We start from the raw sequence: 72,089 nt of genomic DNA on the forward strand, positions 1-72,089 counted from the left end.
AAAAGATAAGTCAAGAGAGTGATAGGTTGAGAGAGAAAGCAGAGTGGACAGATGACAAAAAAGATGAAAAGGGGCATTGAAAGAGTAAGGGAGAGATTATAGAATGAGAGGGGGGAATCAAAAGAGGGAGTGAGAGAGCAGTGTTGACAGACAGAAATGAATCAATAGGCAGACAGGAAGAGACACAGGGAGAGGAGAGACAGAGAGGCAGTGAAAGAAAGAGATACTGTTGTCAAAAAGAGAGGGTAAGAAGAGAGAGAGAGTGAGAGAGTCAGCCAGCTAGAGGAGAGAGATATACAGGAGAGAGAGGGGGAGGGAGGGGGCATCCATTTTTGTGGCGGGGATTTGAGCTGCTTTTGTGTAACTCTCCCTGAGAGATCGCATGCTTGATGAAAGGCCCTTAGAAAATGCAAATTGCAGCACGCATGAAAAGCACAAAGAGGCATCTCGCTGTCCCTGCCATGGGTTTAATTCTTCACCAACCACGTAGCACTGACGTCGGGAGCAGATAATCTCTTCTGTGGCCGGGAGTAGTGTGAGTATAACACACAGACTTTCCTGCTCGGGGAACACTATTTTAGCTATTTATTGTCACTCAGTCGTGCCTGCTGCTAGCGCTGCTGCTGCCTCTCGGGTGTGCTCGGAGCAGGGAATGGGCTCTTTGCATTCGGGGAGAGATTTTTGTGTGTTTGGACTTACAAAACAGGCAGCCAAAAAAATGAAATATTGGGGGAAAACTTAGCAGGTGCAGAGGGGAGTGAAGGGGAGGGAGAGAGAAAGGGAGGGAGCAGAAGAGAGAGAGAGAGAAAGAGAAAAGAGAGAGGGAAGAAAGGAGAGAGGGGGCGGAGAAACAAACGGTGTGAGAGAGAGAAGGAGAGAAATAGAGAAAAGGGAGAGAGAGAGAGAGAACAAGAGAGAAGGACTGGGGCAGAGAAACGCGGGATGGGAACAGACGCCGGGAACAAGAAGAAGAAGACAAGTGACCAGGAGACAAAAATAAGGCTGATTAGCAGAGTCCGACACTGGCGAGGAAACATTATAGGAAGAACAGAGCAACTTTTTTTTTAGCTTAAAGTGTGTGTGTTTTCTGTGTGTGTGTGAGCTGGGGAGAGGGAGAGGGGCAGTAGGAAGAGGGGGAATGTGAGAATAAAGGAGGGAGGGTTAGGGGAATGAGAGGGGCTTTGTACTGAGAAGCAGTGGGGGGGGGTTTAGAGAGAGAAGGAGGGGGCACTACAGAATAAGGTGAAAGGGTTTTTGGTGAAAGAAAGAGGACGGGAATTAAGCAGGGAGGGGGCAGGGATATAGTTTTAACCCTTTGGACACAGGAGTTCTGACAGCGCAACTTTTAACAAGTGAGGGAACCCCTTCACTGCCAGAGGATTCTTCACAGAAGTGAATCAGGGACCCAACTGGCAGTCAAGAAGTTAAGTGGGGTTCAGTAAAGGATGGGATGTCACCTCCCGCCCCACGTATACATACCCGCCTGTCTGTCTGGGGCCTGGGCAGGGAGGGGGTAGAATGAGGCCTTGTGATTTTCTGTCTCTCGCTCTGTCTCTATTACATGGCTCACTGAGTCTGAGTAATGAATGTGTGATGAAATGACATGGGCACACTCACAGGGACACATCCACACATACAATCAGACACATAAGGAATCACATACAAAGAGACAAGCACAAGGTATTGCCACATGCACACACCAACGTACATATGTTACACTAAATATACAATCACAGGGGTATAAATAATCCCAGGGATTCATAATCACACACATGCTGGAATGCTATCTATACATACAAACAATTGTGAGCACAGACACAGATATAAATAGGCACAGCAGACATGCGGGGCACTAACCCGGACACATAAGGATACGTATACCAGTGCACAGGCAGACTTATAAGGTTTCATACAATAAAAAGAGACAGTAACAATGCAAAATGTATATAAACAGGATATCCTGTTAAATACACCACCTTAAAACAGCACATCCAGAAAGTCAAATAATACAATTGCATATGTGTGTGTGACAAACAGGATTTTGCATAAAAAACACAGCTATACATAACATCGAGGCACTATAATTGTACAGCTGTATATTTATAGCTTATTGAACATAAATGCATGTTAGCGTTTCCACTGTTTTGCACCTGGTTCTGCTGCTCTAAACTGACTTTTCTGAATTAAAAAAAAAATCTATTTAAAAGCAATTATAGGCTTGCGTATCAAGGGAACTACGCACACTCCTCAAGAATCACGAACAGAAATATATGCTCTTAGGGATCTGTACAGAATATTTGGACATAGTTAAGGAAATCAGGCTGGGATGGGGGACACAGATCTGCAAAGATTAAGGCCTTGTGCATATTGGTTTGTGTCCCCAAAAATGACGTGATAAATTACTTGGGGTTTTATTATACCATATTAATGCCAGGTGAAATATATGCAAATGAGAAATCCATACCTTCTCTTTTTCTATGTATATGTCAAAGGGAATTTTTGGAAATTTAGTTGTTCTCATTGAACCTCCGTCATCAACACAATTAGTGAATTATCTTTTTTGTGAAATGCTACTGTCCATGGGCTATAAAAGTGACCATAGACCTTTAGGTGTCATGGTGATGTGTTGTTAGTGATGGCCAAGTACATTTTTTCAGTTTCTTCGGATTTGCAGGAAGAGCAGAGGATACGTTGATCCTCGTATTTTTCTGTGTATTTACTGTGAACCCCAACAAAATAGTGCTTCAGAAGATGACATTTTCAGTTTGTACAGGTCAGCCTACCAAATTGAACAATGGCTTATCAAAAGTGCACCCCTGAGGTGACATATTTATGGCCAGATGTTGGGTGTTTGGTCAAAATTTTGCATGCTAGCAGCAGTAGCTACAGACGTTGCTAGACAACCAGTTTTTTTTCCCATAGGGTTATATTTAACTTGAAAACATAGAATCTACAGTACTGGCACATTAGTACTTCTGTATCAACTCCACAGATCTATCCTACAGAGAATTTTCCTTAAAGGGGCTGTTCAAATTTAAAAGAACTTAGTACATTGTTGAAAATATAGGACAGTTTGCAAATGGCCCTTTTTTTTAATTTTGTTATGGTTTTTCAATTATCTAATTATCTCCTGTTTGGAATATTGGCAACTATCAAGCTGGTAGGGTTCTACTTACCCTAGCAGCCAGGCAGTAGATAGGATAATGAATAGGAGAGGACCTATCGGATATATAAGAATAAAAAATAAATAGCAGCAAGAGCAATAAAAATGTAACATCACAGTATATCAGATTTTTGACTGTATTTAGTGACCTTAAAAACCAGAAAGTATTGTGATGTGTCTCAAGTGAATATACACATACAGCAAAATGTAGTCTTATTTATCTACATGCTGTTTTAGAGCACTGTTTTTCTTTTAAAATTATTACCTAGTTGAGTACCTGTTATATATATGTATACAAAAGCCTTGTGCATGTCTTGCTTTTCAGTCCTGGAATTCATTGTAGCTGCAAATTAGGTTCAAGGGGTAGGGAAAATAACAGAGAAGAATCAGCAATGGTTCCAGGTGGCTACCAGTTTCTTCATCCCACTGTTCCGTACTACAAGTACACCTCAACACAGTGCAGATAGTACAGGTTTGGGGTCTGTTATGTAGAATGCTTGGGACCTAGATATGGGGGCTTTATGCAATTTGGATCTCTGTTAGACCTTGTCATGCAGACATAAAAAGCTGTATAATAAGTCCTTTGCAAATTCAACATGAAACCCACATTCTTTTTTTATTAATATATCCAAACCTGTTATAATTGTCCCTTCTCTATGCCTTAGGCATAGAAGCGGGGCAGGCAATTACTTTCAGTTTTCATTCTGCACTTCCTAGATGTCACTGCTCTCCTCACATTTCTCCTTCCTCCTCAACATCTGCTTGTGTAGCCAGTGCTTGGGCATGGGCACCAGGTCCCCTATTCTGGTGCAAAAACAAAATTTTGTCTTGATGCAAACTTTTAACAGTTTCCACAAAATGGCGCCTGCCTCTGTGATGATATTGTGATTTCCAAGTCTAAAATAATCAAGGTTCAAATATTTTTTATAAAGTGTAAGTGATGTTTATTTTGCTTGACTAACATCATTACATAGGATTTGAAATTACTTCTTAAGGTGACAGGTCCCCTTTAAGGTATTATCTGGGAAACCCCAAGTTCCGAGCATTCTGGATAACAGGTTCCATACCTGTATATATATATATATATATATATATGTATATATATATGTATATATATATATATGTATATATATATATATGTATATATATATATATATATATATGTATATATATATATATGTATGTATATATATATATATATATATATATATATATATACTCACCAGGAGTCAGCAAGAGGGTTACCCATACAATTATTTGGCTCATCAGTTAGATTCAGGCTCACCAGGATTTACCTACATCTAAACATACTTGCTTGAATAACTCAGAGAGATATATAAAAGCTCACTGGGCATCAGGCCCAGACTGGCAATCTGTGGGTTCTGGCAAATGCCAGAGGGGCTGCTATAAGTTGCCATAGAGCAGGCATGTCCAAAGTCAGGCCTGTGGGTCAATTGTGGCCCATTTTCAAATTTACACCGGCCCTCAGCATCCATCATGTAATTACCGTAATAATAATGTGCCCCCTAGCACAGAGCAATCAGGAATCTCGTAGCCGTAGCAGTAATATTAAGGCACATTAGTGAAATGATCGGCCACTTGGTCTATACTGCTGCCTGTGTGCTGAAGGTGTATATAGACACGTACTGGCACATAGTGACGCGCCGCTCTCACATACTTCTTTAGGGCTGACGTGCCAGTACAGTGAACTAAAGAAGTATACGAAAGTGGCGCGTCACTCCCTGCCAGTACGTGTCTATTGCTAAAACCTTCAGCACACAGGCAGCAATATAGACCTCACATATTTTCACCTCACTAAATCTGGCCCTCGTTGCAAAAAGTTTGGACACCCTTGCCCTAGAGAGTCAGTATTTAGTGGGCTGGTGGTGCTGTTTGGGCCTCTGTGTGGGCTGATTGGGCCTCTGTGTTCCTGAAATGCCAGGGCCTATTTTAATTCTCAGTCCGTACCTGCTGGGCATGTCTTACAGCTATGTATGTACTTATTAGGAATGTTCCTAGTACATCGGGAACTGGAATTCGTGTATAATACTAAACATACGTTCATATACAAATATTGCGCTAAAATACCATACCACGCATTCAATTCCATGAGATAAACTTATCCCATGGATAATTATATGCAAACTGTATGGGAAAAAGTCCAAAGTCTATGGGAAAATCTGAATTTGGAGGTATGTTTTTTTTACTTTAAATTGGATCTCGTCCATATCAGCAAAAAAATCATAAACACCATGGCAAATTGATAAGCTGACTTGAATAAAGTTAGGCAAGGGCCAGACGGGGCTGAAATCAGTCTGCTAAAATACGCATTTCAGCCCCTGACCGCAAACAGAATCAGGTTCTTTCTTTGCGTCTGGAAGCCTTGTGTCGGATCCAGCGCGAACACACTCGGCAGATTTCGAATTAAAGTGCAAAGTCTCAAGTTTCTTGGCCGAAATAGTCACAAGGCTTCCAGATGCAAACGCTGAAGAGGACAAGAAGAGGATTCTGCTAGTGGCCAGGGGCTGAAGTTGGCCGGCAGATTTCAGCCCCGTCTGGCACTAGCCTTAGGCCTGCACACAGAAAAGTACAGAAAATGAATATATTGGGAATAATGTATGGCCTACTGTCACAGAACACTTAATTTTACCAGATAGCACATTATTCCATACAATACAGCTTTATTTTTTACAAAAATATTTATTAATAGGATTTTGATGTTTGAATTTCGGTTACCTGTTGCTTCATGCTTTCATAACAAAGCACACTATTTTCTGAGCACTTTTTGCTGATTGCCGGTTTTTTGAAGGGCTCTCCAGGTCAAAACTGCTTGCCTGGTCTTCCAAATATGGCAAACCGGGCAGGATTTTATAAGATTGACGCATAGATTGGCCAATTGCTGATCACCATGTCATAGCCCTGCCCCTGACGTCACTTCCCCGTCCCCGTTGTGCCACAGCTCCGCCCCCTGGGCCAAAAGATGGCCATCCTATTAGTGCACATTTGGTTGTTAGAAGATGATGGGGATGGAAGTCAAGAAACATCAGTCATGCTGCAAATTAAATGTTTGTTTAAAACCTTGGGATGGCATAAAATATATGGAGGCACTAATTCGTACTATATTTTTCATACTGTTACTTTTATATTATCCCCTGTCCCAGTTGCTATTATACAGACCCCAAAGCCACACTCAAATATCTCCTTTCTTGGGTCCTCCTGCTTTCGTTCCTAATTCCTCCCATATGGATTTCTTTGTTTCCCCTGAGTTTTGTTTTCTTTGGTTACTAGCAGCTTTGGAGTTGGAGGGGGAGCAGGGAAACACAGGAATGTTAGGTCTTTCAATAACAAAAAAGAAAAAAAAGTAAAGCAAAATGACTAAATTATGACATTTGAGATTCTAAACAGCTCCCAGCATCCAGTCAGGTACAGCTGAAGGAATTATTATGCCTATCAATTTTAAGAATTAAAGGTTGACGGTATAATAAAAAGAGAGGGAAGAAGAATTAATAATTTGAGTATGTTTGGCATATTGAAAGCATTACAGTCACCTTGTTCATATATCCGTCCTCTAGCACCTAATCACATATGACTTTACTTGAGTGGACATGCTTACTCACATCTAATTGCTTTTTAAATATGCGGTAATAATAATACAGGTGTAGGATCCATTATCTGGAAACCCATTATCCAGGAAGCTCCAAATTATGGGAAGGCCATCTCCCGTAGACTCCATTTTAATGAAATAATTAGAATTTTTAAAATATCCTTTTCTCTGTTATAATAAAACGGTTCCTTGTACTTGACCCCAACTAAGATATAACTAATCCTTATTGGTGAGAAAACAATCCTATTGGTTTTTTTTAATGTTTAAATGATTTTAGCAGTCTTAGGGGCCGATTCACTATTTTCGAGTGAAGGATTCGAAGTAAAAAAACTTAGAATTTCGAAGTATTTTTTGGGCTATTTCGACCATCGAATGGGCTACTTCGACCTTCGACTACAACTTCGAATCGAAGGATTCGAAGTAAAAATCGTTCGACTATTCGACCATTCGATAGTACTGTCTCTTTAAAAAAACTTCGACCCCCTAGTTCGCAAAGCTAAAAGCTACCGAAGTCAATGTTAGCCTATGGGGAAGGTCCCCATAGGCTTTCCTAAGTTTTTTTGATCGAAGGATATTCCTTCGATCGTTGGATTAAAATCCTTCGAAACGTTCGATTCGAAGGATTTTATCGTTCGATCGAAGGAATAATCGTATTTGCGCTAAATCCTTCGACTTCGATATTCGAAGTCGAAGGATTTCAATTCCTAGTCAAATATCGAGGGTTAATTAACCCTCGATATTCGACCCATAGTGAATCGGCCCCTTAAAGTATGAAGTTCCAAATTACGGAATTACCCCTTATCCAGCAAATCCCTAGTCCCAAGCATTCTGCATAACAGGTTTCATACATGAAATAATAATTGTTTTGCTGTTGTAGGTAAGTCAGTGAACAAATACAGATTGTATATACGCATTAGGGTAACTCCTTATATGTGACGTATTCCTTGTGGTTTTTTTAAGCTGTTTATAAGATTGTGAATTCGATTTGAGTTTCTTCACAGAAAAAATATCAGGAAGGCTGCAAACATCCCCAAATTGTTCCCTGGGCCTCTCTCATTGACTTATACAGAAATTCTGCAGGTTTTAGGTGGCGAATAGTTGAATTCAAGTTCTTGAAGGACCAGAGTATGATAAATCTCGAAAATCGAATTAGAATTTTTTTTAAAAAACTCTAATCTAATTTGGATAACTCCCTATTCGAATTTTGGCCATCAAAAACCTCGAAAATTTGAATTTTGAAATTCTACTCTTGATAAATCTGCACCACTTATCCGGAAAACCACAGGACTCAAGCATTCTGGATAACCGTTCCCATACCTGTTATATTGTATAACCCAAACAGCATAGTTGACTTGTTATCCTTCAGGTCCTACATTAGCAAATATACATTCCATTTATTTGCATATTTTTGGTGATACTCTCATTATAAACAGGGGACACAGCCCAGAATGGGAATCCCTGGTAGAATTAATACCTGTTGGTCTCATAGTAAACAGGAGGGCAAGTGCAAAAAACTGGGGAGGGGGCAAAAAACATATCTTAGTATTTTGCACCTTCCCCTCCCAGAATTTGTGCTTACAGGTGCAACTTTCTGCATAATAGGTTGTGGCTCTGTCTCTATGCAGCTTTAAAATGTGCAAGGCAACACTACTGGGGACGAAAGGGTAATTAACTTGCTCTCATTTTCTGGCATCGATTTGTGTTGGATTTTTTTCTTTGTACAGATATGAGACCTGTTATCCAGAATTCTTTGGGCCTGGGGTTTCCCAGATAAAGGGTTTTCCCTAATGTGGACGATAGGATTGTTTTGCCACCAATAAGGATTCATTACACGTGCCTTTTTACGTGGCGTTTTTAAATGAAGCCCTATTGAAAATAATGGAATACGCACTATAACAATTCCCAACATTCGCCACAAGACGCCAGTATTTGAAATGCCATATTTTTGAAGGGATCTGCAGGTTTGGAAATACACTTTGCTGAAATATGCTGTGTATTTTCAACAGTTCAGAGTTCACATAAACGCATTTACGGAATTGTATGCTGGTGACGGAATTGTGGGGAACGAGAAAAAACAGAAATGCATGTTGGGAAAAGAAAAGTACAGGCTGAAAAACACCTATTATCGTGTGTGTGGTTTCATTTGCGTATTTACGCTCGCCCGCTCGTTAAAACGCAACGTAAAAATGCCACGTGTGACCTCGCCCTAACAAGTGACATTATTTTCTGTTTATTTTTTTAATATGTGATATTCTGGGTGGTAAAATGTTGAGTGTTTCTTTATAAAAGAGAATCCTCTATTTTGAATGATTTTCAGCTCATTCTTGCTCATTTCCATACTGAGTCTTAACCTTATGTAATACATTAAGGGGCCGATTAGTAAAAGAAATTGAATGTCATTTTGTTTCCATGATTCAAATTTTTTGCACCCAAATGCACACATTCAAGTTATATTGTTTTTGAAAACTTGAATGTTTGTGAGAAAATTTGAATGTAAAAATTTGCCATCTAAAAGCTGCCATGGTCATGTAGAAAAATACTAGAGTCCTCTGCACTCAACCCATTATAATAATGGTTGAGTGCAGAGGACTCTTGTATTTGTCTATATGTATTTTGTGGTCACAGCCTCATTGCACCCCCACCTAATGGTTTTAAAAATTAGGGGTGAGCAGAACTTTCCCTTGTTTGTTAGAGGTCATGTAGAAGCCAATGGGAGTCGTCCTAAGCAAAGCGCAAGTTTTTGTGGTTGATTTGAGGGTTTGTATCCGAAAAATTTGATCAATTTGAGTTGTCGGGAAATAAATTCAAGTTTTTTCAGGATACGAATTTGATCGTTTGAGTTTTTTTCCACGTCATTTTTCATTCGAGTTTTTGACTTTCAGATTTTTCCATAAACACGCAAACATTCGAAATTCGAGTTTATCCGAGGTAGAAAACCCCTCTCACAGCTCACAAATTCGATTCTTGATAAATCTGCCCCTATGTATAGCATGTTACTCTTGCTTGTTGGAATTTGATATACAAAACATAATCTGTGCTGCTTTCAACAGACATTCAGCCCTGTCAATCACCCAGCAGTGGCCTAAATACATATCTAAATGCTAAAATATTTTAATTAATTTAACATCATACAGATATACTGAGGCTAAGGGGGATAATTTAGGGGCATACAGTATTATTGATATGAAAATTAAAATTTAAACCAAAACAAGAAAGCAATTTGTTGAAAAAATGAATGTGATATTTATAAAGCTACAGTATGCCAGTAACATTGCATTCGTGCATAAATTCCATATATAAGAGTTATGCCTACTTTGCAGTCATTTTACACCACCTAGAGCCCAGTCTATGGGAGTCCACTGAAATAAATGAGAACAGCATTTGTGTTAAAGACCCAGGTCGCTGACATTGTTTTACTACTGCAAGTCTTCTACGTGTGGTTTCACTATCACTACCAAGGTTTCTAAAAAATATACAAAAAGAAGAGAAGGTGCCTGATTATAAATATCTTGGTGCTGTTTGGTGTATTGAACAAATTGTTGCAAAAGTCATTCTGAAACACTCAAAACTTTGTAGTGTACGGACTATGATTATTAGAATGGCACATTCAAATTCTGTTTTCTTCCCTCTTTAGGAGACAGCACAATCACCGCTCCCTCTGGAAGAGATAATACCATTTACCATAGCAATGGACTCTACCCCTCCCCTTCACTGCCAATACTCTCCAAGGAGTTCAACCCCATCTCCTGTGAACTCTTTGCCTTCACCACAAGTGATGCCTCAGCTAGCAAATGGACCACCTGCATCCCCACCACCTCCATTGTCCCCTGTACAAATATCTCCTGTTTCCGTTTCTCCCACTACCTCTCTACCTCATGTGACTTGTCTTTCTCTTGCCACTCACAGTTCATCTCCTAAATCCTCTCCTCTTGCCCCAACAAGCCCCCCTGCTGCATCTCTTCCTCTTTTATCTCCAACAGTTTCTCCCTCTCCAGTTTCACTTTGTCCAACACCTGATAGTATGTCTGCTCAAAGAGTAACACTCATTCCTCCTTCTGTATCTCCTTCACCACCTATAATCCCCCTCTCTCCACCTCCACCACCTATATCTCCCTCAGAAGATTTTATTTCTCCAGAGCCTGCCTCGCTCTGCTCCCCTGCAGTTTCTCCTGCTCCTTCTCCAACTTCAGTTTCCCCATCTAGTCCTACTATGACTTCCTCCCCACAAAATGCAGAGTCCTCTCCTATTTTTTCTTTTCCACCTGCCTCTCCCTCTCCACCCCCATCTTCCCTCTCACCCTCCCAAGCCTCTCCATCTCCTTCCTCTCCCCTGCCCTCCCCTTCAGCCCCAGCATCCCTTCTTGGACTGTCTTTTGCTGATGAAGAACTGGATCTTCAGCGTCATTCCAATGGCTTTGCAGATGGAGCAGGCTCAAAGTCACGTCAGTTTCCATGCAACATATGTGGAAAACAATTTCGTTTTATTAGCATACTGTCACTTCATGCAAGCACACACAGGGTACGTGGCCCCCTCCCTCTGGGTCGTGGAGGCCCCAAAACTCACTATACGGCAAACATCCAGAGGCCTATGCTGCTAGGGCCCCAATGCCAAAAAGATACTCCTTCCTCTGTTATCAAAAATTCTACCCCAGAAGATGTACAGCAGAAAGTTCCTTTATTGACAGTACCTTCTCCTCTTCGCCACCCCTGCCCTTTTTGCAAAGGAAAATTTCGCAAGGCAGCTGAGCTAGAGCGTCACCTGCGTATACTTCATCGACCATACAAGTGTCACCTATGTGACTTTGCTGCATCTCAGGAGGGAGAGTTAGTGGGCCATGTGGAAAAAAAACATGCTGCCCCACAACAGCCTAAACTACTTCCTCCACCTTTACCTACCCCTGCTCCCTCTCCAGCATTGCCTCCTGCTGAATTCAAGTGTGAGATATGCTCACAGAGTTTCACTCAATCTTGGTTCTTAAAGGGTCATATGCGGAAGCACAAAGATTCTTTTGACCATCAATGCTCTGTCTGTGGACGATGCTTTAAGGAGTCCTGGTTCCTAAAGAATCATATGAAGGTACATCTGGGCAAGATAAAGGGAGTTGGAGGGCAAGACCAGCCTGCTCATCAGCCTTCCAAAAGCGCTCACACAAAAGCATCTTCGCAGTCACCCCCTTCATCCAGACTTCTTGGGTATCAAAGCTTCTATTCTGGCCTTCTCTTGAGACTTCCACCTCCTGGTGATGCCACCTGTTCCCAGATGCTACAAGCCACTGCCAGGGCAGTTCAGGGAGGAGAGGGTGATCAAGATGGATCTGGAGCAACTGGACGACTTCAAGCATTAGGAGCAGCCATGGGTGAGGGAGCTTCATCCAAGGTTATGCTAAATCAGGGATCTTCTGGAATCGTACTGAAAACTATTGGCTATTCAGGTAAGGCAGTTAAATATGCTATAAATGCTACCACATGAAAAAAAAATTGCCTTACATTTTGCCTTCAGCATTTTGACATGTTTTTCTACTTTTTCATAATAAATCACTGACCACCCGATACTTGATTATGAAGAAAAATTGGCTGAACCAAGGACCGTCACTATAAAAATCTAACTATCAATTATTTTAAAAATGAATGGGCTGGTTTTGCTTCCAGTAAGGATTAATTACATCTTAGTTGGGTCAAGTATAAGGTACTGTTTTATTATTACAGAGAAAAGGTAAATTATTTTTTAAAAATTTGGATTATATGGCTAAAATGGAGTACGGGGAGACATCCTTTCTGTAATTCAGAGCTTTCTGGATAACGGGTTGATGGATAACAGATCCCATATCTGTACAATAATCCATAAAGTCCGTAAAATGATACTTTGAGTATATTTAATTTAGTGAAGACGTTTATGTCTCTTGTTAGTGTCCATGGCCTCTGGATCTGGCCTGGCCTCAATGATCTTAGAAGCCAGTAATTTGTCACTGACTTCTATGAGCCTTAAAGAGTTTAATATAGTACGGGAAACCCATTATCCAGAAAGCTCCAAATTACGAAGTGGCTGTCTCTCATAGACTCCATTTTATCCAAATAATCCAAATTTTGAAAAATGATTTCCTTTTTCTCTACATTAATTAAACAGTACATTGTACTTGATCCAAACTAAGATATAATTAATCCTTATTGGATGTAAAACCTTTGTATTGGGTTTATTTAATGATGATTGTCTAGTACAGGAGTGCCCAAAAGGTAGATCGGGATTTACTAGTAGACCTTTAGCTAATGAGAAATAGATCTCAAGACAGTGTCAACAAACAGCTCCTCTCAATCGCCCTCCTATTTCATGCTTTTTGTTCACATATTTATTACATATGAAATAGTGGTTTCTTAATTATAGCAATATACAATTTACCATCAATCAATATATAAGTAATATTTTCTAGCAGAATGCTAACAATGCTTTTTTGGATGTAGATTCTAATGGGACAACATCACTAAAAATAGTATGGGCACTCCTGGTCTAGTAGATTTAAAGTACGAAGATCCATATTATTAAGGAAAGATCCGTTATTCAGAAAACCCCAGGTCCCGAGCATTCTGCATAATAGGTCCCATACCTGTACTAAAATAAACTATTTCATGTTTGCATTATGCACTGATAAAGGAGGCATGGTCATTGTATTAAATTCTACCAACCTTTGATTCAAAGAAATGATAATAAGCTTAAGTCTTCTGGCAAATCAATAAACAGGGGAAAATTGATTATGGAGCCTGGCATTTCCAGATTCTCAATGTTTTCTCAGATTTTCAAATCTCTTCTACAGATAAGAATGGATGGAGTGTTAATGCCTCACAGCCTGAAAGATCTCGAGGAACATCAGGTAGAGACTGTCCTTTCTGTGCCAAATCCTTCCGTTCTTCTCACCATTTGAAAGTACATCTTCGCGTACACACAGGTAAGAGTTCACAATTTCAACAAGCCTTACCTATAACAAACAAGGGAAAGTTGTGCTCACCACTAGTTTTTAAAAACATTAGGCGGGGGTGCAATGAGGGTGTGACCACAAAATACATATAGACAAATACAAGATTCCTCAGCACTCAACCCATTATCAATATATTTTAGACAGAGACATTTTGTGCATACTGCTACTGAAAAATGCCTTACCCTTTAAACAAAACAGGGATTGTTTGTCCATATATTGCAATATATTTAAGCTGGCCAACTACGTCAAAGTCATCCCATATCTGGCCAGTCCTATGCTCAATTTTCATCTGATTCATTAAGAATTCTATGGTTTAATTATACATTTTATAAAAGGGACGAATACGTTTTACCTGCAACTTACTAGCTGCTTTCAAAGTAAAACTCCCAAACTTGGACCTTCTTGTAATTTGGTTATTTAACCATTCTAATTGAAAATATCTTCCAAAATGTCCTTATCCTGGGCAATGTTTTTGGGAAAGTCAAGGGGAAAAATGGAAACCACATGTGCAGCTGTTTCTGTAGGAGGAACTTAGGAATTGTTCAGTATAAAAATAAAAACTAGGTAAATAGATAGGCTGTGCAAAATAAAAAAAAAATCTAATATAGTTAGTTTGCCAAAAATTTAATGTATAAAGGCTGGAGTGAGTGGATATGTAACATAATAGCCAGAACACTACTTCCTGCTTTGCAGCTCTCTTGGTTTCCGATGATTGGGTACCAGGCAGTAACCAATCCGTGACTTGAGGGGGGGCCACATGGGTCATAACTGTTGCTTTTGAATCTGAGCTGAATGCTGAGGATCAATTGCAAACTCACTGAACAATTATGTCCCATGTGGCCCTTCTTCAAGTCACTGACTAACTCAGAGTTAGAGAGCTGAAAAGCAGGAAGTTGTGTTCTGTTCTGTTATGTTACACATCCAGTCACTTCAGCCTTTATTCATTACATTTTTGGCTAACTATATTAAAAACATTATTTATTCTGGACAGCCCATCTATTTACCCAGTTTTTATTTTTACATTGAATTGCCCCCAATACAAGGTGGTGCAGTCTTTATTTGGGCCACTGTCAGTTACCAGTTCACAAATACAAGTGGCGACCAAAGGACGTGAGCAAGCAGACGAGGCTGGCCGGAGAACAGGAAATACAAACATGACAGGAATAGATACACTTCAGAAACACATTTCTTTAGTATAATACATTTTCTATATACGGCTTCTGAATCAAGAAACAGTCTGATGACATTTTAGTATGGCCTAACTGTAACACTTGAGGAGCGTCAGGCATCTTGTTGTTTACAGTGGGCAGGAAGAACTCAATATATCACAGTGGCAAGAAAAAAGTACCTGAAAAGGAAAGCTTTCAGAAAAAAAAAAAAAAGTAATTTTATCTAAAAATAAGTAACAGCTATACAATGGGAAAAAAAATGTGCACCCTATTTACCATGAATATCATAAGGAAATGTATAGTCATAAGAAAAGTATAGTCCATGTTAATTTCCTACTGGATGTTATGCAGCAGTACAAAGAATAAATCCTCTCATACATAAGTAGCTAGTAGCTAGTTTCAGTTGTCTGCTTTTACCAGACAAATCATCTGTTGTGTGTTTGATATGATTTGCCTTTGTATATTTGATAAACACAGAAGTATAGTTATGATTTCTTGGACACTTTTTTTTTAATATATTGGTGCTTTAAAAGTTAATTATATTGCGACAGAAATGGTCACACTTCTATTTCTTTCTTCTGCTTCCCACTTTTTCATCTCTTGCTGAATGGTGTAACTTTTATTTACACTGTCTTTTCCTATGCACAGGAGAGCGTCCTTATAAGTGCCCACACTGCTCTTATGCTGGAACTCAGTCTGGCTCCCTGAAATATCATCTACAGCGCCATCACAGGGATTCCAAGCTCTCATCTGGTGTTCCCCTGCGAACGAAAAGCATTCAGCAAGTTGCTTCACAGCAGGAGAGACTTCTGCCAGCAGTGTCCACTGCCTGGGGTAATTCCTGCACTGATCTTTCTCCCACTTGTGAGGATGGAGCATCTGTTCCTCTCCGTCTACACATGTCTGAGGGACAGGGTTCTGGTACATTTGTCCGCAGGGGAGGAGGGCAGAGGAGAAGAAGTCCTTCACATCCCACTGCTAATGGACGAGCAGACCATGAACCCTTGGATTTGTCCCAAGGAAATCCTTTCCACCGATGCATGTACTGTCCTTTTGTGACTTCAGTGGGAGAGTTGATGAGTCTCCATCTCCAAGTTCATCATGGTAGGAGATCTCGTAGGAAGGGAGGTTACATTAGAGGGAGGCCTAGGCCTGTGCTATCACCCGAACCTCAAGGTCCTAGTCTGAGTGATAGCCCAGAACCTTGTGATAGCACTGAGTGACACTACAGGGCAACACTACAGGGCAGCTGGGAACTGAAATACCCCATTACTGCCAACATTCCATTCCCACAAGCAAAGAAATAGCCAGAAAGCAGAAAAGAAAGTTAGGAATTTGATCAGAGTGTTGAGTTCTCTATAAATGGAAGGTAAAAGAAAGGCATTGGATTGGATTGGGCAGCAGAGAGATATGAAGGAAAGGTCAGGTTAGTTAGCAGGGGGCGGTAAAGAAGTTTGAATTGTTTAGCATGGTAAGGCAGAAAGACAGTGGGTAAAAGGAAAGAGAACACAAAGAAAGTGAGATGAGTGTAGAAGAGATGTCATTCTGTAATTGGAACAATGTATACCAGTATCTGAGGAAACTGCTATTCACAGGCCAAAATGACAGGACATGATAATAAAAGAAAGAGAAGTAATGAATGGGAGGGAATATGAACAAGACACAAAATGGGACTAGATTTAAGATGCAGTGGGAAACCTATAGTCAGAATCAACAAACCAATTCAAAATGAACACTACAATAATAGTGCCTCAACAATCTCTTTAGATGATAGATCGGGTATTTCTTTGTAGTCATTTAAGATAAGCATTTACAAAAAGACTGTAATGACAGTATTCTACCGTAAAGCTACAAATAGTGTTATACGCCTTTCGATGGTGGTATTATATTGTGATTATTATTGCGCTTATTGTACCACTTGTGGGACTAAAGACTATGAGGAACATTAACAAAGGACTATAGAAGAAATATAGTGTAATGGGCCAGTGTATGCCAGATAGAACAAAGGATCCTTTTTTAATGTGAAATATAGGAATGGCTCTATATTTCTTGCAAAATAAGTGCAGACATACAACAATAAAACATAATAATAATACTCCGTTTTAACAAACTATGAAGGCATAGCTTATTGTAAGCTGCTACATGAGCTTATTGTGAAATAATATGAAACAAATGGAAATAGATAATGTGAGGCTGATATGATGACCACAGCAGGATACACTTTAAACAGAATTTTGCTTAGTAGATTTTCCACTGCATCATAAATATAGGCCAGACCAAGTAAAGCATGGCGTCAGGGTGCCAGATCACTGTTCTTCAACAGGCATTGTTCTGCAACATATCTTATTTGTGAGACAGGCAGAAGAGCTAGGAATAGGAGAAGAGTTCTAGTGTTAGAATGAGAGCAACAACTAGAGGTAGGGTTAAGAAACAGTACTAAAGTAGTCAGTTAGCAGCATTGATTTATTTTTGCCCTGGGGGGGGGGTTCCCTCTGGTGTTATGGTTGTTGCTAAGACTTTATTTTTGATAATTTGGATTGATCTCCAAAACCAACTTCAGATAGACAATAATTTTAAACCTTCACCATTTGTGCCCATTCCCATTATTAGGTTGAAGCTCAAAAGAATACATTTTCACATTTAGAGATTTCTATATTTTTTTTATTTTCTTGTAGAAAAAGAAGCGAAATAAAAAAAAAGTTAAAATAAATTTTTTTTTTAAATTAACAAAGGTAAATGAGTGCAATGGTCCATCCAATTCGACTGTACAATGGGGTTAACTGCACAAGCAGCTGGGACTATTCCATTTGCATTCTTCCTTACTGTATGCACACATACTACATGGCATGTGTCTGTGTATATTTGTCATTTATATCGTTTGCTGTACATTACACCAGGGCAATGCAAGAGGACACTTTGATTACAGAAGCGCTTGCTTCTTCTTACTATACAGAATGTGTGTGTGTGTCATATAGAACACACACTGTAAACTCAGCTGGGGAATAATAATTGAGCCTTTTTGGTGCCAAAACAATCCTATTGGGTTTAATTAATGTTTAAATATTTTCTAGTAGACAATGTCGGACTGGGACAACAAAAAACCTTAGACCAAGGGCCCACTCTCAGTACTATTATTCTTCCTCTCCTCACTCAACCTCTATTCTCCTAGTCTCTTTTCTGTACATACTATAATCTATTGTTCTATCTATTTAGCCTCTTTGTTCTCATAGAATAGGGAAAGGCCATGAAATAGGCCAAATGTTTAGCAGCATGAGGGCCCACTGACACCTGGGCCCACCTTTTCCTGGTATCCCAGTGGGCCAGTCCGACACTGCTAGTAGACTTAATGTATGGAGAGGTTCCCTTATCTGGAAAACCCCAGTGTCCGAGCATGCTGGAAAACAGGTTCCATACCTGTACAACTTTGGAAAATATACAGCTACTATGGGTTATGGGAACTATACAACTAATATGGGACATTACAAATACATGCAATTAATATTGTACATATAAACATAGTGATATATAAAAAATAAACATAGTGATAAATATAATATGGGAAAAAGGAAACATGCAGATACAGTGCTAAATAAATACACTAAATACACTGACCACAGGCGACACAAGACGAGCCAATTTATTTGTTTTCAAAACCGAGTAAGCAATTCTAGCCAGGTGAAGGATTTCAGTCTTGTATGTTCAGAGTATGTATATTGGTGGGCATTGTAGTGTGTGATTTGAATGACAAAACAGGGAAGAGGTGGACGTTATCTAAATTAAACTGCAGTTTTGACCTATGCGTTGTGTACACACAGACAGCATTGCCTCATTGGTCCCATCTAGGGTTGCCACCTGGCCGGTATTTTACTGGCCTGGCCGGTAAAAATGATAGTTGATCATAATGTTATTATGATGCTGCCCAACCACACCCGCATTGGCTCAGAAACACTGGGGATGACCAGGAGATACAATAGTTTTTTAAATCTCCTGTGCACCAGTCCCCATTGCTCTGTTCCCGAATCCCGATGATGAAAATTTGAGCAAATAAAAGGGAGGGGACGGAGCCGACGAACGACAGCGGGCCTAGGGGTACCTGCTATGTAAATCCAGCCCTGCCCAGGAGCAGTAACATAGTAAGTAACATAGTAAGTAAGGTTGAAAAAAGACACATGTCCATCGAGTTCAACCTTTTTTTTTTTTTTTTTTTTTTTTGTTTATTAACTACCTATCTGCCAGTTGATCCAGAGGAAGGCAAAAAACCCATCTGAAGCCTCTCCAATTTGCCTTAGAGGGGGAAAAATTCCTTCCTGACTCCAAAATGGCAATCGGACTAGTCCCTGGATCAACTTGGACTATGAGCTATTTCCCATAACCCTGTATTCCCTTACTTGCTAAAAAGCCATCCAACCCCTTCTTAAAGCTATCTAATGTATCAGCCTGTACAACTGATTCAGGGAGAGAATTCCACACCTTCACAGCTCTCACTGTAAAAAACCCCTTCCGAATATTTAGGCGGAACCTCTTTTCTTCTAATCGGAATGGGTGACCTCGTGTCAGCTGGAAAGACCTACTGGTAAATAAAGCATTAGAGAGATTATTATATGATCCCCTTATATATTTATACATAGTCATCATATCACCCCTTAAGCGCCTCTTCTCCAGCGTGAACATCCCCAATTTGGCCAGTCTTTCCTCATAGCTAAGATTTTCAATACCTTTTACCAGCTTAGTTGCCCTTCTCTGTACCCTCTCTAATACAATAATGTCCTGTTTGAGTGATGGAGACCAAAACTGTACGGCATATTCTAGATGGGGCCTTACAAGTGCTCTATACAGTGGAAGAATGACCCCCTCCTCCCGTGACTCTATGCCCCTTTTAATACAGCTCAAGACCTTATTTGCCCTTGATGCTGCTGACTGGCATTGCTTGCCACAGCCAAGTTTATCATCTACAAGGACTCCAAGGTCCTTTTCCATAATGGATTTGCCTAGTGCAGTCCCATTAAGGGTATAAGTGGCTTGGATATTTTTACATCCCAGGTGCATGACTTTACATTTATCAACATTGAATCTCATTTGCCACTTAGCTGCCCAGATTGCCAGTTTGTCAAGATCCTGTTGCAAGGATGCCACATCCTGGATGGAATTAATTGGGCTGGATAATTTTGTGTCATCTGCAAACACTGATACATTACTTACAACACCCTCCCCTAAGTCATTAATGAACAAGTTAAATAAAAGTGGACCCAATACTGAGCCCTGGGGGACCCCACTAAGAACCTTACTCCAAGTAGAGAATGTCCCATTAACAACCACCCTCTGTACCCGATCCTGTAGCCAGTTTCCTATCCATGTGCAAACGACTTCATTAAGCCCAACAGACCTTAGTTTAGAAAGCAGTCGTTTGTGGGGCACAGTATCAAACGCTTTGGCAAAATCCAAATAGATCACATCTACTGCCCCCCACTGTCCAGAATCTTACTTACCACATCATAAAATGCAATCAAATTCGTCTGACATGACCTATCCTTCATAAAGCCAGCAGGAAGCATTTACTGGTCACCTGTTTAAAGCAAGCATTTTATTGGTTGCTATGTGTATCTGCTCCTTGGCACACTTAGTGCATTTTTATTACACATGGGTGTAAAACTTTAAATCATACCCTGTCATTCAAGTTGCCCCCCCCATCAACTATATTTACTGTATGCCTGGTATTTATCTATCAACTACTTTTGCCTTATCATCTTATGTGACCAATCTACAAAGAAACTACTATGTACAATCAGGACTTTCAGAAGTTCAAAGTTCCTTTCAGAAACTATATTTCTTATAAGATTTTGGTTACTTCTCCTTCCCAAATCCCTGCCACTGTTTTATTCGTTTGTTATGGAGAGCAGTGCAAACCCCTAAGAATCAGAGATAAAAGACGAGTGGTTCAGGTATGGGGTGCATTATCCGGAAACGTGTTATCCAGAAATCTCCAAATTATGGAAAAGCCGTCTCCCATGGACTCCATTTCATCCAAATTAATCCTAAAGAAAATATAATTAATCCTTACTGGAAGCAAAACCAGCCTATCGGGTTTATTTAATATTCATATGATTTTCTAAAGGACTTAAAGGAAAACTATACCCCCCAAACAATGTAGGTCTCTATAAAAAGATATTGCATAAAACAGCTCATATGTAAAATCCTGCTTCATGTAAATAAACCATTTTCATAATAATACACTTTTCTAGTAGTATGTGCCATTGGGTAATCATAAATAGAAAATTGCCATTTTAAAAAATAAGGGCCGCCCCCTGGGATCGTAGGATTCACTGTACTCACAAACATACCAACAAACTATACATGTTAGGTCACATGAGCCAATTAACAGACAGAGTTGTGTCTTTTGCTTCCACACTTCTTCCTGTTACAGTTAGAGTTGTAGTATTTCTGGTCAGGTGATCTCTGAGGCAGCAGCACACAGACCATCACGAAATGGTGGCTCAAGGCAAGAGATGTAAAAGGGCAATATTTACTTAAATATATATTCCAGTTTGGTGAGATTCTTTAATATGATATGAACTATCTGTTGCTTAAGTGTTCATTTTGGGGGTATAGTTTTCCTTTAAGGTATAAAGATCCAAATTACGGAAAGATCCATTTTCCTGAAAACCCCTCTCCCGAACATTCTGGATAACAGGTCCCATACCTGTATTTGCACTTTATGAAAACAAATATGTTTTACAGGTCAGAAAAGTTATTGCAAATATAATGGTGGGCCTCTGCTCTCATGTTCAATGCCCCTCCTGCACACTAGGGGTGTGAGATTAGACAACACCATGGAAAAACTTGCCTCTCTACTTATTCATATGGGATTTTATGAAGCATAATTATCAGCGTGTGAAAGTTAGAGTTTGATGGTGGTTAGCTCTGTGGTTAGCTCTAATCTAATACAGAACAGATGGCAGATAGTATGAAACATAAGGCCTGTAGACAGACACAGCACCAAGTTAAACGGGACCTAATAAAGTGTTCATCAACCCAGTTCACCTTTATGTCCCCCACTTTTGCGCAGAAGAGCAGAAAAGGAAGTTTAGGGTTTGAAACTCCTTAAGTAAGTCGTCTGGCATTTAACTAGACAGCTCATAGGTTGGTGCAGAGGATACAAACTTCAATTGGGCCATTGGGTTAGAATCAGACTTTCCATCACAGAAAACAAAAGGTTAGTGGGTGTCTTTCTGTGTTCTTTTTATGTTCCAGCTTCAATATTCTGCCCATATCTGCAGTTTCTTTGGATCTCTACACTAACCTGGGGCCTGCACACTGTAAGGCTTGTGTCAGACCTCTGCCTGCGGAGAAAAACAGGCTGAAAATCTGCTCCTCTGCTGCTTTTCCATTCCCAAGAATTTAAAAGCATTGCCTCAGCCCGGATGCAGGCAGGTTTTGGCCAGGGTCGGACTTGGTCAGCAGGACACCAGGAAACCCAACTGGCCAACTGCCACTGGACACTGTGTGGAAGATATGTGCTGGTGGGGGGTGGAAAGTTGAGCAAAGGGTGGCTGTGGTGGGGGACCAGGGGGTGGCAGGACCACCTCAGTCCAATTTTGGATGTGGCTGATTTCAGTGTCACAACACAAGAGTTTGCATTTCGTTTCCAAAATCTGCCTGCACTGAGGAATATCAAGGAACGGATTCTCAGCCTGTGTTTCTCCTCAGGCAGAGATCCACAAAGTCTGACACTAGCCTAACTGTGATTTCCGCACAGGGTCACTGTCCCACTAATCTTGTTGTGGCCAAGGTTGGCTGTCCCTCTAACCCAATGATGTCCAACCAGTGGCTCATAAGAAACATGTTGCTCACCAACCCCTTGGATGTTGCTCCCAGTGGCCTCAAAGCAGCTGCTTATTTTTGAACAGAGTCTCCTGTGGCTGCCAGCACATACAGGTGCTATTAAATTCTCAATCACAATCCATAATTGGCACCTCCAGGAACTTTTAGCATGCTTATGTTGCTCCGCAGGTTTTGATAACAATTGGATATGGCTCATAGGTAAGGGCTCTTACACATGCATTTGTTTGTGAACATGCTGAGCGCGGAACACATATATTACACACATTGCGTTGTAACAGCTAAGCATGTTTTCTTCCGTTCCAAACGCAACCCTCTATTCTATTTATAGCTGAACATGTGTCAGGTGCAAGAAAATGCAACCAGCTGCGTCTAAACATAAGCACTAAACACAAACTGAGTAAAACACAACTCAGTACGCTCATGAGGACAGCCTGGCAGAATATAATGGAATCAATGAGTGAATGCATTTTCTCATGCTCAAACCTGTGTTTTAACACCTTACACCTGTGTGTAAGAGCCCTTAAAAAGGTTGGGGATCCCTGCTCTAACCTGATTAATACCTGAGGTGATTTCTACTCCCTCTGTCCTGATTCTAGGTCTACAGCAGATGCAATGTTAGATGGGCCAAAAAGGTACTTCTTCTATACCGTGCCCCTATACAGGTTATCACTCTTAGAAAATGATAGGTTGGTCTCACACCTCTGCAGGACCATATGCACCTGTATTCCTTTCTATTCAGCTTATTATTGTACTATATCTGGTGAGTAGGCTGACTCACTTGGTGTGCTTTAAAGGAGAGATCACACACGAGCACAAGGATTTTATAGGTCATTTTTCACACAAATTGTATAAACACAATTTGTATTAACTTACTACACTATATAGTTTTTATCTGATGTGAGCTTCTTTGTAGTTCTACTACTTCTATATCACACCTCTTAGCAGCTTTCAATTTAAATTGCTTCACTTAGAATATCGCTGTCTACATCATACTAAAAGTTAATTTTAATCCAAACGATCTCTTTGATAGTGGGTCAAATAATGAATAAACTAAATGTCCATGGCTCATATTATATGAAATGTCCATGTCGCTCATCACCACTTCTATGTTGTTTTGGTATAGGGCTAGGGCTAGGCTATAACCTGTCTGCTGTAACTGCAATATCTCATGACTCCCACAAGGTGTCAGTATTTGCTTCCAAAATTACACACACAAAAATTCCTACAGCTTCTCACAAAAGTTTCACACATTGTCCTTTGCTTCATTATATTACATTTTGTATTTATGCTTTTAGGCTAATCCCACACAGGGCTGATTGTCAGCCTGCAGATAAAAAAATAAATCAGCCCATGTGACATTAGCCTTAGGGTTAAAGGGGTGGTTCACCATCAAACAACTAGATGTTTTTAGGTAGTTCACCAGAAATACCGACTTTTTCCAATTACTTTCTATTTTCTATGTGTGACCGTTTTTCTAATATTGAAGTGTAAAGTGTCATTTTTCACCTTCTGAAGCAGCCCTTGGAGGGGGGTCGCCGACCCTGTAAACTGTAAACCTGCTGAGCAGAATCTCTGGGTTTCATTACAGGCATCTGGTAGAATAGATACAATAGTTGCTAATATTCCAGAGATGCTGCTGAGAAATATAATAACTAAATGTTGCAAAATTGTAGCAGTTTAGAGTCTGTGACTGAATTACTGAGCTGCCAGACTCAAACACCAGACAGGGACATTCAACTTTAAACTTAGATTTTGGAAAAACAGTAAAAAATAAATAATGTAAAGTAATTGAAAAAAGTCTTTATTTCTAGGGGACAATCTAAAAACAACTGAATTGGAAAAAGTGTTTGGAAGGTGAACAACCTCTTTAAAGCTCATGGGGAGCCAGGTGGCAACATTACTTATAGCACAGAACAAAACACATTTTACCCACTGCAGACTGCTCAACCATTCCATTACGTTAAACAAGAAGAACCTAAGCCATTGTGCACAGATGATTATCACCCAAACACTGGGGTAACTATAGAGGAAGCAGACCTTTATATACAGCAGACCCCACGACCTCTGGAACCAAGGGGTCTGCTGTATAGACTCCAGAGTCAGTGCGGGAAGAAGTGTGTTGTTACACCACTGCACCCACTCACTCTTTTTGATTTATAATCACAGGTTCAGGGAGACCAATCAAAAAGCATTTTCCCCAAATTCCAGCCTAATTGGGTCCCACTTTAGGCCCTGGGCCCCTAAAGGTGAGGCTTATCTAGTGTGAGACTAAATCTGTAATAGCGCTCACAGCTAATACGAAAGAACTAATGAATGGATTTCTTCTTTTATCCAATATAAATAAAAAGACTTCCCAACAGCAGCCATAAGTAAATATAACTAACTGGAGACTCTGTTATTGATTCTTTTTAAATTTAACTTCAGAATTGAAGTATCATATCTAAAAGAGCAAATTGGGGAGTCTTTGTTTGACAAAAGCTCCTTCCCACTGGTGGCTCTTACCATATAGCACTTAAGCTCTGTGTCTTTATATAAGCTTTATTTACTGTGCATATTTTTTGTATTTATTGTTTGACTTGTACTCCCTGTGCATACTTTAAAATATATATTGTACTTATACTTATGTTGTACTTTTATGCATTGTACAGCACTGTGGCTCCTTAACAAATAAAGTCACACATACATACATATATACACACACATTTATTTCTGCCTTATACCACTATTGGACAATCTTTGGACACATCCACAGAAAATAGAAATTGTTATTAGTCAGTACCCTGGCAGACACACCACCAGAGCAGGAACAGAAGGAATAGCCCTAGGGCCAGTGTATCCCGTATAAACCATATAGTGAAGCCCTGAATGTGCGCTAGAGTTATCAGACATCTGGGAGCAGGGGTGTTGCTGCCATGAAGCGAGTTGAGAAACTTGCCCCAGGCAGCAGCAGCCCTGGAGTTACCAGGGTTGGCAAAAACGCTCCTGGTAACTTTAAGAGACACATTTCTGGTCATTAAACTGGAAATTTGGTTCTACTAGTTTTGCACAATTTTGCTCTCTGCACTAGTGATGCAGCCCCCCGTGGACCAGCTCCTGTGCAGAAAAGGTAAGCGCTGGGGAGCGAGGAGGGACAGCATCGCAGCAGCCGACTTGGATGGCAAGAGGCAAAGAATTGCCCCTGTCTGGGAGAAATAGGTCAGAAGGCAAAAGGCTCCAGACAGAAGCTCTGTTGGGAACGGAGTAAGTTCCCTAGTGGGTGGGACATTTTTGGAAGAAAACCATGCCTTGCGTATGTAGCTAAATACTTCAATTTGAAGGGTAGTCTTGATGAATACACAATAAGCTGTGTCTCACAGATGTTGTGAAGTCTTGAGAAAATGTCTATTATCAAACAAATATTATCTGACATCAAATTTCACAAGTCAAAATAATGGAATGATATTTTTGTTGGAATATATGCAACAGTCAAAATAAAACTGTAGTTTAGGGCCTGTAAGTAGAAATCAATAACTCGCCACACTGTGGAAGAGGCCCAGGTGCACCGCCCTCAACCCTCAGTACAGGGAGTGTACGAACCGGAAAAGCATTTAGGAAGCAGGCACTCAATAAAGGCAATCCTCCTACATTCAAAGTGAAAAGTTTATTGTGTCCACAGCCTTACGCATTTCGTGATAAACACTTAATCATAGGCATATGCAAGAGTATTCATGCTTAAACTTTGTGTGCTACTCTAAACGCTCACTAGATGGCACTGTGAATATTGTTAATTTGTGTTTGAAATGAAATGAAATCTATGCTGTTGTATTACTAAACATTATTTTATTCTTCTTGGGTTTTCCACACTGTTAAATGTCCTCTGTGTTATCTCTGAGTGACTCACTATTAAATCTTCTCACAAGTTGCGAGTGTTCCCTGTGTGATCATCATAAAGACCATCTCTGCCAACAGTTTTCACAGGAACCGCTTTTAAAAGAAACATAATGCCTTATAGGGGTGGTTTTGAATGAATTGCCTTCTTCTTCTGAATCTCTCCAGCTTTCAAATGGGGGTCACAGGCTCCATCTAAAAAACAAATGCTCTGTAAGGCTACAAATATATTGTTACTTTTTATTACTCATCTTTCTATTAGGGCCCTCTCCTATTCATATTCCAGTCTCTTTTTTAAGTCAATGCATGGTTGCTAGGATTATTTGGACCCTAACAACCAGATAGCTGAAGATTCAAACTGGAGAGCTGCTGAATAAAAAGCTAAATAATGCAAAAGCCACAAATAAAAAATGAAAACCAATTGCAAATTGTCTCAGAATATCACTCTCTACATCATACTAACACTTAATTTAAAGGTGAACAACCCCTTTAAATTCTACTGCATTTCTTCACTATGTTTTACATTCGTCACTCAGTCCTGCCTGCCGTTTGTGGTTGACATGCATGCATTAGCGATGGAAAATTTCTTATATTTGTGTATTTTACAAGTTCAGTGTTTGTTTGTTCTGTCTCTGGTGAGAACTCTTATCTCTTCCATTCTCATAGCTAACTGGCACAAAGACTTCCTGAGTCAGCTATGTAGTAAATTCAATTGCCTTTTAGATAAAGTATAATTGATTTTGTTTTATGAGATAAGGAGAATGTCACACAGGGACATAACTTTATAGACCCAGGCAGAAACACAAATTTCTCTTTGCACAATTTTTTAGGGATTCCCTCAACCACAATACACAGGTCACCTGTAGCTCCCTCCCCCCTTCACATGGTGATAGGTGGATGACTTTCACAGTGCTATTGGTTATTTTGTCCACCTGTGGCCCGGATTTACCAGCTGGACGCCCTAATGCCAAGTCCCCCTTGAAAGGTGCATCCGCCCCTCCCAGTCCCACTTGCTTGTTTCTGCTCCCTCCACTCATTTGCACATCTTTTGTTTTTGGGACAGGGTGGCCCATTTATCCACTTTCTCATTTTAGTGGTTTTGGAGGTTTTAGAAACCACAAATAAAAAATTTTCTATAAAATCACGAATGCGGTGTAATTTATGAAAAGATCCAACTAGAAAAAGCACAAACAAAAACAAAAAAAGCTGAATGATGAGAAAACCTCAAAGACCTCTAAAAATGTAAGTGTTTTGGACAATTACTAGTAAAAAAAAAAAAATCCGAAAACGTGTAAAAGTCTGAATGGCTAAATAGGTCCAATAGAATCACTGCTCCCATTGACTTCTATACAACCTCAAATGTTTTTACTTGGCAAATATTTGTACGTTTTTTTGTAGGTTTCACATTAATAAATCTCGTTTTTTTTTGAATTTCAGAGAAATATAAAAACTCAAATTTTTAGAGAAAATGTAAATTTGAGCAAACAATTTAAATTTGAATTACAGTAAATAGGCTCCTTCGGGTGATGGCACAAGTGGCTACTCGTGGAGATTAGTAGTCGCCCAAATAAGAGGTGATTTGTCGATGGGTGACAACTAATCTCCCCAAGTAGCCACAACTGCCAACACCCTAATGAGCCTATTTACTGTAATTCAAATTTAAATTTTTTTAACAAATTTTAATTTTCTCCAATTTAAAATCTCCCCTAAATGCCTTCCCGCCAGCTAGAATGTAAATTGTTTTCCGAAGTTGACTCACGAGGAAACTTCAGGCGACTTGGAAAAGCCTAAGCAATCTGAGTGCCATCTGTTCGGCGATTTACATTCTAGCCGGCGGGAAGGCATTTTCGGGAGATTAGTTGCCCGAAAAATGTAGAAGCGGCTGGGCGTCATGCAGACTGTGGCTTGAATGAGAGACTGGAATATAAATAGTAGGGAGACTTAAAAGAAAGATAAGTAATACAAAATAACTGTAATAATAAATGTTTAGCTCCACATTGGCTAGTGATGTACCATTGGGATCTGGAAAGAGGCAGAGGAGGACGGGATATCATTCAGAAACTAGAAGGCTAGGACCAGACGATGTAAACCAATGCCAATTCTCTGCAGCAGAGAATCCGCTGCTCTGCTGCTGCCCTTACCTTTGAACAGCGAAATGTTGCATTTTAGAGCCAAAATCTTCCACGTCAGGCAGAGCAGGAGTGGGAGAGCAGGGTGGCATCGAATTAACAGCTTGTGGAGAAACACAGGTCGAGATACGGCATTGTCTGGCCATAGCAAACAATATAAGGAATGAAGACCAATTAAAGTGTTGGTAAGAAAAGGCAATTTTAGACCATACTAAAAGTTGACTTAAAAGCATTTTCATGGTGTTTTTATTTCTAAATTACACTGTTTACACTGCAAATAATTCACTCGATCATATCAAATTTTATTTCTAACATGACAATTGTATTTTTTTTTTTTAGTTGTAATATTGGTTTGTAGGCAGCCATCTCAGGTCATTTTGCCTGGTCGTGTGCTTTCAGAAAGAGCCAGCACTGCAGGGTGGAATTGCTTTCAGGTGACTATTGTTTCTCCTACTCAATGTAACTGAATGTGTTGCAGGGATTTTTGCTAATGACTGCTGTTCTTATATCTACCATGGAGCGGTTATTTGGTTATTTTCCCATTGTTCTGATGTTGGGATTCTGGGGGGGGGGAGTTTGTATCACTCCAACTTGCTGTGCATCAGTAAAAGTGGCCACACACAGGGAGATGCACTCGTTTGGTGATGTTGCCAAACGATTGGATCTCTCCCGATATGCCCACATTGAGGCGGGCAATATCAGTCTTATCCAATCGTGGGCCCTAGGGGCCGAATCAATGAACAGATGCGGCCGAGATCCGACTGGATGTTTTACCCTGCCCGATCAACAGGCCCATACAGCTCAGTGTTTTTGTACCTTTTTTACATAAGCCCAGTTGTATTAGCTTATGTCTAAGGGCAAGGGCACACATAGCTGATACATTTTTGTACCAATATCTGCTCCTTGTAGCTCCACGTTGGCTGATGCAAGACCTGTCAATGTAGTTTCGAGCCAAGTTCTGGAGGCATAAAGACTGTGTATATTGTGAAAAAGAGCCTTGTGTATTCTGGCAGTACACATACGGCTACCAAATAGCCGCAGCCCTTACAGGGAATCCCCTTGGACCTTTTTCATGTTCTGTTGCTCCCCAGATTTTATATTTAAATTTGTCTCATACTGTAAGTATAAAAAGGTTTTAGGGTGTTGTTTCTCCGTTTTCACCTAAAGGGTCCCCTTTAAAGAAATGTACCCTTTAAAGAAAAACACTTTAGACTAATGTCAGACATGGGGGGTTAACCATTTTCTCAGCTTTTGATACTTCATACTTAATATATCCTAAAACAAAAAACACAATAGGACTTCATTGCCCAAAAGTCAGATAATAAGATACGTAATTGGTAACACTGAATATTGTTAAAATGGCGATGTTTATTAGACAACCATGCCAACACATACGTATTAAAAACATATTAAAACCCTAAGACTCTTGTCAGTTAATAGCGCTGCTCCAGCAGAATTCTGCACTGAAATCCATTTTTCAAAAGAGCAAACAGATTTTTTTATATTCAGTTTTGAAATCTGACATGGGGCTATACACAGTGGCGTAACTAGATATTACTGGGCCCCACAGCAAATTATTTTTCAGGCCCCCAAAATGTTTAGAGGTTGACTTGTTTCTCCAATATTTAATGAAATTGTATATGAATTAGGGCCTTGTGGGGCCCCTATACCTCCTGGGCCCCCCTGCAGCCACAGGGTCTGCTTCCTCTATAGTTACGCCCCTGGCTATACATATTGTCTGTTTCCCAGCTGTCCCCAGTCATGAGACTTGTGCCTGCACTTTAGGGTGGAAAAATAAGTTGGCTTTTGGGGGATGAAGTCCTATTGTATTTTTTGTTTTATTTTATGGTAATTTAAGTAGTGATACCCTCTAATATAGCCAATTATCTTTGCTTAGTTATTTTTGTTATTTTAGCATACTTAATATATCTCAACACACTTCATAGATTTAAATTAATTTGTGCTCATAGCACACTGCATAGTACATATGTATGCATATCAAGAGTCTACATTTGTCAGACATAGTGAGAGTCTCAGGTGTCTGTACAGTACAAAAACTAATTGTAACAATACTATTTTATTGTAATGTGCTGTATTTCTTTTTGCCACAGTCCCCCCTCTCATCACACTTTACCCACTTTGGTTTGTATTTGCACAGGTCCAGCAATAAGCAGGGAGACTGATACATTTAGGGCATGTCTGCATAAACTCCCCAGAATATATAGCACTAGGGTGTTGAATATAGGTGCATGTTCTGACCTATCATTTACAGTAATTAAAATAGAATCTGTGCCTACCCTACAGTGATTATTTAGAGCCATGTCCACAGCCTTTAAGATAAACATCATTTGGCCATTATAAAAGCCATTTTAATCTAACCGAGGCTGAAAAAATGTACTTTAGCCCAATTATCAGTGTCCCTCAGTGTAACTTATTCTGTCCGCTGAGGCAATATTTTGATGTGTAAGCACAAGAATGCCCACATTAAAGAGTATCTCAGCACCAGTAATGATGTCTATCACGATTGAGATATTTAGAAAAACAGTAGATCTAGTCCTGCTTATTATTTACTGTTACATAGCTACAACTAAACACACTGTAGCACTAATTCTGTAGGGATCATTCCCTATTGGTGCAGCGTAATGCAAAGTGCAGAAAAGACATGGCTGCATCCAGTGTCAGACTGGCCCGCTGGCTACCAGGAAAACTCCCGGTGGGCCCAGGTGTAAGTGGGCCCTCTTGCTTCTTACCATTTAGCCTATTTCATGATCATTCCGTATTTCTTTATGGGAAAAAATCCATAATAATGCAAGAAAATAGTTTGTAGATATAAAAGACTAGGAGAATAAAGAAGTTGAGTGAGGAACGGAGGAATAATAGTTTGAAAAGTGGGCCCACAGCCTAAGGTTTTCTGGTGGGCCCCTGTCATCCCAGTCCGACACTGCCTGCACCTCTACTTACCAAAAATAACCCTCTATTTCACACTGTCCAAATTCTTTTTTATTATGTTGTGAACATTCCCATTTTGCCTTTACAGCAAAGGACATATTTTTATTTAATAATGACCATTAACTGTTTCTACTGGGCACTAGTAGTTTATTATTCGGTCCTTTCTGTTGGCTGTCCAGCACTCTAATTCCCCCTGAGGATTCTGTGCAAACCTGTACATAGAGTAGAGTCTGTGCCTTGCTCTGTTTATATTCTAGTTTATAGCCATTTGTTTGATTTCACTGTATTTTGGACACAATGACTGTCTCTTAGCACACATTGCCATCTATTGAAGCTTGTTTATATAAAGAGGAGCCTCATTGTAGGGCACTGACCATGCCTTGATTTTGCAGTTGGCAGAGAACATTGGGCTGCTTGTGTTTGAGGCAGATCTGTCCAAACGAAGATACTGGGGCTGCAGCTTTGATGACAAAGTGACCATCGTCCCTGTGTGTCTGCAGTTTGTTATTTGCACTGTCCCTGATAAGCAGTCACTCTTCTCCCAGCTGAGCTTTTCCTTTTCCTGCCAGAGAATCCCTGCAGCTGCTGCAGAATAACATTCATTTCCTTCCTGAAGAAGAGTCTGGTGCTACTGGACTCCCCAGTTCAGGGATGAGAGGGAAGAAGAGAGCAGACAGTGCCTAAGCCAAGAGTTGGCACGCACCCAACGACTAATGCACTGGCACAGAGATGAAAGGAACAGAGAGGCAGGACACATGCACACACAAAGGCAAAGGCCAATAAAATGTGCACTATTGTCAAGGACAAGTCATTTTAATTTTTTTGGATGCTGGTAGTAATTTCACAGCTGATTAAAACCCTGAATACTGTATATGTCACTGTGATCCAGTACAGTGAATTGGTCAGAATCAGACCTAGTAGGGAAGGTGTGCTTCTCTTCAACCCAAACATCAACCAATCATCATCATGAATTACATCACTATGTCTGTGTAGCATTGTACAATAAAACACAATAATAGAATAAAAATGTATTTACAGACAATGAAGAGTTTTTAGTCATAATTCCAGCATAATTGTGTCCATGCAGGGATATGAGTCAAAATTAACAACATGAAAAGTGCGTGTGGCAAGTTGCAACTAACTTCACTTCACTTCACTTCAGACTGTCTGTTAAATGTGACTTTTACCTGTGGAAGTAACTCACTTGCGGCTGCATTCATTAAGTACCCCTTCCCGATGCAGCTACACATATAGTTTGGATCAAGAGTGCTTTTCCGCCAGCTGATTGCTCCTGAAACTTATTGGATGTGAAATCAGTACTGCGGCTTTTCAGTGCCAACAAGAGTGTCACTACTGTCACTGTCACGCTTAAATGCTTTTGAACATTACTGTGTTGATGTCATGGGCCCATTTGCCTTTGATCCACTTACTAAAATTGTTTTGGTAAAATTGGTGATAACTTGCAAATTAGTGGCCAGTTTTTAGTTCAGGAGGATAAAGGAGAAGGAAAATGTAAATCACGGGGAGGTGGGTGCAAATGTTAGGATACCTCGGGCCGCTGCTCCTGTTAGAAGAAAACTGCACTGGTCCCTCTGAGGTACCCTAGTCTGCATCTCATGCACCCCCCTGCAAATGCACATACGCATGCGATGGACCTGTGCATCCCCAGTGCACCTTACTATGTGGCTGGACCTTTGTGGCCTTACTGGCCAGTCTCATTTAGGCTCTTCTCACCAAGCACAGCAGATCACTTTCTTCATGTGGGCACTGGGCTCATAGGCAAACTTTAACAAAAAAAGCTCCTTTTTCACTCTGCTGCTAGTGTCTACCATGGCTATCATGAGCAGTGAAGAAAAAAAGAAGTGGGAAAAGAGGATGACTCCTTGTTGCTCGCTAGGAATAACCCAGGGCCAGTGTAGTTTTCTGCTAACAGGAGCACTGGCCCAAATGATCAGTTACTGGGGGGTGCCTAACATTTGGCATCCCCCAGTGATTTAGACCTTCCTTCTCCTTTAAATCAACAGCAAAGTATTTGTTTAAAAAGGATAATGCTTCCCTGCTAGTGATGGGCGAATCTGACCTGTTTCGCTTCGCCAAAAATGTGAGAAACTGTGAAAATTTGCCAAAACCCATTGAAGTCTATGGACGTCAAATTTTCTTTTGTCGCACGATCAGGTGCGTCAAACATTTTTTTAGACATCCACTGGAGACTAAGGGTGTCCTTTTTGAGGCAAAAATATTTCGCTCATCACTAGTGCAGCCATATTGATTGCTTCCTAGAGACCAGCCAAGCAGCCCATCAGGAATGTCTGTATTTATTCAATGTAAAACTGCTTTCCTGGTGTCACTTATTAAGCCTGTCTCCTCCAGTGAACATTAGGAGGGCTAATCCATGGTGCAAACAAACAACAGAGAGCAAAGCTGAAAGCAACATTTAATTTAAACATATGTTTCAATCAACGTGCGTCAGTTACGACTCCTGCACAAAGGTGTAACAGGCTGTAGGTTCCTTATTTCTGTGCGTGAATGCGGGTGCTGAATAAGCATGAAATACAGTCTGCAGTAGCAGCATATCAGTATGAAGATTCAACCAGTTTAGAAGTCAAATCTAAGTACATCTAGTATGTATCTGAAAATGGTTAAAAATTGCCATACTGGACAAAAAAAAATTCAGATAACTATTGTTATCAGAATCTTGAGGACATAACATGTTGTTACCAGTTCACATCACATGATACAAAATAGCCATAGTACACAGCAGCAACAATAATTGTGCAGTACATGTGATTGTTACATATGTGCATAGTAGTACCCAGACCCAGAGCAGCATATGGCTAAACAGATAGACTGTGAGCAAATTGCTTCCAGAGAGCAATAGAGTGTAACAGGCTGTGTCCATATGCAGACAGGACTGTATTACAGTGCAATGACTTGTTTGCACTTCCCCAACCCCCTGAGATTCTAGCAATACACTGCAATGATTTGTGATCACCATAGGCAGTCCATCAATGCAATGCAGGTATGGGATCTGCCAACCCGGAAACCCGTTATTGAGAAAGCTCTTAATTTTGGGAAAGCTGTCTCAATAGACTCTATTTTAATCAAATTAAAATTTGTGAAAATGTTTTCCTTTTTCTTTGTAATAATAACACAGTAGCTTGTACTTGATCCCAAATAAGATATAATTTATCTTTGTTGGTTGGAGGCAGATTTCATTAATTTTTAAATAATTTTTTAGTAGAGTGTAGGTACGGAGATCAAAATTATAGAAATACCCTTTATCCGGAAAACCCTGAACCATATGTGAAGGAAAGGCTTCTGTACAGCAACAAAAACACAAAGGAGAACAGCACTCTCAGTAAGATGTATCTTTCATGCAACAAAATCAGAAGGTTTGCACCTAAACAAAGGTAGAAAGATTATGATATATAGTGGATAATGTACCCCCTACTGTAATTTATAAAGATATTATAAGTCACCGAGGAGTTATGTGACCATATAACTCCAAGGGGACTTCTGATATCTTTATAAATTTCTAGTAGGGGGTACATTATGCGTTATAATCTACATTTTGTGGGGGGGTCGGGAGGGGGGGTCTGAGGGCGATGCGTCAAATTCCGACACGCTGCGTCAAAATTTGGCGGCCAGGGGGCTCCTGTTATAAACGGCGCGTTCTGATGTCAGAACGCGCCGTTTATAAGGATATAATTTACAGTCTGGTCCCATAGGGAAATGTCCTGACTGTAGATTATATATATATATATATATATATATATATATATATATATATATATATATATATATATATATATATATATATATTAATGTTGGTGTATAATTCATATTAATCTGGTTATGGCAATGACATCAGATTAGGCAGTGTTAAGGTGGCCATAGAATTGGTAGATATTGGTGCGTATACAGCGCGGGGACCAGCAGACCGATATTAGCAAAAGACTTGGAAAATGGTCGGCTCATTGATCGGGCCTTTGAAGGCACCTGAACCTCGGCCACTGTTAGGGCTGAATGGTCAGATAATGGTAGATTTCTATTGTTTCTACCTGTATATCTGATGATTCAGCTGGTAGGGTAGAACTACACAAGCTCTTTTACCTGCGAAAGTATCCGTTACGCCGTGCTGAGATTTATCTCATGAGTCACGTCAGATGCGCCGGAATCTAAGGTAAATTATAGGAATGTCGGACATTGTTGGACGTTCGCATCCAACAGTTGTGTCATGTTGGATGCACACAGCGACAACATCCAACATTCCTATTATTTACCTTAGATTTTGCGTATACGACATGATGTGTCTCAGCGCATCGGAACGGATGCTAATGCAGGTAAAACACTTGTGTAGTTCTACCCTTAACGTTTGTACCGGAAACAAACTTTCTTATTTGTTATTGTTACAACTATGGCCACCTTAAGTCAAATAAATGTTTATAAGGCAAAGTGATCTAACATGATCTTATAGTGCTATTTCTAAGCTTGCTGTAACCAAGTAATTGTAATTATTTTACAGAGATTAGTTCAGGGTATAAATACTTATATCCAGGCTACAGATAATGTTCAGCAAATGATGCCTGATGGGTCCAGCTACTTTGTGAATAAGCAAAAGGCATTCAGAACCATATTGGAGAATCTGCGCTACAGAAGTAGCAAGCTTAAGTACTCTTTGAGGAGGCTGAGCCTTACTTAGTGTGACAGCTCCTACTGGAGGAAAGGGGTGTGAGACTGGTACACCACAAGCGAGGAATCAGCAAAGCATTCTTAATTCATTCATTAATGAACCCATACATAATTAATGATGACTGATGTATTAAGAAACTGTCTGATCACATCCACATGATTCCTAAAGCAATCCAGTGCATGGACCCTAATAAAAACGCCATTCGGTTTGAGATGTCATTTTGCTGATAGAGACCTACGTGGGTCAGCGTCGGTGTACATTCAGAAATCAGGGGGGAACAGTAAACGGGACATTTTTCCTTTATGGCAATTAGTGAAATGTAATGTCACTCAGTAGACTGGAATACACTCGCTCTTCCACTTAAGAATTTACTAATTATTATTCTCCTTCTATGAAATTCAGTCCCATTGAAAGGCCGTCTCGTTAGGAGAAAATCAATCTCATTAATTACTTTAAATTAGTCTAAAGGAACTGCAGGCCCGCTTATTTGAAGGCTTGCTCATTTAGTACAAAGCGTCCCTTAAGATTTGAAGCTCTTGCAAATGCAGCCATCTAATCCTACTGCTTTATTTTGTAAACCTTGTTCGTTCATTTATTGTAACTACCATCTGTTATAATATTATTGTAAAGCATGGTGTAATTTGCTAGCACTTTATATGTGAATGATCATCATGATGAGCTTCCAATGACCCCAACTCGGTAAAAAAGTATAATTATAAGAAGTCTACTGCTATTGTGATGATAATAAAAATCATAGAATGTTTAGACACCATTTCACATTAATTAGTTCATTCAAAGGTTAACAAGAATAAAAAGGTTGGGTCTTCATATAGAAGGTTGCATTTGGCCAATACAGGTAACAAAAATTTTCCTGTAGACTTTAAAAGGGTAACATTCGTTTTTTAATTATTTTGAATTCGTTTTTTAATAATTTGCCTCTTTCTTCTGACTTTTTCCAGCTTCCAAATGCTCTATAAGACTACAAATTCATTGTTATTGCTACTTTTTACTACTCCTCTTTCTATTCAGACCATCTGCTATTTATATTCCTACCTCTCATTCAAATCAGTGCATTGTTGCTAGGGTAACTTGGACCCTAGCAATCAGATTGCTGAAATTGCAAATTGGAGAGCTGCTAAATAAGAAGCTATGTCACTCAAAAACCCCAAAAAAAACCAATAGCAAATTGTCTCAGAATATCACTCTCTACATTATACTAAACGTTATTTTGAAAGTGGACAGCCCCTTTAAATTGAGTCTATGGTGCACCAAATACCCTTCTGCTATCAAACGGAACCGACTCTAGTATGGTGGTACAGAAGAACCACTTCTAACATAAAAGATGGCTCAATAATGATTACTATTAGAGGGATACTGTCATGGGTAAACATGTTTTTCAAAACGCATCAGTTAATAGTGCTGCTCCAGCAGAATTCTGCACTGAAATCCATTTCTCAAAAGAGCAAGCAGATTTTTTTATATTCACTTTTGAAATCTGACATGGGGCTAGACATATTGTCAGTTTCCCAGCTGCCCCCATCATGTGACTTGTGCCTGCACTTTAGGATGGAATTACTTTCTGGCAGGCTGTTATTTCTCCTACTTAATGTAACTGAATCAGTCTCAGTGGGACTTGGCTTTTACTATTGAGTGTTGTTCTTAGATCTACCAGGCAGCTCTTGTGTTAGGGAGCTGCTATCTGGTTAACTTCCCATTGTTCTGTTGTTAGGCTGCTGGGGGGGAAGGGAGGGGGGTGATATCACTCCAACTTGCAGTACAGCAGTAAAGAGTGACTGAAGTTTATCAGAGCACAAGTCACATAACTGGGGGCAACTGGGAAACTGGCAATATATCTCGCCCCATGTCAGATTTCAAAATTGAATATAAAAAAATCTTTTTGCTATTTTGAAAAATGGATTTCAGTGCAGAATTCTGCTGGAGCAGCACTATTAACTGATGCGTTTTGAAAAAAACATGTTGACAGTATCCCTTTAAGGAGGACTGAAAAGCTGTTAAGAACTTGTTTAAAAAAGGGTAAAAACTAAAAGCTAATTTTCTCTGAGCATCCAGTGGGTATCCAGAAATCAGAGGCACTTAGCCGGAGCGGGTGTGCACACACGCTGTTTCCTGTTTTTCCTCTCCCTTTCCTATCTTGGATTAGTAAAAAGACCCTCCAAGCCATGGAGGAACCCAGAAGGACTGATTGGTGTTGTTTCAGAAGGGGTCCTCTGACCCTCATAAGACAATGACAGGAAAGCGCTTAGAGACAGGCTGATGTTTCCCCCAATGTATATATATATATTCTGACAATCTGGTCTTTTTTTATCTCAGGTTTTCTTTCCTCATCTCTTCACCAGTGAATCACTTGCACCCTTCGTCCAAGATGTAAATTGGCAGGGATTTTAAAAAAAAAAATTCTCGAGGGAGGTAACATGATTAAAGAGACAATTTTTTTTCTTTCATTAATCTAAACTATACATGAAAAAATCGTAACGTTAGACCACTGCATTAATGGACCAATGGATTCCTTCTAATTATCTGGAACCATTTTTTTACAGCCATTTAGTGGTGATAAGTGATATGATAGGTCAGAGATTCAGAGGGATGCCTGTGCCTGCTGAATGAACACAAGTACTTCGAAATATCTCACAAATTGAAGTCCCGAAGTGGTGAAAAGTAGCTTTTCCCCTGGCCACAAATCTATTATTTTAATACTCCTGCCACCAATGTTTTTTTTAAAAATATTCTTTGGGGCCCCATTTTTTTTTTACTTTTAAGGGGGGCCCTGGCACCAATGCTTTTGTTTTTAACTTTTAGGGGGCCCTAGTCCAAAATAGCTTTTTATAACTTGTGTGTGTGGGGGGTTACCTTTTTTTAATGCTGATGTCTGTGTGGTCTTTTAACTGGGATGTGGAGTGGGTGGGATCTGGGGATGGGTCAGGGCCCAGGTGGCTCCGAAAATGTTGTTGTACAGGGCGGCGGCTATTCTATTATATAGAAACAATAATTTCACCATAGGTAAACAATCGGATCAGATGGGATGGTCTATGTAGACTTGTTGAGAGAGGACTGTATTCATCGCTCTATCTGGTTCTCAGATAGAGAGAAAGAGATATTTCAGTCTTCCAGATAAATATATGACTAGGTCCCAACTGGGAAAGCTGTTAGGTTTGGTCCTATATAAAAGCAAATGTCCTGGAAGCTTAAATACCTTTTAAGCATGAATTTAATATTGTGGTTCTCAGAAAAAATAACTAAATTGTTTTCTGATCAATATTACATTTCTTTAACACAGTGACCCCACCTTTTACTCATGTTACAAATGTAACTGCCTTGCACACTGAAACTGAAGGAATGGGTTCTCCCAGGCTCCCTTAATCCTTTTAACCTTTTCTGTTTACATAGCACCCACACACTTTATTACTCATCACAGCAAAGTGATGACACTACTAGACATTAAAGGGGCAGCTTACATTCAATTGATGTAAATATTGGTGTTTTTAATGTATTTCTTACATTTTATTTCACTGTTCTCCAGTTTGAACAAATATTTGAATTGTACAGTTGTTAATTATTTGTAAGGCCCCTCTTTTTCAAATGTGATCTGTAGTTGGGGTAACTGATGAATCTTGAGGATAGATTTGTATTAATTCAATTGCGTAAGTCTGGAGCAGCTATCGCTGCCTATGCCCAACCAGATCAGTCTAAAATAACAGCTAAGGTGATCTCCTGAGAATATGTTTAGATGTCTGGCAATCCCAGTACCCTGTTGGTTTCGGGTTTTATCAAAACCAGTCAAAGGATTCAGCTAATTTTTTGACCACCTAGAAATTTAAGTAAAGGCCTCACATATGTGCAGATGCTATATTTCATTCTAGGAAACAAACCTCTCCTGCCCTATCCAAACCTACTAACTATCAGTCTTCCCATCTCCAAGCGCACCCTTTGACATCTGCTTATAGATTTTCTAATAACCCTATCCACCAATGGACAAATCCAGCAATGTTTTATTTATTTTTTGACTAGTTAAGAGAGAGGAGTCAGCAGATGGTTTTCTTGGCAGCCAGTAAATTTAAGTTCTGCTCTGGGCCTGATGTTTCCTTACTGCCTGTCTGTCCCTTGAAATCTGCACCTACGGCCTTGTGGAAGATAAGAAGGATATCTTCCAATTCCAGCCATCTGTTATTGCTCTTTCCTTTATTGTACACATCAGTGACAGGATGCCGGGGGCTACGTTTAAGACAGAAGTGTACCCTTCAATTATTTATAGGACCAATTCCAGAAAGTCACAAAAAATACGGATGTAGCAAGCTCATTCATGACAGGATAATAATTTTTGGCTGGATCTGGTGTTCATTTTTCTACCGAGGATAGTAACCTTGGGAAGTGATTATCCTCCATCAGCCAAACACAAAAGATTGTTTGTGACTGCAGATCGTACCAAAAAAGGATTTTTCTTTGTTCATCTTTCTGAAAACACTTTTATACAAAAATAATACTTACACGGCTGGTATGACAAAGTGATGCAATGTTATTTGGTTTAACCCTACTGATGACAATAACATTTTAAAAATTAGCTCTACAGTTAAGTGAAACACATGCTGATGCTTGTTTGAGCTGTTCAAGCCTCCCACTTTATGGTTTTAATTTCATATATTCAGTAAAATATGGACTTACATTTCCAACAGTTGTACTGCTATATTGTTGTTCACATGCACTCTATAATACCATAATATCAAACTGTGACTGTTCTATATTGTTGAAACATTGTTGATGGAAGAAATGACCAGCTGGAATATTGTGTTCTCTATACGTACAGTCATAGGATCTATTATCTGAAATGCTTGTGTGTTTTCCAGATAAGGAATCTTTCCATAATTTGGATCTTCGTACCTTAAAGGTGGTCATACTCGGGCAGATTAAGGGTGGTGGCAGACAAGGCTACTGGAGGAGATTAGTTGCCCAGCGTCAAATCGCCTCTTCTTTGGGCCATTAATCTCCCCTGAATGCCTTCCCGCCAATTAGGATGTAATTGGGCTTTCCGAAATCGCCCCAAGTTTCCTCGTGAGGCAACTTCGAGTGACATTCGGAAAACAAAGCATTCCGAGTGCCATCCCGATGGCGATTTACATTCTAGCCAGAGGGAAGGTCTCCTTGATCAATATCTGGCCAAGATATCAATCGGGGAGGTTTGATTTTTCTGGCAATCGTGGACCTCATTGGCTAGTTGATGCAGTCCAATGACCCATCGGCACCCTTTCTCTATGTTGTAATCCAATCATTCAACCCTAGAGCCGACCTTGCCAAACAAGCAGATCTTATCGCTTATGACCACCTTAAGTCTGCTAAAAATAATTTAAATGGATAGTGATGCATGGAATAAGGAAACCTATACCCATACAACAGAAAAAGTTAACCTGCATCATGGTTGTGGGCTGGCAGGCATGTTAGGGATGGTGTGGGTTATCTTCACTCATCTGCTTTGTAAGCACTTGTGCAATATAATGCAAATCAAGCTATTTAATGAATTCAGCAGATGTGCAGTATGCTACCAAAATACTCAAAACAGCTGTCTCTACAGTCCATGAAAAGTTGACTCTATATAGTCAGTGTGGGACCTGGGATATTCTCCTCGGGGGCTTGCACTTAGGTACCAGTGCCATATGAAGAGCTTGAATGCTGGGCTATTCTAAAGACATAAGCCCCCGCATAATTAAAAATAACACTAGCACCCACCCTCAAAACAAAAACTAATAATAATATGAATGCATACGTTATTGGGCAGATGCTGGAACTGCAGTACATTTTAATTACACTCTTAAAATTACAAAATGGGTTCAGCAATGCATAAACATACATTGTTCAAATGGAGTGTAACCTTATAGCACTGGGGAACTAATCCGTCAATCTGTCATTATCCCAGCCCTCACAGATCTGAAGTTGAGGGAGTAGACCGTAGAAAAGCCCAATATGCCCTTGGATAGCACCTGAAAATCTACTTTATACAATATTGTAATTCAGCACTGCTATAGATGCCACTGGCTTTTGCAAGTTGGCTTGTTGTGCCTTGCATTTTTGGGCAAATAGTAAGTGTTCAGAAGGAGGTGACTAGGAGACAAAGAAATCAAGTGAGAGGTTGGCTGGGATGTCATGGAGAATGTTAATGTTTTCACTGTAGATTAAGGCTGAAGGGATCATTACAGAGAAGCTGAGTGGAATTCTGTAGGCATCTTTAATGTGAGTGTGTGATATACACCTAGATTTAGGGGCATATTTACTTGGGTCCGAATTGTTGCCTCAGAAATGTTCGCCATACATCACGCAACTACGATGGACGCTATTTTGCTACAACTGCGCGTATTCATCAAAATTCGTCTCGCCAAATGAACACTGGCGTATTTTCACTAGTGAAAATTCGTCAGCGTGAAAGTTTTTTAGTGAATTTTCTCTTGCATAACTTTATTCTTAGCAACACTTCGTTAACATACTTACACTAACATCAATTTAAATATGATGGGTACAAACAGGTCATATCTATGTATTTATTAGTGATGTCGGTGAAATTGCTGGAAATGGCCACTTGTTATTAAATATGTCCAGTCAAGCGAAATAAAAACAAAAGAGATCCTATATTGTCCTAGACACGAGCCTTCCCTAAAACAAATGTGGCATGGTTAAAAAAGTGTAAATAAAAAACTGGTTAATGATCGGCTTCCAGTAATAAAGTTAACATATTTAGCTATTATATGAAAATATTTGGGGACCGTGGTTAGAGGCACATGGTGTAAGTAATAGGTAGCTATCATAATATAGGATTCTCTATTCTCTATGATAAATTTTAACTTAATGGGATTGTGCTCTGGCCCTGCGTGACCGAATAGAGCCTGTGTTGTTCGAATATACAATTGTTCAACGCATGATGTGATGCTGCCTAACAAATGGGGTGTCTGTCACCTAAAATGAGGTGCTAAGGTCCTATGAGACCAACTTACGCTGATATAACTGCCTATTTTATTTTGTTTTGTGTTGTTTTATGTTATGTTTTAAAAATGCAAAATAAAAACCTTTAAAAAAAAAGTGTAAATAACATTTATTTAACAGTTACAACTTGTAAACACAAATCAACATTCATATATGAAAACCTGGCAGCATTTTGTCTTTTTTTATGACTTTTTTGGAATACAGAATTTTTGCCAAAAATCACAGTTCGCCTTTTAGTAAATGTGCCCCTTGGGTGGTTTCGCTGATTTTGGCCATACAGTAAATTACAGTAAAGTAAACCATAATCCAACTGGCACTCGCACTTCAACTGGCAGTGGTTTCAAAGCTTTTTATTCAGGTCTCAGAAGTCATTTCCAGGGAACACCCCTTCTTCTGCCCATCTGTCTGCAAAGGTATGTCATGTGGGGGGTAACGTTAGACAGACCATCCTGCAATTCTTTTGGATGCACGATATCAGCGGGTACATGGTGCATCAGCACATGAGAAGAGAAGAGAAGCCGCAGCCCTTTTTTACTTCCTGCAATTCTGATTGTTTGGGTTGTGGGCTACAATGAATGAAAGGTGGCCATGCGCATGTTCGGCTAAATAACATGGATATGGGTCAGTGCACGGCTGCCGGTAGTTCATGTTTATCTGTTTGTAATTGACTGTGTGAGTTAGTGGGAGGACCATTATTGTGTGGTGGTCTCAATCTTTATTATTGTGGGTGGGAATAACATCAAAGCATCTTTATGCTGTACCTATGCAGGACTTTTTTTTGGTAACAAGAAACAGCTTGGGTAGCTTTATTTTCAGGCCATTCCTTTATTTTCTGTAGCATAAGTTCCAGCTTTTAAATAAGCAGAAACTAGACGCATCACCACCAATTTCCTGAAAAGTCTCATTTATTTTAATTTCACTTTTATATATATACACAGTGACAGCAGTGTGCAAATAATTGTACATGGAATCCCTTCACTGTGATCCTCTAATCCACTTGTGTAATGTAAAAAATAACCTTTCTCCCTGTTAGCTTGGCTTACGTGCTTGAAAGGGAGCAATCTGAGCAAACCAGCACTTTAAGATAAAGCATATACCATTTTGTACGGCATGGAGACACAAACTTACAAACTAAGACCCCCTTCCTGCCTTGAGACTTCATTAATTCTGAATGATGAACTCCAGGGAAACTAATTAATGGTTAACTCTGGAGCACGGTTACTTTTCTAGGCAGTTAATCTGGGTATTTTTGAAAATGTAGGGAACAAGACAGGCAATCTGATGAGAAAGAACTGGGAGTTGAGAAGGTGAGAAACAAGAGGGCAGTAAGTCCAGGAGGAATTCCAGGTATGCAATAGCCTCTTGAAAATGATTGGTTTAACGCTTTCCCTCCTGAAGTAGTTTGTGTTAGGATCAGAAATGAGACAGTAGGCCTTAAAAAACAGGTTAGGCTGATAATACTTGCTGGTGCAAAATGTTATAGGAACTGAAATTGTTTTGCTTGGCAAATGGAAAGTCCCCAGAATTTAGATCTGCAAGCTAAATGCATAAAAATCTGCTTCGTAACAAATTACGCTTAATATTAAAATCCAATGACATGAGATTATGAGAAACAAAATGACCAGTAAGACTGATTTAAGGTAATATGCGTGATCAAAAATGCTAATGATGTTTATATGAGGATATGAAAATGTATGCATAAGGGAACTAGCAGTTCTTTTGTCCTAATGCTGTATTCGCTGTTCGCAGTGTTGGTGCACCTAATCGATAAAACGTTATCTTCTAAGATGAGCATTATCTGATGTGGTGATTTCCTAAGGAAAAAAGAACCAAACTTCTCATTTGCAGTCAACCTTTCTAATAAATTGTTTTGCTCATTAGTAAATAATGGCGCTACAAATTAAAACAATAGGACAACTATGCTTTAATTCCTGGTCAGAATTCTTGTGTCTACCCACATAGTTCCAGACATTGCAAGCCGACTATCATTCCAAGCTGTTTATATTAGTTGCTTTGTGAACAAACTCTCATAGTTCCCTGTGAGCTTCAGTAGTGACATTCCGAGTCCTGCTTTCTATCAGTCCATCCCAGGCCTACAAAAGCTACAGATGTAGCTGAATTCCAGCTCATTGCAGCTCCACGCCAGGGTCCAGCAAAGCCACACTATAGATCTACTTGTGGCACTTACAGTTTTGGTTAGACCAGTGATCCCCAACAGTAGCTCGTGAGCAACAGGTTGCTCTCCAACACTTTGGATGTTGCTCTCAGTGTCCTCAAAGCAGGGGCTTATTTTTGAATTCCAGGCTTGGAAGCAAATTTTTTTTGCATAAAATAAAGTATAGTGCCAAGTAGAGCCTCTTATAGGCTGCCAGTCCAAAAAGGGGCTACCAAATAGCCAATTACAGCCATTATTTGGCACGCCAAGGGACTTTTTCATGCATGTGTTGCTCCCCAACTCTTTTTACAGTTGAATGTGGCTCACGGATATAAAAGGTTGGGGACCCCTGGGTTAGACTATGCAAGTGTTGTTCATCTCACACTACATAATATTTTTATTGTAATAAAAACTGTAGCAGAATATACAGAAAAGGAAAAGCAGAGGAGAACTTATTGCTGCATTGGCCCAAGGCTGTGTCTCTCCCACTCCACCCCTCTCCCGGCTCCTTCCCACCCAGTCACACCCAGCACTACCCATGTCACACCACAGCTTCCCACCCCATGGTTATGGGCCCCCTGAGAACTCTGGGTCCCAGGCAACATAATAGGCCTAAGGGTGAAGACACACAAACCTACTATTAGCATCTACTTGTCATGGCTACAAAATACCAAAAAAAATACCCTGCCATAGACAATACTGAGAATTGCCATCTACTAAAACACATGTAATGCCTTAGCAAAGCCAAATATCACTATTGTCTATTTTGTAGCTGCTACTAGTAGCTCTGTGTGTGCACCCTAATGGTAACCTATTGCAGTGAAGCAAATAGATGTGACATCATTATAAAGGCAGTGGCATACTTAACCTATCACTTGATTTTTAATGTATAGTGAAACTTTCCAGGTTTAATAGGAACATGTCATTTTGCTATACAAGTCTGTCTGGGACTGAAATGTTATTTTTGTTATTTAGAGCGTGTATCAGCAATAACTTTTTCAGATTCCAAAATCTGAAGATGTAAATTACTTTTTTATTGGCTTACAATGCAGTGTAATATTACAGATGATTAATATGTTTTGGCAAAGACCTTAATCTTTGACCTAAACACAAAAAAATGCAATGAATAATATATAGGACCCATCAAACTTGCGTGGAACAAACCACTGCCCATCTGGACCCCATTAAAAATGGGATCATCCAATGAGCCTTTTTGTGTCTTGAAATGATATAAGCAGAAAAAAGAAAGATGTCAGTGACTTAGCAATAGCATCAACCCTGCAATATATGAAAAAACATTAAAAAAACAAAACCAGCAAAAGGTTAAAAACATTTAAAATGAGGCCTCACACCCCAGGTCCCCCCACAACCTCTAACTGCACCAACAGTAACTGTAAATTATATTAAAGGAAAACTATTCCCCCCCCAAACAATGTAGGTCTCTTACCAAAACTCAAATATATATATATATATATATATATATATATATATATATATATATATATATATATATATATATATATATATATATATACACCATACCTCCCAACATTTTATAAATGTAAAGAAGGACAAAAACATTAGCCACACTAAGCATGCTAAAAAAGGTTGACCACACCTATTTTGTGGCCACATACTCTCATACTGCCAAATTTGGAAATTTGGAAATGGGAATTAAAGTTTGAACACATTTCTGGGAGTTTTAGGGCCATGTCTTATGTGTTATTACAGTTTTGTTATTGAAGCTGAAATTGCCCTTATAGCAGTTCCCCAAGAAACCTGCTTATCTGAAATAGTTACAGTTGTTTCTTTGCTTATCTTAAATTGTTACAGCGAAGCTGCTCAAAATATAAAATATCACCACTCTATGCAGCTCAAGAGAAAATATTCATCATAGCTAATAGTTGACAGATATCCCCTTTTTCCTATAGTCACATGTTTAATGACCTAATGATATTTTATCCTCACAGCCGTCATGAAAACTGAAATCATGATCAGATATATCTGAATATTTACTCTTGTTCCAATACCCTATTTTTCTTACATTCTAGATGGAGTAACACAGATGGAGTAGCTGGAGCCATACATCCAACAATGCTGTAATATTTCTGGATGGCTTTTTAAAGGACACACTAATGAATCATGCTCAAAAAAAGCAGTTTCGATGCTGTTGGAAGCTTGACGTTAATTGCTCTAATCAGATAGTTACTGACCATTTTCAAACAGCTTGTGACGTGCGTGTGTCCAAAGAACAATGAGTGACAACAGACATGCTTTTACCACTGATAGTAATTTTGACTCAAGCAAATAATAATTTAATGTAAAGTCAATCTCATGACACTATCTATAGTGGCATACTGGCAATGGGTAATATTCCTGACTGATGTCTTTACATTCAAATCCAGTCTGCCAATCTATCATTCCTACGATCATATTTCCAAGATAACAGTTTTATGTTAAGGATTTGTCATTCTACCTCTTGCTACCATAATATAATATAATATATATATTGTTCTATAATAATATTGTGGCATGCATGCCTAAACTCCACATGTGCAGCTTCTTAATTGACTTAGACCAATATGACTTAAACAGTATCTGCACATACAGGTATGGAATCTGTTATCCAGAAAACCCATTATCCAGAAAAGTCCAAATTAAGGGAAGGCTATTTCTCATAGACTCCATTTAAATGAAATGAAATTAAAAAAATTATTTCCTTTTTCTCTGTAATAATAAACAGTACATTGCACTTGACACTAAGAGGCAAATTCACTAAAAGGCAAATTTTCACCAGCGACTTCATGCCACTTCGCCAGGTGCAAATTCATTACCACTACGCTAATTCACTAAAATTCAAAGTTGAGTCTCAGCAGCCACACGCTGGCGAATTTTCACTAGCATCGACCAGCAAGTTACCTGGGAATCGTTTAAGCCAAAGGAGCAGAGGGAGTATTACCAGAAAGGTGACTGCAGACCCCCGCGCCCCAGCCAGAAATATCCCTGCGACCTCTACACTGTGGACTCTTTGCCCTACACTAGCATGGAAGAAGAAGGACCAGGATCTGACAGAGAGGCACAGTCTTTTAAAGGTGGGGGCCCCAGCAACTCGCCAACGTGAAAAAGAAGCCCAAGGTTTCCCATAGCCAGACAAGCTTACCCACAAAGACAGAAAAACAACGGAGCCAGCAACAAGAGGTAAATGACTTGTTAACCAGTTGCTGGTTCAGGACTGAACTGAATGTCTTCAATAAGGGTCTAGGATTTGTTCCTAGTTATAACACAGAATTCTTTGATTGGGAAGTTGAGTTCTTTAAGCTTATCCGTACAGCAAAACTAAAAATGTGTTTTTTTAGAATCGCAGCCACTTACTAGACCTATAGGTCTAAAGAAAAAAAGTACTTACCTCCCTGATGTTACATGCAATGCATTGGAATCATTTGTACAGGTGGTAACGGAAGAGTTTAAAAATAATTGGGATAGAGATCTAGTCACCAAACCCACAAATCTATCTAAAGGGGAAAAATTGCACTTTCCACCCTTCAGAACAATAATGAGATCATAATCAAGAAGGCAGATAAGGGAGGGGCGGTGGTGGTAATGGACAAAAATAATTATCTCACTGAGATTAAACGCCAGCTCAATATCCCAGGCCACCACTCCCTTATTGACATTGACCCCACTGAAAAATTGATTGATTTAATGGTGTCAGATGCTTATGCCACTGGGATCATTGAAAAGACAACTAAAGAATTTCTTACTACTGACTACCCTCGCATACCAATGATTTATATCCTTCCAAAAATACATAAGACACTTGATAACCCCCCAGGAAGACCGATAGTGTCTGGTATCGGGTCAGTACTTGAACCTCTGTCCAAATATGTCGATAACCACCTCCAGAAACTGGTTTCTAACGTCCCTACATGTTTAGAAGACACAAAAGAATTACTCAATAAATTAAATCAAACTTTAAATGTGAACCCGGGTACATTGCTTTCCAATATAGATATCCAAAGTCTCTTTACTTCTATCCCTCAGGATGAGGGTATAAAATGCGCAGAGGAGGCCTTACTCAAAACCAATATACCTCATGCACAAATCTACTTTATCCTGGATTGCCTTGAGATTGTAAGAATTATTTTAAACATGGGGATTCCTTTTATTGGCAGAAGCAAGGAACCTCAATGGGTTCTGCGGTAGCCCCCTCTTTTTGCTAATATTTTTGTTTATGACCTTGAAAAAAGGCTGTTCCTGAAAGACCCATACCTGCAATATATAAAGTAATATCACAGGTATGTGGACGATATACTAATCTTCTGGGAAGGAATAAAAGAAAAGTTCAATTAAATGGTAAATATGGCAAACGAACCACACCCCACGGTTAAATTAACAATGGAGGTCTCTGAAAGTGAGATAAATTTCCTAGACATAAACATAAAACTAAACGATAATGTAATAAGCACAAACTTGTACCGTAAAAAGATGGACAGAAAAATCTTCTACCTAAAAAAAGTTTTCACAACCCACAGACATCGAATGCCATCCCCAAGGGCCAATACATGAGGGCGAGGAAGATAGCATCCACTGATACTGCTTATAATCAAGCAGCTAAAGAGTTAACCAAAAGATTCCTAGAAAGAGGATATCCGAAAGGCAAATTATCCCAAGTAGAAAAGGCGGTTCAAAAAATAACCCGCCAGGATCTGTTAACCCCTAAGGTAAATACAAGAGATACGGATAGACTAACTTTTATCAGTAAATATGATAGACATAGTAAAAACAGCGAAAATGTTGTCAAAAAATACTGGCCACTATTGCAACATGATCCTAAATATGGATCAATTTTTACTAACCCACCACGTTTTGCGTACAAAAGGGGGAGGTCCTTACGTGATATATTGTGTCCTACCGCGGACATGGAAAACAAAATGAGCGTGTTTAAAGGCATACCTAAGATTGGCACCTTCCCTTGTATGGGCTGTAATTCAATTATAAAATGAGCTAATAGAAACCACCCTACAACAGGAAAAGAAATAAGATTAAGGATCTTTGCCACTTGCACTACCAATTTTGTGGTTTATGCTTTGAAGTGCTCATGTGGGAAGCTTTATGTGGGTAAAACAATAAGACCAGTAAATATCAGAATTAAACAACATAAAACTACTATTCGAAATTTCAAAGCAGATACATATAATGATACCCCGGTCTCTAGAAATTTTGCCATTGCCAAACATAGTGTTTGCCAGTTGAGATGGAAGGTATTAGAAGTTGTACCCAAATCTCCAAAAGGGGGCGACTGTAATAACATGCTATTACAAAGAGAAGCACGATGGATTAGACGTTTGGATTGCATTCACCCTAAACGGATGAATGAGCAACTTAACCTGTCATGTTTTTTGTAAGGTAATAACACCACACTAATTATACATTTCTATTACAGGAGGTTTTGACAGCCAGCTAGTCTTTAACGGATCTCCTGCCGTACCAACTAATGGTGAGTCTTTGCTACAGGAGACTAGAGACTAGAGACAAGAGACTAGCTAGTGCTGAAATGTTACTAGAATATACAAATTGAAACAGTAACAAATGTTTAAAAATGTTTTATTAACAAGAAAGCAACATTGTGAGTTTTGTATTACTAACAGTTTCAAAAGCTAGTGCCAGGATAGGCTTAATAGTAGTTTCCTTTATGCACAGGCTAGACCAATGGAGTAATGGCCTGGCAATAAGTGATATGGAGAAATGGACTCTTGTGGAATTTATGATATTTGTTGTAAATTTAATATAATACACAGATGCTCCACAGACAATGGACTCTAAATTGGACATTTAGGGTGGATAATGTGGTATATGAAACACTATGATGATTGCGTTACACCTGGACCAGTCACAGTTGATGTGTTTATCTTGACAGCGCTATATAAATAAATGATGATGAAATGATGATGTGTTTAATTAATTTCACTTTAAGGCTTACCCATAATGCACCATTAAGGTGAAAGGTCATAGAATGTTTAAATGGTCTTTTTTTTGTATGTTCCTGCACACTTGACAAAGGGCCTAGCCCGAAACATGTAGGGGCACATTTACTAAGCTCGAGTGAAGGATTCGAATGAAAAAAACTTCGAATTTCGAAGTATTTTTTGGGTACTGCGACCATCAAATAGGCTACTACGACCTTTGACTTCGATTCGAACAATTCGAAGTAAAAATGGTTCGACTATTCGATAGTCGAAGTACTGTCTCTTTAAAAAAAACTTCGACCACATACTTCGGCAGTTTAAACTTACCGATGTACAATGTTAGCTCATCACTTTTCTAAGCTTTTTTTGATTGAAGAAAAATCATTGGATCGATCGCTTAAAATCATTCGATTCGAAAGATTTTACATTTCGATCAATCGTAGGATTTGCGGTAAATCCTTCAAATCCGATATTCGAATTCGTAGGATTTTACTTTGAGGGTCAAATTCGAGGGTTTATTAACCCTCGATATTCGACCCTTAGTAAATGTGCCCCGTAGTGTTCTTTATGTTCCCAAATAAATATTTTGCAGTCTAAGACTACTGCTGTGGATTTGTCCTGCACTTTGACTTCTTTTCTGACTGATTCTACTGGGGATCAACACAGGATACCCCGCAGGACGATCTATATATAAATACTTCAAACAGTGAGCTGCAGCCCATTCCTAAATATATTGGCAATGAGCATAATAAAGACAGAAGAGATCCTCTAATGCCCTAGACATAAGCCCACCATAACCATGTAGCACACCCCCAAATTAGTTTTAAAAAATCATGCACACATAAATCTTTAATAGTTTGGACTATTGAAGGAAATCCCGCTTTAGGGTAGGGGCACACTGGACGATTCGAGGAGATTTAGTCGCCTGGCAAGTAATCGACTTGTGAGGCAACTTCGGGCGACTTCAGAAAATGAAGCGCCGCGTGTGCTTTAGCGCAGGTGATTTTTCATTTTAGCCGGCGTAAGACAGGGGGAAGGCGTTCGGGGAGATTGGTTGCCACAAAGACGAGGCGATTAGTCGCCAGGCGACTAAATCTCCCCGAATCGCCCAGTGTGCCCCTACCCTTAAAAAAAGAAAAGTCGCCAGAGTTTTTTACAACTTTAATGCATTTCCAGCATACGGGATATGATGTCACTGACATAAGATTGAGGAAGATGTATCTTCATTTTATCAGTTCGCATGGTCTGAGGTGGCAAAAGAAACTCTTGCAAAAAAACGTTCAGTAAAATTCACATCCTAGAGAATTTGTGGAGTAACGACTGTTTGCCAGAGCAAAAAAGTCGCCTGACAATAGGGTGCGAATGAACGCTAGTGATGGTCTCGTTCACTAGCGAATTTTCCTGTACGCCTGTTAGTGAATTGGTGATGTCCCTACAGATGAGAATTGTCAGTAGTGACGGCCACTTCGCCCTTTAGTGAATCTGCCCCTAAGAAAGATATAATTAATCCTTATTTGAGGCAAACCAATGCCACTGGGTTTATTTAATGTTTAAATGTTTTTTTTGTAGATTTAAGGTACGTGGACACAAATTAAAGAAAGATCCCTTATCCAGAAAACCCGGGTTCACAGGCATTCTGGATTACAAGTCCCATACCTGTATAAATATCTGCCGGATCACTTGGGAGATGTGCAGGTCCAAGTATCTTTGGGTTGTATTATAAACTATTAGATGTAACTGTGAATGAATAGTAATGAAGAGTAGTGCTATGTAAAAATATAAATCAATTTATATGTGTAAAGCCTCTTTAGGACATAACCAGAACAAAATGCACCAGCCAACCCACAGACTGGCAATCTGTGGGTTCTGGCAATGCCAGAGGGGCTGCTATAAGTTGCCATAGACAGGCACTATTTAGTGGGCTGGTGAGGTGCTTTATGGGCCTGTGTAGCTGAAATGCCAGGGCCTATTTTGAATCTCAGTCCAGACCTGTGCACCACTAAATGAAATGTCCTTTGCAATGTCAATATGGCAAAACTAATTGAGTAATGTTAGGCAAGTTACCCCAAATGCCTTATAATGTTGTGGACCCAGGACTGAAGCAGATTGGCAGGATTTTCATGGCAGAGGGGTTCAGTGTATAACAAAAGGCAAACAGAAATGTTGATACAATATTTAATTTGCACACATATAGGGAGTTGTAAAAAATATTTCCCCCTCGATTCTAAATATAAGTATATTATAAGTTTCATGACCATATATGTGCTTTTATACAGATCATGGACCTATGTGGTTACTTCGCATATCCTCATATTCTCCAACAAGGGTGACTTTATTTATGATAATAGAAACGTTTTAATGATTAATGTGACAAAAATGACATCACTTCTCATTGTTTATAACGGATGACATCACTAGTCATTGTTTATAAGGATATCATTTACAAGATATTCATGGCTTCTGTGTATTACACATTTTTTTTCCAACCCCCCCAGGCTAGCTTGTATGTTTTACTCACATGCTTCTCAAGTGCATTTGTGCGCACACATCTGACGCACTGGAACTTCCCATGCAGGACTTTAACATCAAAATCTCCCACACAGTCTTCAGTAGGGAGTAGATTCATCCGAGCAGCATGCCGCCCCTAAAATTCTGCTGCTTTGCCACAAATCTGGGCCTGTTCATATATATATATTATACTAATGTTAGGGTGCTGCGGGTGGATGCAATTTATGGGCGCAGTTATTAATATTATGTACATACATAACAGCTTTGCCCAATAATAAGGTTTGTGTAGTTCAGCTGTTCTGTACATTCTGCTATCATACTAGTGTCTATCTAATCTGTAGAGACCCACATGGGTTCAAACAATGATGATCCTTAAATTTACAAGCACCTGGGGTGCCCTTCTATGCAGCATTATAATTAAAATTGTCTGTAGTGACTAATGTATTGATTATTTTAGCCATAAAAATGCACAACCTAGGATCAGGAGTCCCAGAGGCAGGAGTAGCAAAGATACTTTGTAATTTATTACCCTCAAGTATGAAAAGACACTTGTCTTATACTAGTTAACACAAGGGGTAATGAGTTGGGAGCAGAGGGGTATTGATTACTGTAATGGCACTGAAAGTGACACAATAAGCTCTATATTGCATTACAGCTCCAAAAAAAGGGAGAGCTAAGGGAAAGTAGGTATCGCTGAAGCAAATCTTCAAATGAGCCCACACTCCTCAGACCAAGGGTAGCGATATGTGAAATAAAAGTTGCAGGTTTTATTTCTACCCTTGCTCTGAGGAGTGTACACTCTTATGAAGGTGTGCTGTAATGCTCCTACTGTTGGTTGGAGCGTTGTTAATGGGACACAGTTGGCACTTGGATATTAATGCCCTGGTATATATTTACATTAGCATCAGGCTTACCAGCATCCAGTTTTTGTAAATTTAATCTCTGCAGCACATACCTAAGTCTATAAATGTATAGAAATTTCGCTGCAGCAATTATGTCCATCTCTGAAATCCAAGCTATGACTCTTTAGCGAAGGTTAAACTACAATTCCCTGCATTACCCAAAGGCCAGTGCTTGGGGCTTGTGAATTAATGACTGCTAGATAGGCACAGTAAAAATCTCTGCAGCACATACCTAAATCTATAACTGTATAGACATGCATGTATGTCCACAGAAATTTCACTGCAACATTTATGTCCATTCCTGAAGTCCAAGCTATGTCTCTATAGCTAAGGTTAAACTACAACTCACTACTATAATCCTCTATAAGGAAGTTTATAATGTTTAAAATATAAATATGTTATAATGGTCATGTTCCCTATCCCCAGGACGGGCAATTTTTAAACTTTCTTATAGAGGATTATAGTAGTGAGTTGATGTAGTCAGGTTCCAGGTTTAGGGGCATGGAATATGTTATTAACCAGGTAACGAGGGTTAATAAAGATAGCTATATGGCCAGCCCTGTAACCTGTATAAAATAAGCCCATGGGTATTTAAGGGACATGACTGGTACTAGCCACACCTCCTCTGTGCGTTTTTGAATGTATTAACATGAACTTTGGCTGTGGATAAAATGCACAAATAAATGTTTTAAGTAGGAGGCCGTGCATGTCTTTAATTTATATTTAGCATAGGTCCAGTAATGCTGCTGGATAGGTCCAGTAATGCTGCTGGATAGGTCCAGTAATGCTGCTGGATACAGGGCCGCCATCAGGGGGGGACAGGGGGGACAAGCGTACCGGGCCCGCGCATGAAGGGGGGCCCGGCAGCGCTGCATTTTTTTGAAGATCCGGGCCCCCCTTACGAACGCCCGAGCCGTACGTCTTGCCTCTTCAGTGCCGAATGCGGAAGTGCCGAAAAGCCGAAGCCGATGCGACGAAAAGACCCGAAGTCACGGAAAAAGCCGAAGTCCCGAAGTCACGAAGCGCCGAAAAGACCCGAAGTCACGAAAACAGCCGAAGCCGAAGTCCTGAAGCGGCGCAAAGACCCGAAGTCACGAAAACAGCCGAAGCCGAAGTCCTGAAGCAGCGCAAAGACCCGAAGTCACGAAAACAGCCGAAGCCGAAGTCCTGAAGCGGTGAAAAGACCCGAAGTCACGAAAGGAGGCGAAGTTGAAGTACTGAAGCCATTGTTTTTTTTTTAAAAAAAAAAATTAATTTTCTTTTTGGTGGCCCCAAATTTTTTTAACTTGTAAGGGGGCCCTTGCCACCAGTTTTTTTTTTTTTTTCAAAAAAAAATTATTTTTTTTTTTAATTTTTTTTGGGGCCCCAATTTGTTTTTAACTTGTAAGGGGGCCCCTGCCACCATTTTTTTTTTTTCAAAAAAATTTTTTTTTCTCCAAATTTTTTTTTTGGGGCCCCAATTTGTTTTTAACTTATAAGGGGGCCCCTGCCGCCAATGTTTTTTTTTTTTTTTCAAAAAAAAATTAATTTTTTTTCAAATTTTTTTTGGGGCCCCAATTTGTTTTTAACTTATAAGGGGGCCCCTGCCGCCAATGTTTTTTTTTTTTTCAAAAAAAAATTAATTTTTTTTCAAATTTTTTTTTGGGGCCCCAATTTGTTTTTAACTTAGAAGGGGGCCCCTGCCACCAATGTTTGTTTATTTTTTAGTTTTTTTTACATTTTTTTTTGTTGGGGCCCCAAGTTTTTTTTAACAGGGGGCCCCTGCCACCAATGTTTTTAAAAAAAAAAAAATTAAAATTTTTTTTTTTTGGGGCCGCAATTTTTTTTATAAGGGGGCCCTGACCATCAATAGCTTTTTACAACTTGTGTGGGGGGGGGGGTTACTTTTTTAGCGCTGATGTCTGTGTGGTCTTTTAACTGCGATGTGGGCGGGATATGGGGCGGAGCTTGGTCGTCAGTGTGGGCGGGGCCCAGGGGGCCCCAAAAATTTTGTTGTACGGGGCCCCGTGATTTCTAATGGCGGCCCTGGCTGGATAGGTCCAGTAATGCTGCTGGATAGGTCCAGTAATGCTGCTGGATAGGTCCAGTAATGCTGCTGGATAGGTCCAGTAATGCTGCTGGATAGGTCCAGTAATGCTGCTGGATAGGTACAGTAATGCTGCTGGATAGGTACAGTAATGCTGCTGGATAGGTACAGTAATGCTGCTGGAGAGTAAGCCACAGCTGGACTCCATTTATCTTTAATTATGAAAACCAATCTACAGCATAAAGCTGGCCATAGACACAAAGATCTGATCTTACGAATCGAGGATTCGTATGATTTTCGGAACGTGTGTGGAGAGTCCCGACATTTTTCGTCCGGCGGTGAACAGTCGTTTGGTCGATCGGACAGGTTAAAAGATTTCTGTCGGCTGCCGATAATATCTCTGCATGTATTGCCGATCGTACGATTTTCAGTGGGAGACCGTCACTAGCCTTGGTCGGACATAACTTTCGTACGATTGCTGTCAGGAGCAGAACATCAGCTGATCTGTTCTTTTGTACTTTATGTGATTGGAATGGTTAGTGGCAGGTCGAGAGATGGGGAAGTCTAATCGTACCTTGATTCGTATGATCGGATATTTGCGTCTGTGGCCAGCTTAAGTGTTTAGCATTAATTAGGTGCCATTAGAACTGCTGCAAAAATGGGCAAAGCCGAGATATGCATAATTACTGCCCTCCACCACCCTCTAGTGAAAGAAGATTCTTTACACACAAATATATATATATATATATATATATATATATATATATATATATATATATATATATATATTGGACTTTGCAGTGGTCTCCTGGTATGTATATATAAATATATATTGGGGGACAACTGCAAAAATCCTCCGCCTTTTTCAGGGAAAAGAAAAGCTGTTAATTACATATTCACTGTAACTATAAATTCAATCTCTGGTACACTCATCTCATACATATATTTTTTTGAGCATTGTTTTTTAGTAATGCTTTTCTCTGTAGTGAAACACAACATCTTCAGTCAATTGTGCTTTCTAAATTATATCATGTTGATGTTGCATTTTTACTGTCAAAATATTTAGAACGTATAGTAAAGTCTATATCACTCCAGGCACTGAACCTTCCCATGTTGGAAGCAAGCAGTGGCTGCATTATGATTGACAGATGTCTAGTGTGATATAGACCAAAAGGGGCTAATTCTTAGAAGAAAACAAACCCGTTAAATGGCGTTTTGTTTAGAATATTCACAGCATAACAGCTGATACTTTGTTCAAATCTGCAGGAGACATCAAAGCTTTTGTCTGGACAGAACATGTTCTTCCTAAAGTGATTCTTTCAGAGTCAGTAAAATCATTTCACACCTTAGAATTCCCCAACTGGTACTGGATCCTTCAGAAAGTCTTTAGGCTTCAGACCATCTACACAAAAATAACCTGTGAAAGGTGAATTAAAGAGTAGAAGGTGTGAAAACACACACGTCCAGGCTTGTTTTAGACCCAGGAATTAACACCATTTTGTTGGAATTAAGACGGCCAATGTCATCTTCAAAATATTTGCAAAATAACACTTTAACTTTCCAGCATTTAAAATGAGGGCAGAGACACACGCAACGATTCGGGTAGATTAGTCAACCGGCGACAAATCCCCTTTTTTTTGGGGCTACTAATCGCCTGAACTGCCTCTCCTGCCTTCCCGCTGGCTAGAATGGAAATCTAATGGAAATGGAAACTTCGGGCGACTTTGGTAAACAAAGTGCTCTGAGTGCCATCCTGCCGGCGATTTCCATTCTAGACTACGGAAAGGCAGGGGAGGAGATTTGTCGCCAGGTGACTAATCTCCCTGAATCGCAGCGTGTGTCTCTGCCCTAAAACTTTATAAAAATGAGTTCCACATTTAAGGCACAGCATAACCCTCAGCTGTTTGAGCTATGACTAGATACAATGCCCAGTGTGGCTGAAAGAAAAAGTGAAGAGTCTGTTAGCACAATCAGGCACCATGATCTCACCCATGCAGGAACAGAGTTAAAGGAGAGGAAGCTCCATCCGAAGGGGGGGGGGGGTACATAAATCAGTTAGGTCCAGTCTGCTACCCTCCACCCTTTTGTCGAACTGCAACTCTCAGAAACACAATTAGGTGGGCACATACTGTTCACAAATAACCTTGTACATAAATGATAGAGTTGTGAAGAGATCACCTGTTTATAAAGCTTTGAATGGATGTTTTTTTTTTTTACCTTCGTTATAACTTTGATTCACTGAAAATACAGACAAAAAGTCACACCAGGAAAAACTGCATAATTACTCATGGGAGGATGAGAATGAGAAGTATAGAATAATATGATTTTAATATGTTTAGATGTCAGTGCATTGTGAGAGCACAATCAGTGTATATATAATAAGAAGCTGATGAAATAGGTATAAAGGTGCTATTCTTTGTACAACACAGAGTAATCATTTTACCGTATAATGATTGTGTGTGTGTATATGTTTTATTACAAGTCGTTAATAGCACTAGTACAGTAGCGGAATACATTGATAGGACAAGCAGGGGTTGATCGAAAATAAAATTTAGTAAATACAAAATACAGTTACTTTACAATGCTTTGTGTTAGATATAATGAAGGATATTTCTGTCCCACTGAGCTTACAATCTAAGTGTGTGTGCAGCAGTGTGTCTGGGCATGTTCACAGTACGTTTTTACATTTGTATGGAATGTGTGTGTGTGAACTAGTGTCAGAACTGTACTTTACTTCTTTTGTTCCTATGCATATTTATGTATCTGAATGGCAGAATGTTTTGCAGATTGTGTAATGTCTCTCTTACTATCTGCCTCAACTATACCTATAATAATATTATAAATACCTTAATGATTCTCTTACAGCATACAAATGATTACTTGAGGATGAGCTGAAGAAGTAGAAGTAAATTTATTTTTCTGCAATATTTCAGTTACTGGACTAATTATTATATCAAAAGTGGGTCCCTGGGAAGAAATGAACAATAAAGTGCAATGCTGCTGAACCCGTACACAGCTGGGGATGCCGTAATATTGACTTGAAACAATTTGTGCAAGCAGAGGGCTAATGAAATGGGAATGAAAGACGGAGAGAGGAGTGTGAGACAGAGGTGTCAAATGGACTGTAAAACAAACAAATGGAGACTGGAAAGCTCAAATTTTAATTGGGAAGGAAAAAAACAAAGACATTTTAGAATGACTTAATACTGTATTTTCTGGGCATATTTGAAAAAGGCATTCCCACCAAAAAGTCATGGATAAAGACATTTGCTAGAGAGATTAATCACTAATAATGAGAGAATTATAGCTGTGCAAGATAGATCTTCTTTTAATTAATAAACAAAAACACCTTTCCAGATATATTGATTGTTACAATGATATATTTAGCAGCAAAGTGCACATACATTTATTTATTCAAGAGGGTTTAACTAGTATTTAAGAAAGTATCCACCCAGAGCATCTGTAATGTGTGCTGTCCCTGGGCACATGCATGCAGTAGTCAGAGGTATGGAGTGTTAGGGGGGAGGTAGGGCTATGCCCAGTTAGGGAGGGTCACAGCCCAATCAATGAGAGGGGTGGAGCTGAAATAATATGGATAGGCTCCTGATTGATGTCAGTGGGTGGTCCTTGCCTTTAATTTGTCTTTTAGGGGGTGGGGAGTTCAGGGGATTCTTAAAAGAACTTGAGTGGAGGCAGCTTTCATATCTCATAGCATCACTGTATAGACTGGAGGCCACTCTGCTTCTAGGACAGGACTTTCTATTGCTTCCACACAGCCTTCAAAAATGGAATCAGAAGGCTTCAGCGCTACTACTGAACAATACGACTACTATGATTACGCAAATGAGACTGGACTTCAACCATGTGATGAAACAGACTGGGATTTCTCCTATTCTCTGCTACCTGTCTTTTACATGATCGTGTTTGTCCTTGGACTCTCAGGGAATGGAGTGGTCATCTTTACAGTATGGAAGGCCAAGCCAAAGAGGAGATCTGCAGACACCTACATAGGCAATCTAGCACTGGCTGACCTGGCCTTTGTGGTAACGCTACCTCTGTGGGCCACATACACTGCTCTAGGCTTTCACTGGCCTTTTGGCTCTGCACTGTGCAAGCTCAGCAGCTATCTGGTCTTGCTTAATATGTTCGCCAGTGTTTTTTGCCTGACCTGCCTCAGCTTTGATCGGTACCTGGCCATTGTTCATTCACTTTCCAGTGCTAAACTTCGCTCCCGCTCCTCCATCCTTGTATCCTTGGCTGTTATCTGGCTCTTCTCAGGGCTTTTGGCACTCCCAAGTCTGATTCTACGTGACACACGTGTAGAAGGCAATAACACCATCTGTGACCTGGACTTCAGCGGTGTTTCAAGTAAGGAGAATGAAAATTTCTGGATCGGGGGGCTAAGCATACTTACCACAGTTCCGGGTTTCCTGCTGCCCCTGCTCCTTATGACCATCTTTTACTGCTTCATCGGGGGCAAAGTGACCATGCATTTCCAAAACCTAAAGAAGGAGGACCAGAAGAAAAAGAGGCTTCTTAAGATCATTATTACACTGGTTGTGGTGTTTGCTATCTGCTGGCTGCCTTTCCATATTCTGAAAACCATTCACTTTCTAGACCTCATGGGCTTCCTGGAACTTTCTTGCTCTGCACAGAACATCATTGTCAGCCTGCACCCCTATGCCACCTGCTTGGCATACGTTAATAGCTGCTTAAACCCTTTCCTTTATGCCTTCTTTGACTTGCGATTCCGCTCTCAATGTTTTTTTTTTTTTGGATTTAAGAAAGTCCTCCAAGGGCACCTCAGCAACACATCTTCCAGTTTAAGTGCACAGACTCAAAAATCCGAAATTCACTCACTAGCCACAAAGGTCTGATTGGGCAAAGGGACATTTCATTGGGTGTGGGGCAGAGACTTTGTTCTAAAGACTTTTAGGGTTGATTGAACGTTATCTCTTGTTGCTGCAAAGGGAAGCTGATTACAGAACAGGGACTTACACAGTCTACTGGATCATATCACTGGAGTCTGTAAAATGCCCCCACTTAGTGGATGTCTGGCTTTTCCTGAGTAACAGACACACCTTAGTGAAAAGACATTCTTGCTCGGTCCCTCCAGAAAACAGGAGAGCTGGTCGGACAGGGTGGGAGATGCAGTTTACTGATGCAAGAGGGAGAACTGGGTATCACATGGGTTAACACATGCTGTATATTGCTGGATTTCTTCTTTGCATTTGAGAACTATATGTGCTTTCCTGTATATATTTTGCTTGTTAAAGCACTTGTATGATACACTTTTAACACATTGTTTAAAGGTAATTTTGGAATGTAATGTAATTGCAATGCTATTTAACCAATTCACTTCTGTGAGAAAGTCCCACAATTTGAGGTGAACTGGTTAAAAAGCAGGTAAAATTAACAACTGTCTTGAACCCTTAGTTAATAAAAAAGCAAAGAATCCCTTTGTAGGGTTAAACTATAGGCCCCTATGGCAGTTGTTCTGAACTACCACTTAAAGTGTACCCAAACAGCCAGTATCTGGCTGAGGATGCTGGGAATTGTAGTTTGCATTATCCTCCAGAGTATGCAGGTTTACCACCAAAACTCTAATTTGATTAAAACATGTAGAGATGGTAAAAGAGGGAACTACTAGACACAAAAAAACTGCAAACTATTACCAAAGATAAAGGACTACTGAATGCTGTTATTCTGTGACTGGTGTAAGTCAATTGCTTCTTATCCTTATGTACTGTGCCTCAGTATATGTATGTGTGTTTATGTATATACTTATAGCATATATATATGTGTAAAGTATTCCCTCAGAGAGGGGGAGCCTTAACAGATCATTGATAAAACTGTTTTGTTTGATGCAATAAAAATCTTGGACTTTTGAAATGTTTCCATGTTTTGTTTATGTACACAAAAATAATGTGAATTTCAAAATCCACCTTGATCTCAAACTTTAGTTTTATTCTGTTTTCCGGACACATTTGCATATGCCTAACATATAACAGCTCAGTCACAAACGGAGTATAAATTATGCCATCTTAATTTCACGTGTATGTAAGAATTAGGTTAATTAATTATAAGTATATATAGTTTAAATTATGTTTCACAGAATAATGACGGGCCTGGTTGTTTACATCATAAGGATTTTAAACTTAGGTTTTGGAGAAGAGCCGTTTGGCTTGTAATGTACTCGCTGATATGTTATCATCATAGCACATATGTCTTAATTCCCCCAAAATGTTCCAGACAAGATTATCATCTGAGACCAGATGGCCTGGAGGATTGGATACCGAACATGGACTAAAGTAAACAAGGGCTTTAACCTCTGATTGGTCTGAATTGAAGCCTTTGGAGACCCTTACAGGGGTATAAGGGCCACGGCACACTACTACTATTTCGGGGAGATTAGTCGCCCAATGACAAATTGTTTCTTCTTCAGGCGACTAATCTCCACTGGCAGCCCCTCTCCTATGGAGGAAAAACTGACAGAACACACATAGGCACAGAAAAATGCCCAGATATGAGTTCGATCCCCCCCCAAATAGATTTTTACTAGCAGCTCAGCAAGATATAAACTCTAAGCATATGTTGAAACCTTTCCAAAAGTTAAAATTTTGCAGGAATCCGCCCCTTCTGAATGGAGAGATAAGATAAGGAAGAGGCCATTATAAATTAAAGAAGGTTTATGGGATAAGCAAGGAAACATGCCACCTAGAGGGGGGCAAATATTGTATTGGCACATGGCCAAGGCTATTTTGGGCCACAGCCAGTGGCACGTGCCTGGCATAGTAAATATATGTCAGAATTGTATTAAGAAATGTCAAGTCTGAATGATATATAATGTGGGTAAAATCATACATACAAATGCCTAGACCCAGCTACTCTTTTCAAAAGTTACAAATAGATTACATTACACTGCTACAAAGTGGCGTTCACAGATATGTACTAGTCTGCGTGGACATGTATATAGACCCTAAACACCCCCCCCCCCCGCAGACTCCTACATTTCTTCCTCCTAAGTACATGTAGAGCTACAAGATATTGAATAGTGAAAGATGATAATCCCAGTGGGCAACTCGGTAAATGGACATTACTTCCCTTCTCACAATTCACTCCTTTGACTTAGGGTTCCCAGCTTAGAATTCTAAATGGGGAAAACACCATTTGCATTGGTAAAACGTAATGTATGCCATATATTTACAACTACAGCAGCACATTTAATACAGAGACACAAAGGTGTGGGTGTGTTTTACATGCATAGGAATACTCACACGTGTGACTTACCATAAATACAGTATGAGTGGTACATGTGACGTGGCTCTGTATATTTGCTTTACATATGCCTGCATACTTTAGGAGGGCTTTTACTAGGGATGCACCAAATCCATGATTCGATTCTGTATTCTGCCATTTTCAGAAGGATTTGGATTCACCCGAATCCTTGAGCCTGGCCGAACCGAATCTGAATCCTTAAAATTATGTGACTTTTCGTCACAAAACATGGAAGTAAAAATTTTTTTAGCCACGTACTTTGTGCGCGGCACTGTTTTTCACTCCACCTTGCTGATTTGCATATGCAAATTAGGGTTCGGATTTGGTTCTGTATTCGGCCGAATCTTTCACAAAGGATTTGGGGGTTCGGCCGAATCCAAAAAAGTGGATTTGGTGCATCCCTAGTTTTTACTATGATGCAGGCGCACCAACATTCCTGCGCTTCAGTACTGCATATCTTGTTGGAGTTTAATAAATATAGGTGCAGTGTCATAAGTCGCAGAAACATGATGCTGCTCAAAGGAAAGGAATGCCTGAAGTGATTTTTAGGTTTAGGGTTCGTTCACTAGAAGGCATCACCCGATTACTCTAAACGGAAGCCTTTCAGGTATACAGTATGTAGAACTATGGGGATGCTCGATAGGGGGAATTACAGCAGTTTCCATTCCTTATGGCAGGAGTGCCCATACTCATACCAGGTCTACTTTTAGTGATGATGTCCCATTAGGATCTACATCCATATAAGCATTACAATTCTGTTCCATGGAAAATGTTATTTAAATATTGATTTATGGGATTTATGGGAAAATACTATTATTTAAATATCCATTTATGAGAAAAAAACCAAGGAGGGTTATTTACTAAAAGGCAAAGTGGCGACAATTCACCAGAAATACAATGCGCAGGGACATCACCAATTTACTAACAGGCATAGAGGACAATTTGCTAGCAAAAGAGCTCAGCACTAACGAAGTTTCACGCCCTTTCGCCAGGCGTATTTTTGCTCAGGCAAACGATCGTCACTAAAGTGCGAACCCATTTGCCAGAGTTTGCTTCGCCAGGTTATACCTGGCGAACTGAAAAGAGGAAGCTACATCCTCCTCAATCTTATGTCAGTGACATCATATCCTGTATGCGGAAAAGTCTTAAAAAAAGAAAACACGGTGGTGTTTTTTCAATGGATGTGTATAAAAGTTGTAACTGTTAAATATATATATATATATTACTTTTTTAAACTATTCGAGGGGCATGCCACATTTGTTTTAGGATGGGCTCATGTCTAAGACAATTGATAATTTTTGTCATTATTTTGCTTCCTTGGACATTTTTAATAACAAGTGGCCACTTCAAGCATTTGCACCAAAATTGACCTCAGTGTAAGTGTGTTAATGAAGTTTCGCTAGGCAGAAATTAACGGTATCGAAAGTTCAATATGAAATGCTCATGCTGACGAATTTTCTCTGACAAAACGTTGCCACTGTTCTTCTGCTGAGACGTAACTTCGCATTTTGATGAATTAGCGTATACGCTGCAAATTAACGTCTGATGAAGTGGCACAAAGTGTTGCAGAGTCTTCCCAGGAGAAAATCTGCCCTTTAGTGAATTTGCCCCATGGAGTTCTCAAACCACACTCAGCACAGGGACTGCAAGAGCAATGATTTTTACCAAGGATGTCTAAGATACAAACTCTAGATGCTCTTTAACTACAGCTGGCCAATGTACTGAAGGGTACAGGCTGGTTAATAAAGAATGAGGCTACACAAGGTATTTTGCTCTGTTCTTTTGTATCACTATAATCCCTGAGTATATACGCTCATTGGATGGATATCTCCAAAATGAGGCAAAGCCTTCCTTCTAGCTATGGAGCAGTTTCACTGCCATGACTTACTATATAGGTTGCCACTTATCGGGTTTTGACATCCAATTGCAAGTCTTACATTCTCTAATGTATAAATGACCATGATTCACCCTAGTGTCATAGCAATGCAGCTAGTACTAATAAAAGAGTGGATTTTGTTCATATGAGTTCACAATCTTCACCCTATATCTCTTAATTTCTGTCCCTGTTGTAAAAACAATGGCATAATCATGTGCCTTTTGAAGTGTTCTATGTTTCTCCAAAGACACAAGCACCCGTAACACAATCATTGCCCTTTGATTTAATGGCTCTATGGGGCAGATACAAGCGTCTGTCTGCAGACAGAATTTATCTGACATCACCCATATTTTTGCTGTCCTTCCCCCTACACCGTTCTGGTTATTCTCAGATATGGCAGGGTTGGAGATTTGGGGGAGGAGGGCTTCTTCCACCATTTGCTTACTTGTTTACCTCTACCTCCCCCTGTGATGAACCATCTGCTACCTTTCTGTCTGTTTTCCACCCCTTTTGACACAAGCATCCCTAGGACCGTCACTGCCCTGGTCTACTAACAACACTGACCCTCTTATATTGATAGCGACATTGAAAAATATCTCTGTGCATGTTCATAAAGCTGGCCATAGATGCAAAGATCAGATCGTTCAAATCCATGAACGATCAGACGTCCCCATCTCCCGACCTGCCACTAACCATTCTGATCAAATAAACAGTAAAAGTAGTAAAAGAACAGATCGCCCGATGTTGTATCCCTGACAGCAATTGTACGAAAGAAATCGTGTGATCGGCAATACATGCAGAGATATTCTTTTAACCTGTCCAATCGACCAAACGACCGATCTCCATGGGACGAAAAATGTCGGGACCCTCCACACACAGTCCGAAAATTGTATGAATCCTTGATTCGTGCGATCGGATCTTTACGTCTATGGCCAGCTTAAGCTTGTGTCTGTCTTTCTGTCCATCTTAATACAATTCTGTATCCTTCAATGATAAAACGCTGGCTATATTATTCAGTGTTCTATATTTACATCCCCTGCCCCAATACAGCTTTCAATGTAAGTTTCTTATCACATTCACTCAACACACAGTAAAGTAGGGCCAAGTTCAGCAGTAGTCATTAAATCCACTTGTATGTGCGTGGGAGGAAATCAGAGCACCTAGATTATCTTCAACTAGGGTTGCCATATGGCCGGTATTTTACAATATTATGCTTGATGCAAATGTTATTAATAAGAAAAAACGGCAAGAATATAGGAAGGCTGTTTTTTTTCTCCAGAAAAGGTGGCAAGCCTATCTTAGACACAAAGACACAACCTACAATATAATTACAGGGTTCTGATTATAATAAGCAGTGATGCTAACTACTGCACCATATTCAAACAAATGTCTCTTAATTATTAAAGATCAACATTTTTTTAATAGTACTCTCTCTATCTTATTTGTGAGACCTCTATATACCACACAAAGCACATTCTTTAAAGCAAAGATTTATAACCTGCTCTGTGCACTTTGTTGGCGCTCTAAAAATACTTGATAATTGATAATAATTGATAATAACTGACCTGAGTATAGGTTGTCTAGTCTGACTCAACTGTGTTCACGGCTGGCGATGAAACTGAAAAAGGAAGCAGCTGCTTAAGATGAGAGGACCCCATGGGAAGCAGGAGTGAGGTGAAGCCCCTTTCACTTCTGGTGAAGCCGGAATGCCAGAATGCAGTGGATTGTTAAGCAGCACCATGAGCTAATTTTACATGAAAACCGTGTCAACCTTTCCTTGCCATCATGGGAAAGAAACCAACAATGGTCCACACTTTGATACGACGCGTCACGACTGTTGGATGCAGACGCAGCGTGCAACGTCTGCATCCGACAGTTGTGTCGCATCGGATCAAAACTGTGACACCATCCGACAATGCATTCACTTACCTTATTTCCGTCACATGCGATTTGACGCTGGCGTTTCGTTGCAGCGCGTCCATGTAGTCCTACCCTTAGGGATAATAATTCCATTACATGGAACCACACACCAAGCCTGCTTAAAATCATCTAAACATTAATAAAATCCAATAAGATTTTTTGCCATTTATATGGATTTGTGGAACTTAGTTTCCATTGTGTACTGTTTTATAATTAAAAAGAAAAAGGAAATCATTCTTATTCTAATTATTATTTCCTTAGAATTGACTTTATGGGAGATGGCCTTATTTTAGTGCTTCCTGGGAAATGGATCCAATACCTGTACCACATGTTTTACAATGAACCTGGCAAGATAATTCCTGTACAGCGGATTCACAGGCAGTGTCTAAAGGTGGCCATACACAGAGAGATCCGCTCGTTTGGTGATGTTGCCAAATAAGCGGATCTCTCCCCGATATGCCCACCTTGAGGTAGGCGATATTGGACTGATCCGATCGTGGGCCCTAGGGCCCAACTATCACATCACAATGCAGGAGTACGTCGGTCAGATCATGGGACCGCAGCAACGAACAGATGCGGTCCGCAATCCCACAGGATTTTTAGCCCTGCTGAACGATATCTGCCTGACTTTTGGTTAGATATCGATCATCAGAGGAGGGCCCCATACACAGGCCAATAAGTTGCAGACTAGGTCTGTAGGCAGCTTTTATCAGTCCATATATTAAGATGAAACCTCCTGATGCATCTGGTGCCAAACTGGTATATTAATTCAGTCTCTGCAGCAACTGGTGGGTATGGGAAATGTGTGTAAAGGTGGCCATACACGGAGAGATCCGCTCGCTTGGCGATGTCGCCAAACGAGCGGATCTCTCCCCGATATGCCCACCATGAGGTGGGCAATATCGGGCTGATCTGATCGTGGGCCCTAGGGCCCAATGATCGGATCCTGACGGTGTCTTTACGGGGGGTCGGATCGCGGGACCGCATCAACGAACAGACGCGGCCGCGATCCGACTGGATTTTTAGTCCCATCCGATCGAGATCTGGCCGACTTTCGGCCAGATCTCGATCGGGGAAGCCCATCGGGGGGGCCCATACATGGGCCAATAAGCTGCCGACTCGGCCTGTTGGCAGCTTTTATCGGCCTGTGTATGGCCACCTTAACTGATTGCAAAACTTCAAGGAATACTCTCAGCACGGCTGCACTGTCTGGTTCCCCCTCAATATACAATTTAACAACTTAAATGCTAAAGAAGAGATAAATACAGATTGCAAATAACTAAACAACAGGAAATAACAGTGTGCTTTGCAGTGTATACTGTTTCTGTGAGGAAAAAAAGTGCCGACCTCTCTCAGCATTCCCTACCAGTTCCTACCTATTTCTATGGCCTTTACTATCTCTCCCTCACTCACTCTGATATCCACCAGATGGTTTCTGTTCCTTTCAATGACAGACAGGAAAGAAGAAGCAAAACAAAGCAGCAACAAGGAAAAGACAGAAAAAACATTTAACACCTGAAATCACATGCCCCTTGGAGTTTTCCTATTAACCCTTCTGCTTCCAGACTGCAGTTAGTACTAACAGACATATAATACACAGTGAATTGTGCTGCATGCTAGTGTTATTGTATATTATAAACCGTTTAACTCTGTGCTGTTTATACTGTGTTACCATGATCAACTACAACATTATAATAAGTAAAAAGGAGATCAATCCTTCTAAGCTAATGGCCAGCAACACTGATTGGCAGACAAACAAAAAAATAATTAGGAAACACTGAGCTAATTTAATTATCATTCACATCCAGGCTAATGTATGTGAAATGCTTTATTTTAAGTTAAGTGAATGTGCTGGTAAGTATGTGAGTTATATTTACAAATCAAGCTCCAAATGGGTCACACCAGTAGCCTTCCCTACATATCCATCACGAGAGCATTTTCAGGCTGAAAAACACCAGCTTTCCAGCATTACCCTTTCAACTTAAGGGGATGGCTGAAAAATAATTTAAGGTTCATTTAGAACTGCAAGCACAGTTGTGTTAAGTATGCTAAACCTATTGCGCCATTGCCGAAGCTTGAAAACAGACTGCCGGAATTGCGCACTAGGTTTAGCGTATTTAGATGGCGGTTGGTCTTTTTAAAAACCGTACCGTTACCGCACTGTAAAAACATATGTGTAACCATGCCCTGAGAAAACTTTTAGCACAATTGTGTCTTATTTGCATCGATTTTGAGTACAATTGTGTTAGTTCTGACACATTGGCCGCTTGAGAAAAATGCTTTTTGGGGAAAAAAAAACCACTTGAAGTTGCCATGGGGGCCTAAATGATCCCTTTTGAGCATATTGGCTATGGCACAATGGGAGTATTCTCCATTAATGATCCCTCTAAGGTTAGAACTCCACGGGCGATTTTAAGTGCAATAGCTTCTGTTCCAATGTGCTGAACTGAATCACAGGCGTCACGTCAGATGCGCCAAATGTAAGGTAAGCAATAGGAATGTCAGACGTTGTTGATGCGTGCATCTGACACGACTGTCAGATGCGAACGCTGTATGTAGCATCTTCATCCGACAGTCATGTCGGATGCACGCAGCGACAACGTCTCACATTCCTATTACTTACCTTACATTCAGTGCATCAGACGTGATGCCTGAGATTCAGAAGCTAATGCACTTAAAATTGCCCGTGATCTACCCTGATTCTTTCTTGGCTATGTGAGGACAAAAAATATTTTGTCCTCATATTTTAAACTTGTTGCACATTTTTAAACACTGTGTGCTCAGGTCAGAATAAATACAAAATGTTGTGCACACCACAATTTGTTGTGTGCGCGTGCAGAATCGTACACCTTAGGGGGAACATTGCCACTGGTGTAGAAGAGCTCCATGCCACCACTGCATTACAGCCTTAAAATGCTTTAGTGCCCTAAAAGTAGTTTCACACAGTGAACCAGATTCAGATTGGTTTATCACATGAAACCTCATAAGAAGTTTTTCTTTCCTTGAATCTGGCCAGTGCGTTTTCCACGCTGTCACCTTGTTTAGGAGGTAGATCTTAGCCTGGACATAATCGTGTTTGCATTTTCTGCCCAATATCTGCCCATGTGGCCATTCATTCATGTCATTTCACATACAGGGCAGGTGCGTGCAGGGCTGATCTGCCTTTTCCCCAGTAGCATGTGCAAATTTACTCTTAGGGTCATATTATATATTATGCTGTGTAAAACAAAATTCGCCAATAAAAAAAAAAGTAAAAAGCTGTGTAAAATAAATGGCGATGGTGTGTGTAATTTAATGCCATACGAACGCCAGATTTGATGTTATTTTACATTGTTTCACATAAGAAAATAATCCCGCCGGTTTTTACACAGCATAATAAATATGCCCCTTAGAATTGAAAGCATTATGCAGTACTATTAAGAAGGCCTGAAATCAATGTGAGTAATCAAATGGGTGCACTTGATCTGCCTACTGATGGCTTTGTATAAGAACAGTGTATGTTCAGCTTTGTAGAAGAAATGAACATTGTATGAAAGCATGAAATAAAAGCTAAAAACATGGTTATGAAATCTGTTCAAGTTTAATAATAGCAAAGCATTTTTTGCATTTTACATATATACAGATGTTTTCATAAGATTAGGGCCAGATTTTCCTGAGCGGCACCCTTAAGCTGCTCGGTCCTAGCTCCTGCCTACTGCATCTCACGCCACCCTGCGAGCGCATGTACCATGCACTGTAGCACCGGGGACCTGTGCATCCCCAGAACAGCTTAATATGCGGCTGGGCGGCATGCCACCCCTAGGCCCGGGCCTTTGTGGTCTCTCCATAAATCCGCTGTAAAAAAAAATGTAAAAATATCTATCTTCTTGAAGTTTTGGTTATGTACAGCACACCATTAAAACCCCCAAGGCAATAGTTAAAAAGCTACTCAATCATACTCATATCATTTTATTTGCCTTTACATATCGTTTGTACCAAAACAATGGCATGTCAGCACCACCCTTAAAGTAGCTTTCTCACTGGGTTCCACTGGAATCTTCCAAAATGTGAACAATAGCTTTCTCTTCGCTGCGGCACTTACCTTGCAAGTTAAATC

At 39.9% G+C, this 72,089-nt stretch overlaps 2 protein-coding genes and 1 long non-coding RNA gene across 3 annotated transcripts; all 3 read left to right on the top strand.

Annotated features, from left to right (window-relative positions):
- Window positions 1-496: 496 nt before the first annotated feature.
- On the top strand, window positions 497-17,631 carry znf219.S (zinc finger protein 219 S homeolog; the record flags this gene model as incomplete). Its single annotated transcript, XM_018243981.2, has 4 exons — window positions 497-535; window positions 10,402-12,199; window positions 13,574-13,705; window positions 15,553-17,631. Coding segments are annotated over 4 exons (2,544 nt in total), but the record flags the coding sequence as incomplete, so codon positions are not given.
- An 11,446-nt stretch (window positions 17,632-29,077) lies between these two features.
- LOC121398241 lies at window positions 29,078-32,730 on the top strand. Its single transcript, XR_005964200.1, has 2 exons — window positions 29,078-29,173; window positions 32,081-32,730. It is a non-coding gene; the product is annotated as an uncharacterized LOC121398241 (long non-coding RNA).
- A 27,880-nt stretch (window positions 32,731-60,610) lies between these two features.
- aplnr.S (apelin receptor S homeolog) lies at window positions 60,611-62,806 on the top strand. Its single transcript, NM_001086378.1, is given in 1 exon segment — window positions 60,611-62,806. A coding segment is annotated over 1 exon segment (1,092 nt). The 5' UTR covers window positions 60,611-60,704; the 3' UTR covers window positions 61,797-62,806.
- The last annotated feature ends 9,283 nt before the right edge of the window (window positions 62,807-72,089 follow it).

This window comes from Xenopus laevis, chromosome 1S, assembly GCF_017654675.1.
Source record: "Xenopus laevis strain J_2021 chromosome 1S, Xenopus_laevis_v10.1, whole genome shotgun sequence".
Lineage (NCBI taxonomy): Eukaryota > Metazoa > Chordata > Amphibia > Anura > Pipidae > Xenopus > Xenopus laevis.